Here is a 72,089-nt window from a genome sequence, read left to right as displayed (position 1 = left end):
TCTGGGGAGGGGGTGAGGGGGAAACAGAGCCTTCCAATTATTTGAATTTGGACTGCAGTACCCATTTTAAATGCTGGGTGTCAGAGTTACATATTTCTCTTCTACAAAATGTGTAACATGAACACAGCGTTAAGCCTGGTTTATACTTCTACATCAAATCTTCGCCTTCACTGTTGTGATACTACTTGTGCTCTGCAATACTCCACCTACAAACACTATTGCACAGGAAACACTGGAATGGGATGGATTGAATGTTAAACTCATAGCTCAGGCTACTAGTTAGCCTACGTTCAAGTTAGGAGAGACAAATGTTGACCAATCACAGGGCATGCAGTCTGGGTCGTTTTGATTCATAGTTACATTCTTGAGGAGGTGCAAGTCAGGCTTTTACGTAGGTAGGGCTGTGTACAGTCAACACAGAAGTATAAATCAGGCTTCAGAACAAACATATAAAGTAAAAAACATATCCAATCAGTTAACTAATGAAATACCATTTAACCATAATGTTTGTGTGTGTTTGAGTAGTAGATTATGCCTGTGTATCATGGCTAATGCCTCCCCCCACCCCCTTGCTCCCTATCCCTCTTCCTGCATCTTATCCCATCTCTCCCCCATCCCTTTCCAAGCCCGGCACAGTCTAGGCCTGTGAAGGCTGTTTCGTCATGAGCCGGGGATCCAGCCTGAAGATTTCTGCCTTTTAATAAGGCAGTTTTTTCTTACTACTGTAACTTTTGCTGCTTTGCTAAAGTGCTCATGATGGATAGGCTGGATCTTTGTAACATAGCAATAAGTAAGGTCTTTTACCTGCTTTTTGTAACATAACAATGAGTAAGGTCTTTTACCTGCTCTTTTGTAATGTTAACAGACAAAGAGTAAGGTATTTTACCTGCTTTTTGTAAAGTGTCTTGAGATAACACTTGTTATGAGTTGACACTATACAAATAAAAATTGATTGACTGATTGATATTGAACAGGCAGAGAAAATCTCCAGAAACACACATAGACTACAAATAGGATGTCTAAAGAGGTGTTCTGACAAGCTTTGAAAAAAGAATGCATTCAAATTCAAAGTAAGATGTGAGAGGACACTCAGGGAATAAATTTAAATTTACAAAAATAAATTGAATTGAATTGAATGCAGTGATACAGAACTAATGTTGAAGTGTTTATGTACCTCAAATGAACCGTATCCACCGCCCTCCCCTCAGCCTGCAGCTCACCAACAATAAACAAGACTAGTGTGAGCATTTGTGTGTTTGTATGTGTGAGTGTTAGTGCAAATGAACTGTGCCTTTTGTGGGGCTCCATTGTACCTCAATGGTGTGACAGTGTTTCAGGACTAGAAACCATTTTGTCAAGATGATCGATAGCTTCATGATGGGACAGATTTACAGCTGTGATGAATAAAACAAATGTCTTTTAGATCCTGTACACTTTGTGTGGTGGCTTATAATCTGTGTTTTGTTGTGATAATGATCCAGAGTCCTCATGGGGTTACAGACGAGACAGTTTTATTTAACCTGAAGCAACGGCATCTGTAGTTTGGAAAAAAAACAAAACATTTTTTGCTGAGTTTTTCCTCAAATTGAATATCCCAGGGACTAAGCAAAAGATTTGCCCAAAAGCAGTTCAAAAGATTAATAAAAAGCAAATCATAAAAATTAATTAGATGCAGCGCTTTCTAGAATGAGAAAAATATATAAACTATATGCACACACTTACTTGTAGCAGTGAAGAAACAGAATAAAAATCACAGTCAGGTTTGTATGCTTTCTGCCCCTAGCCTTTCATAATCTATACCAGTTGTCAGGGTTACAGGGGGGCTGAAGCTGAGAGGCAGGGTACACCTTGGACTGACTGCCATAAGTCATAGGGGTAAGACAAAGAGACAAACAACTAGTCACTCCACAACTATGGACATTTTAGACCAATTAATCTACATTTAAATGCATATCAGTGGAGAACATGCAAACTCCACTCCAAATCAGGAACCTTTTTGTCGTAAAGCAGCAGCGCTAACCATTGCAACACATGAGAAAAAGAGTCGTATGCTAGCAAACACTGGGTCTGTTTTACAGGTTGTGTTTGGAATAAATTGCAGCACACAAGAAAACTGATATCATCAGTAAGTTCTTCATAGCGGTAAAAAGCACAGCACACGTCAATTTGTTGGTCTATCTCATGCAACAGACCACAGAGAGGGAACAATGCTTTGGAAGGAGTTATGCAGAAAGCTGTGCGGGACCAGGTGGAGGGGTCAGGGAGCCAGCAAGTTAGTGTCCTCCGGATGCACACACAGTAAACAATGTAACAACACATGGAGTTTCAGAGCACAGACGAGTTGAGGAAAACTCACTCTGAGTTGTTGTTGCAGGAAAACCACAAGAAGCCATGAAAGAAGCAGAGACAAACTCTTAGTCAGAGACAGAAGGCTGAGACAGCTGGAGAGAACAACAACAGGGAGGTGAGTGGCAGGCAGGGTCAGCAACAGAGAATCAGTCCAAGAGTTAGTGCAGGAAAGTCTTGGACGCAGTTTAAATTTTTTAAAAAAAAATAACAATCTGGTAGTGTCTGGGAGTACAGGAGAGGGTTTTATACCGTCTTAATTGCAGATGAGAGGCATCTGTGTGCACAGGTGAGATGAGGTGGCTGATGAGGTGGGAGAGTGGAACAGAGGTGAGAGAGGTTAAAAAGTATTAAATGACAGACTGAAGACCAAAGAAACTTGAGAAAAGATTTTTTTCAGCTTTTGTGTCTGTGCAAGTTAGACAAAAAAAGAAACCTTATAATTCCCAAAATACAATAAAAGGGTCAAATGCTCCCTTAACTGTGCTGCTGAGCAAATAATGTCCTCATCAAATAATAATGTTTGATCATTATACATTAAAAGGCTATGAAGCACATTCATGGTAAAATTGCCTCCTGTATGAAGAGCTTTATAGCAAACAATATCCAGTTACTCCCACAGTTCCTCCACTACCGTGCTAATCTTGTACACATAGTGCTGCAGGAACCACAAATGACCACAGTGATGTTTTTTAATTTTAAGATTTATTTTTGGGCATTTTTTTGCCTTTATTGGAGCAATAGGACAACTGACAGAGTCAGAAATTAGGGAGAAAGAGAGTAGGGAATGACATGCGGGAAAGGAGCCACAGGTGGGACTTGAACCCAGGACACCTGCTCGGAGGACTACAGCCTCCATACATGGGGTATGTGCTCTAACCACTGCACCACCAGAGCCCTGTCCATAGTGGTGTGAATTATGGCGTTTTAGCCCTTTTATAGCGTCAAATAACTACTTAAAACCAGATTTCTAAAAAAAGTTAACAATTGGACATAAATAAGCATAAGAACTAATTATAAAGATAGATACAATGTCTGTGGATAAATTATATGAGGTAGGTAACATAGCAAACATACAGTTTATGACCTATACTGCAGCCAGTCAGTAGGGGGAGCTCCAAATGTTTTGGCTTCACTTTTGGGGAGTTACATGTCCACCATCATTTTATACAGTCTATTGTACATTGATATAACTATAATTGTTATAAGAAGGGGTTAAGTCGAAATCAAGAGCTCTCCTAGACTTTCCAAAATGTCAAACAGAGTGAGAGTTTTTTTTATCTGGTAACAGAAACATTACACACATATCGTCTTCGTAGCATCCACGCTGTTGTTTCGACATTCCGACTTTTCAAACTGAAAACACGTAAACACACTGAAGTCGGATGAATGACTTCCAAACTCGGAAACTGTGATCATCCGAGGAGCACCTGATTGCAGCATGTAGATCCGGTCAGTAGCTGCTGCTGTCATCCAGCCTGCACTACGACCTGAAAGTAAACAACAAGGCAGTGGGAGAATGGCATCCAGTAGCACTGTTAAACTAGCATATCGCCCGGAGCGATGTGTAACCACACAGGCATCATCAGCACGTTAACCTGGAAGGCTGAAGGCTGCTGTTGTTAGCAATGCTAACATTAGCCATGCTCAACAAAACCCAATTGTTTACAGATGGCCAGATTCAAACCCGCTGCATTGCATTTTGGTTCACTTCCCTTGTTTGGTCCGTAATGCGTTTTCACCTACGGCTAGTGAACCAAGAACCAGTGAACCTCCGTTTTTAAGCGGACCAAGGTTCGGTTCTTTGGTCCACACCAGGGTTCGTTTGAGTGTTCACACCACCCCAAACCAAACAAAAAATCTGACCAAAGTCAAAGTGCACCAGAGTTCGTGCAAACAGCTTAGGTGTGAGCACACCCTAAGAATGGATTGCAACTGCTAATATCTCCAAAATCTGTGCATCATTTATACCAGTATCTGCTCTGTTTTAGGGTCTAATTCACAAAGCCTATAATGCTAATGATATTTAAGGGGCAAACACACCCAGATAGTTGACGTAGTCTGTAAACAGGCTAAAAGCTGTGCAATCCTTTTGTGATTCTGGCCCTGGTGGTGGAAGAACACTTCTACACATTAAGACACAAAACAAGAGCACACTGCACTGAGTTAGTAACAAGAGTTGTGAGCCAGATCTGAAAACTGCAGATGGTAAATGATGCACAATTCATGGTGATATCAGCTGCCCTGATCTGTTCTTTCTTATTTCTATTCCACAGTCTCAATATTACACTATAGACACATATAGTTATCGTTATCAGCATCTCTTAAATGTAAAAATTACATTGCATTTCCTTGTATAGGAAACACAGTAATTCACATGCACTTACTCTGTGCTCCCATAGAAGCACCTGCTCAGTACAGAAGTATTTATCCCTCTGGCCTGCAGCCACACTGGCCTCATTCAGGCAACGCTCATATTGATTACAGTTTGAATGAAATGGATTCCCTCATTACTGGGCTATTGACAACAGTACCAGGACGTTACATTAACAACTGCTAATGCTTGTGTTACCATCCATCTTGTAATGCATTTATCTGTGTTGTTAAAAACACATTGATGTCAGAGATACAATAGAACCTGCCAAAAAGGAACAAATAGGTGCTTGTGTGCCAGGTTGTAGAGCCTTTGGTCAGCACAATACAATACATGACAATATCAGCACTCAGAGGATCACTGAGCTGTAAAGACCTTATTCTCTCACTTCCAGACTCCAGACACTGAGTCACTCAGAATGGTGAGAGGTGTCATTGATCAATTTAAATGTCAGGGCATTTTAAAAAAGGAAAGTGTTTTTCTGTCAGAAAAAAAGCATTTAAACAAGATGTGTTTTTTTCTTAACTCAGATTTTCTATACTGCTGTCTCATTCTGAGGCTGGAGCCAATCCCGGGTGTCACTGGGCGAGAGGCGTGGTCCCCAATCAGACAACGCTGATGTATAGAGAAATACAGCCACTCAGACTCACTGCAAGGGGCAAGAGTCCCCTAGGGCTATGTTCACACTGCAGGCAAAAGTGACCTAGATACATATGTGATTCAGATCTGATTTTTTTTATGACAGTTTGAACAGCTCAAATCACATGGAACCACGTGGGTCTCAGGCCACTTTCAAATGAAGTCCTAAATCAGAGAAAAGGTGGAAGACTGAGTTGTTAGACCCCAAAAGCACTTTGGGGGAAACTTCTATACAAGCAAATATTGAAGGGTCGTACTGGAACCCATTGGTTTCCAAATTGAGTTCTGGGTCCGGCTACGAGGGGCACCAAAGATCTCAGGGGGGGCAGGAGGCTTTGTCTGCTCTGAGGTTTTCAAAATGAGATCTGCATATACATACTAAAATCAGAGCTGGGAACAAGTCTGTTTATCTGTTAAACGTTAGTTATCAGCGTAATTAATCATATAATTTTTTTTTTACCATGGACGTGAATTAAAAAAATTATTATCGGAACATTTAACTTCCTGTAAATGTGGTTCCCGTTAACATCACTTGAGCCAACTCAAGTCAGTTGACCTCATGTGCTCCTGACTCTTCAAAGAGACGAGGCTGCCGACCCTGTTGTTATGTCTTTTTTCAAATGACATATCTGTATGCCACAGAAACCTGAGGATGCATTGACAACAAAGTTAAAAGCCTTGAAGCCAGGTTAAAGAAGCTCAAGGACTCAAACCATAGTCGGATCACCTGTTCATTTTATGAGAGACTTGACCATATTTTTGGGTGATAAACCCAGCCGTAAGTTATTAGAGCTGCTTGATAGTTCTGTCAAATAGGATATGAGGAATCTGAAGATACACAGAGAGCTGGCAGCCATGATGTTGACATTGAAACAGGTTGGTTAACAAACTGCCTCTCAACTGGTTAAAGACCAGATAACATTTACTTCACCTTCAAGGCTTTATATGTGTTTTTTCACACTTAAATAGAAATCAAGTATATCCTCTGAAAATAACTCTGTGAGTCATGACTGTCTACAATGGGTGTAACACCCGAGTCCCACTGTCTGTGATGTTTTCAGAGTTTTCAGAGTCCTATCTTCAGTTTGTTTACATCGCCAGGACGGCCGGCTGACTCCTTCCCTCATGTATAAAAGTTGTTTAATTGAGGGACTAGAGAAAAGAAGAATAACATACTGTACTCACTGCTTAACTGTGTTTCTAGATCACGCTCATTTCAGCTAAATTTACATGCAGTGTGAAGATACGAGCAGAATAAAGATCACTAGCATTAGCATGCTAACACAACAATGCAGCGCGAGTTGTTTTGGTTTCATGCTGTTGCTCAAGGGCGACATCTGCTGGATCAAAAAAATGGCATATAAAGCCTTTAATATCAGTCAGATAAAACGTTCTTATCCTATAGCAGGCAGCATTGTACGGCGCGCAACAACTCTGTTGTTTTTTCTTTTGCGCTCACGAGCCAGATCAGGACTGTTACCAGTTCACATTGGAGTCTGATACAGGCCACATTTAAAAAGTAGAGTGAACAGCCAAACAGGAAAAAAAAACTTATTCATGGATTCTTCTTCTTGATCCCTGGAGGATGACCATATTTCTGAGTTTCTAGCGACAAATTCCAACAATGAAGTCCTCCCTATCCCTGTCCCTTTGTATAATTATTCAGGATTTACAATTATTACACGTTTGTTTCATATTGTAGCGGCACAGAGCATACATAAACTATGTTGAAATTGAAATGACATCGAAAATGTAACAAAAATGTAAATCAGCTTCAACGTTAACTAGATTTCTCAGATCCTATAGGTTCCCTAATATGCCATAAATGTATGAGCTGTTTTCTCGCGCAGAAAAAGATTATTAGTTTTCTAGAAATGGACAAATATTAAAATCACACACACACACACACACACACACACACACACACACACACACACACACACACACCTTTAGATGCTTGCACTGTGAACAAACAGCCACCAGCAATGTGCTGATATTGAATCCCTTACGGCAGCCTCAGTTGCAGTTATGTGAGTCACCCAGACAAGCAGGCTGTTGCATTTAGATTGGAGATGATCAATAAAAGACTATCCCTCTTTTTCATTGGGAAGTTATTTTTGCAACACGAACCAGGTTGAGAAACCAACATTAATCCACCAGAGCGACAATTCCCATCCCAAGTCTATCAGCTTGAAATGGGATTGTACGGCTACAGTGGAGGGAGAAACTGGGAATGTGTGGTGCTGAGGCTGCACCCCCACTGGCCTTCAGTCAGTCTGTTTAAATAGCAGGAAGGCTGAGCCCATCCATCACCATGGGAATCTCATTTCCACCATGTGTCCAATGCAAATGAACAACGCTCCCAATCAGGGGGCTGTTGTTTTGCCAATAGTGGCAGAGGAGCAGGAGGATGTTAGCTCATCCGTCTTGGCTTTGAGTAAACAAAGCGCTGCTCAGATGAGGGGCTCAATTCACATTTGCATTGCTGAGCTGGGATCTCAGTCACTGTATGCCATTTAATGTTATTATTGTAAACTGTGTTATTTTTGGTTATGAGTGATTAGAATTCTTTCAAAGACGAGATCAGTGAAGGCAATACAGTAGTTTTTCTACTTCTTCATCTCAAACATTTAGAAACAGCGACTGAAGAAGGGTGAAAGTGGAGAGGAGAAGATGGATGTCTTTCTCAAGTTTCCCTGTACTACACACGAGTTTGTGTAGCCCTACACCAGGACGCCCCAGGTAAGAAGAAGCCCTTGGAGCCCAGAAACTCTAAAACAAAGGATGTTTTCAAACCTGATGAGTTTTGTGCAACATTATGCAAGGTTATATATTTTTGACTTTGCAAAAAAAAGACCTGGGAGTCACATACAGATCCCATATTAAAATGGAAATTTTGAGAGCAGAAATATAAATTTTTACAGCCGGGTAAAAAAAATATTTTGGTCTGAACAATGTCTTTATCAGCACACACTGTACAGGGGCAATTTTTTATAACTTACCCATTTTGATTTTATGAAGGATGTGAGTAATGCATAATTACAGTAGGGGTGTGACAGATCTGACTGCAAGCAGTCGTGTTTTGGCTGTTTTTCAGGAATCTTAGAGGAAGAATGTGCAACGTTTTGATCCAGTAGATGTCGCCCTTGAGCACCAGCATGAAACCAAAACAAACTGCTGTTTAGCGACACCTCCGCCACACTGAATCCTCCGCTCTCCTACAGCGACACACCTCCAACCCCTCTCCCCTCACGTTTGCACAAAGGAGTTATCACATTGGAACGCAACATAATTAAGCACTAAGCGTAAGCGGCGGACACATTTGTTCTTGTTCTTGAGCTGCATTGTTGTGTAAGCAGGCGAATGGAAAGTTAGCTCTTAGCTTCACTTTGCATGTACATTTAGATGGAATGACCATGATCTAAAAACACTTACGGGACATTCAAATAAGCAATGAGTACAGTCCTTAGTCCCTCACTTAACCAGCTTTCATACGCAAGGGGCTGACAGTGGAACTCATTGAAGACAGTCATGACTGTGTGATACAATGATGTATTTATGTGTAAAATGTAGAATATTATTCCTTTAAGGCCCGAGTCAGCTCCTGTCTTTACGCTGACCAAAAATTTGTTAGAGTCAGCATTTCAAATACAAACTTAATACTTCCAAAACAGCCCAAATCAGGAACCAAATGGATGAAATCACTCAGGCTTCTTCCATGTTTATTTAGTTTACAGTTGAAACCCGCATGTGTTTTTTTTTTGCTATTTTTTGTTTAAAAGTCTGTAAAACAGTTTAGCTATAGGGCTGTGGCTCAGTTAGTAGAGTCATCACCTCTCAACCAGAAGGTTGAGGGTTCAGTCCCCAGCTGAGCAACATGTCCATTGTGACCTTGGGCAAGACACTTAACCCTGAATTGCTCCTGCTGCTTCAGTGGTGGTGTATGAATGGCATTAGTTACTTCTGATGGATGATACTACATAGCAATCATCACTACCATCAGTGTGTGAATGGGTGGGTGTGACATGTGATGTAAAAGTACTTTGAGTAGTTGGAAGACTAGAAAAGCGCTATATAAGCTCAAGTCCCTTTACCATAGCATACAAAATAATTAACTTTTTGAAATATGAGCCTAAATGTCTCTTCAGTGTAAGTGTAAAGTTCAGCAGATATCGATAACTGAAAATGGAGGTTTGCAGCATGCAGCATGTGTTTAGAATCATTTCCATGACCTCTGCAGGTTTTCATTTGCACTGATTTTCTTGAGAACAATAGGGGAACTTACTTCTCTCTGCATCTCTCTCTCTCTTTCTTTCCTCATCATGCTCCCAATGCTGCAGAGCAGCGTCACAGATTGTGATCTGATTCCTTAAACACCGTCCTGCTCATATATCCTCACACACACATTTACACACAGAGTTTAAAGTGTGCTGCTGAGGGATCTAGACTGGAGAATTGCAAGACAGCGGCGGCCCGGCTGACACTGAAGGATGAGAAAGCAATAAAGCTACTGAGACACTTTTTCATTCTCTCTCTTTCTTTGGCTCTCTCTCTATCTTTCTCTCGCTCCCTCACACACAAACACATACAAGTAACTATATTGGATTTTTGTCTCAGCCCTTTGCCCACTTGTGCACAATACTAGCAAACTGCTAAATGGCTACTACGATTCTGTTAAGTGTTATAATGATGGAAAAGATGCTAACAGACATATATTATTTAAAATAAAAAATGTTAAACTAAAATGTTCTGGTGTATTGTCAGAATTATTTATAATGGATGGAACTGTTTTCTTTAGCACTTTTGCTTTTCAGAAAGCAGTCCAGCTGAAAGAGTTTGCATGTTCTCCCTTCTGCTGCATGTTCTCCCCCTGGTGGTCCGGTTTATTCTCACAGCCCAAAGACAAGTTAAGGTAGGTACACACCAAGCCGACCATCTGGGGTCTGGGCTTGTTAGGGCTGTCAGAGATAGTCAGTGCCCTGGTCAGTGTTGTGTGAACAGCAGGGTGGGAACTGCTCGAGGCTTCTTTGACCGATTCAACAAGTAGAATTGGAAGCGACCAGTCGGGGAGAAAATCACTCTGATTAGCTCTTAGTCAGGGACTCGTTGCACAAGAAGAAAACAAGCGGCGAGGAAAACACAAGTCAAGTAAAGAGGACACGCACTGAAGTCTCTACTCATACTCCAGTACCATGTCCTTGTATTCTGACATTTTGTCATGTCGGGGCAATTACAAACGCATTCATCAGAAAAATGATAAACGAGTGAACAACCCTGCCATTTGTAAATCCTTGCAGTATTGCCACTCGGGAAAGTGAAGAATGCACAAACTAATTGGCAGTGTGGTGTGAACAGTGCGACTTTTTGAGCTTGTTCTTTGTTGTCAGATTTTTGTGTACCAGCCTTTAGACTGGTGAATCCAAATTGCCTGGAAAAGCTGTCTGTCTCTGAGTGTCAGCCCTGTTACTAACTGGGGAACTGTAAAGAGTGTTGGCATATACCTTGCTTTTTGCCCTATGTGAACTGCTGCAAAGTTGGGCTTGGGACCCCTGAGGGGGTGTAGTAATAAGAGCAAGAAGACTGGGTGAAAGGGGGGTGGATGGGCCAAAAAACATGGAACTTTCTACCAGGAACAAGCAAAGGACAAAGAAATAACCATGTGAAACCAATAGTTAATGCAATCGTTTATGACTTTTTAATTCATGTAAAGCACATCATGTTTAAAAAGTTAAAATCACAGCTAACTTTTTTTTTCTAACCCTAACAATGAGCCCAACTAGACAGTTTATTAAACCTGTATGAAAAATATAGTTTTGTAATAGGCAACTCTTGGCGTAGATAGATCAGATTGCCTCTTTGTACCTCATTGTATGGGCTGAATACTCTTCTACCTGTTTCTATGAACCTTTACTGAAAAAAGTTAACTTTATAATGGACACAGAATTAGGTCATACATTATACCATCCAAAGTAATGAAAATCAAGTCAATATCTGCATCTGATATGGTGCTCACATTTGGCCTAGTTGAGTTGTTAATTTAGCCTTTCTGTGGTTGTTACTATTGGAAGTATGAACTTCAGTTTTGGGGTTATAACAAGGAAAAATGAAATATAATCTAAATATTCGACCATCAACCGTTCACATTAACAGATAATTAACTTAAAGCAACAATATGTCACTTTTCCACCTTTAAATAGTAGTTTCAAAGGTTGATTTAACAGCACAATAACTTTCAACAAGGAGAATGGAGTTGCTCCCATCTCCTGTTTACAGCACTGTGCACAAATCGGGGTCTCAGTTCGCTTTCAAGTGCACCAGAGTTATAGCTATGAGATATGTATATGGGAACGCGATCCAAACTAAGGGAGGGTAGGTAACAAAGTAGCAGTGCGTTGTGGGTTGAATTGGTATTAAATAGGTAAGAAGACACGACTAATCAGCTTCTGTAAATGATGTCTAAAAGATTTTGCCAAGCGTGTTTATGTTAGCATTGCTAACAAAGCCAAGCTTCAGTCTTCATTGCAAGGTTAACATCCACATTAAATATGTGGTTACACACTGCTCTGGTTGATATGCCAGATTAACATGACTCAGCCAACATATAACTTAATCTCCAACTTTTTAGATCCAATCTCTGCCAAACTGTGCCGTGCTACGGGGTGCCATTCCTCCACTGTCCTATTGTTTACTTCCAGGTCATAGAGCTGCATTAGGCAGTAACCATTGACCGGATCTACAGACCCAACTTGTGGTGGGTGGCTACAGGCTTTGGTGTGCTTGGTTGTGTGAAAGCAAACCCAACCAAATGAGAAATGCAACAATGTTGCAACTCAACTGCTGAATCTCACCAGACTTCATTAGTGAAAGTGACCTTGGTTGATAAGATATTTTAATTCAAAATAAAACGTGTCAATATTGCAGTGATGTTTTTTGTACAGTCCATGTCAAAACAAGAAATTGCAGGCTATCCATATTCTGCAAGTTCAAAAGCTCGCTGTCAGAGACAGAGAGAGTCCCTCCTGTGCCAGAAGCAGATGAGCTTGCTGGAGATTGTTTGTTTTGTCTGATTCATTCTGCCTTGATCCAACACAGTGAGGGGAAAAAAACGTACACTGCACATGAGGATTCATAACAAGACTTCATCCATTGTTGTAGATTTGTATTTCACCAGGAAAAGATGAGTTGAAAACATTTTAATTACTTAAATACATAGCCGATTTTACTGACAAATGACGTGTGGGATTACAATTCACACCCCAGGATGGCATTCATTATACTAATAAGATGTGTGCATGTTACAGGTCAGGAAGACCCAGCTCACATTTGAATATAGTCAGACTCTTGATTTCACAACCAAACTCGTCCCTATGTCCCAGTGTGTGATGTCAGTAATTGCTCTAATCATTTCTTGATGATACGTCTTCAGTGTTGCCTCTTCTATTGTCAGGGGGTGCCGCTTATAGCTCTGAGCTACTAGAATGAAGATTAGCCTTTGCCAGGAATAATCTCTCAATGGAGAGCTAATGAAGGAAGAGGCTGAAGTGCTTTGTTGAATGTATGTGTGTGTGCAGTGGGCTTTCTCACACGTCGATTTCAATGTTCTGTGTGAATGATGGATAGAAGGGGGGAGGCCCTGGTGGACAGTGTCTGGGAGGGTCTGTTTAACATTAAAGTTTTCTTCTTCGGATGATGCTGATCATTTAAAACAGCAAGTACCAACAACATGCTGGCACTCAATGATTCATAATTATTCCGTTGGCATTAAGTCACTGCTCATTTATTCTTCAAATATTTCAGGAACAGTCTGTAGCAGAAGATCAAATGCTTCAATTACAGATTCAGGTTTTAGCATCTGACCTTTGTTCGGTCATTTGCTTCCAGTTAGGTGCACATTAACCCGGCCTGTGGTCCTCTACTAAAAAGTTTTCTGTAGGGCCACATGGTCAGCATGGAAAACTTCAGCCCGAGGGAGTCATTTAAGATTTGATTTGCTGTAACACCTATTAAATCAAGGCATGAACACAGAAGGAAACCACAGCCATTCTGAGCCGTAATAATAATACTATCAAGAAATAAAAGACATTTATCAAAATAGATAATATGATATACATGTACTTGTGGTCAAAGCTTATAAAGTGTGTAACCCACATGAGAACTGTCTCAATTCCAGTTCTTCTGTGGGTTGATATGGACTCTTGAGTCAGGCTGATTCTTTTGAGTTATCCAGTAGACGATGCTCTTTTGAATGATGAAAGCCTATGGCTGCTTCTTTCAGCAGCCACATAGAGGGATCTAAACTGTCTTTTTGGCATTCATCTGATCGATTCTTCCTTGAAAAGATAAACCATTAAAGATACAATATATAGAATCCGCTGCCAGGGGGCTCTCAATCAATTCTACAATAACAAAAGATGACATTGAGGCTAGCGGGGAATCATGGGAGTTCTCTCTCTGCTGCTACATCTCAGTTATGAACCTTTGTCTTGAGAATTTAAGCGTGTTGAGTAAAGACATTTGAAGAAAGGATTTGTCTTTTTTATACTTTTATTCATGAATAAAAAAACAAACAATAAGACTAGTTAACAGAAAGGATAGACCAATGATGTGGCACCATAGGGGCAGAAACAGGGATCAAATACACTGACAATCATGAACCCTTTTCACACATACGGAAATCTCCTGAAAAACTCTGGAGATTAGTCTACCCGGAGGTTCTTTAGGCTATGTGTGAACGCAAGCAGATAAATTTTTCGCGCGATTCAGAAACCACGATACTAGTAGTTTGTACTGATATGGAAAAAACTATAGTATGCAGTATGCCAGAAATAAAAGTATGTGTGTGTACTGACTCAGGGAAAAATCTACAGTACACATCAGACCGGTGTCCCTCGCGTACTGTCTCCCACAATGCAAAGGGCCAGGTCGGATCGAAATGACGGACAGTAACAGCCATCATAACGGAACATAATCACAATCAGACCAAACCACACAAAGATACCACTAATTAATTATGTACTATTCTCAAACTCATATTGATAAAAATGAATCACTTGTCATCTTTATTTCAGGAATAAGTAGATGCTGCAATGTAACAGCCTTGCCATCGTTTGGGCTGTTGTTTTCTGCATTCCAGAAACCAGTTTCTGCAGTCGTTTTAATTGAACTCAGTATGAATTATTCACTGCTGTTACTTTAACATGTAGTAAGACTGCTGGTCAGTGTTAATTTTGTAGTATGCCAGGCTGGGCTAAGCTTTGGCAACCTAACAGTTGTTGTCTAACAGCTGTATGCATGCTAATCTTCTTAGCACTGTTGGCCAATCTCATAGAGCTTTGCTGCGATCAATGGATATCCTTTGACAGGAAGATGTACTGGGTGGTATCATTACTGTTTTCCATTCTCAAACGTTGTGCCAAGACTGTTTATCTGATGATGGGTTTGTCAGTGGAAACACTTAGAGCGCTGTGCAGCGTTAGTGTTTCATAGAGAGAAAATAAATGGAATAGGAACCCTTCTCAATACAGTGTAAAGGCAGCAAGAAAGTAGAGATAAGAGATATCTTTAAAAAATATAAGAATCAAGTAGATGGGCAGAATGCCTGTGCTTGGGTGAAATATGACTTCTCATCTGTCAGTTCATAACGCCTTTCTTGTGAAAATGCTGCCGTTTTTCAGGATTTATGATCCAAGTATCTCATATTATATTATTTTTGTTCAAATCTTTTTTTCATTTGCATTATGGCAGTATTTGAGTGCATTAATTGTGATTTTAAGAACTATGCCTGAATATTTTTTGTGTGATTACTAAATGATTTAATATTGGTTTGTACATTTAAATTATTTTCCTGCTCTACATATTTGTGCCCGAGTTACATGCTGAACCATACATTCAGTTAACCATTACACGCCTGGTCGCTCACCAGGGTAGTCTTCTGATACAAACTGACACAAAGTTGTTCTCACCCTCCATGCTCAACAATCCCGCTCAAACATGAAATACATTAAATGACACTCCCCTAAGCTCAGAAGCTGACTTGCATCACAGCTGGCAGCTCGCTCTGAAGACACGATGAGGGAAAGGAGCATGCCACATCTCATATTGCATAATGCAAAGTGATGTCACTATTATGCAGTCCAGTGTGAGGTATAGTCAGGATACAAAATGGCACTGTGGATCATGTTGGCTCTCATTTAGTTATATTTGTATCACAAAAACACAGTTTCCTTCTTGGACTACTGGGAAAAGGAGTTTTCACAATCCAGGATTAGTTGACCCAGTAACTGAGACTAAACCAGTGGAAACACTCATAATCCCATCACGGCATGGGAGGAGGGTTTAGGTCTGTTACCATCGTGATGTGGTCATGTTAGCCAGCAGTTGTTCACGACTCAGCAGATAATTATGTAAGAACAAGCAGGCTCAATGAGGCAGAAGGGAGTGTCCTTCTGTGTGTGCACAGGATGCATGCCTAGCTCGACTATTTGCCTCACTGCCTCTTGCTCACTTATGACTGCCCATTCACAACAACAAGAGATACAAAAACAGATGATTTTAGATGACTTCAAACTGCCCACTTCTCCAGGTCTCTGTGCCAAAAACAAAAATAGGCCCTCAGCCTGCAGGCTGGCAGTGGGAGGGCAAAGCAAACTCATGACTTACCTACTTAGACTGTAAACTAAAGTAGATTTGAATTAATGTCAGAGAATTAGCTTGGCTTAGATCATCATTATAACAAAATATGTTGTTTTATATCCAATCGTATAAAACAAAGAAACATCCCATTTTAGTCAGGTTTATGTATTTATATTATGTTGCACATGTAATATTTTAATGAGGTTCTTGGAAGGTTTTAAAACAAGTTATGATGCTCTGAAACTGTGGAGTTTGCATGTTCTCCTCATGCATACGTGGGCTCCCTCCTACTTCCAAGGGTGTACCAACCCCCCCCCCCCCCCCCACGCAACCCCAAATGGGAAAAAGCGGTAAAAGATAATGGATGGATGGATGGATTGGAGCACCTGGAAAAACTCTCCTATAATGCCAGCTGAGCAAAGGGTTTGTTTTCTGGAATCGCTTCCTGTTTTATTTCAGGTCAAAATGGCAAAAACAAAATCTTAAAAATGAGTCCAACTCATGTAAATAAACAAAAATGGCTCATTTTGCACTTTGCATGCACATCACAATGCTATCCACGAACACAAATGAGAATTTAGACGCTATCTGTAACATAGTGAGTTTGGTGACACACAAACCAGTGAGCATTGGGGAAATCATCGATTGCAGGGTCAGGCACAATGCAGGGATCGGTTTAATTTGCATTAACTGTTCCCATTGCAACACTGCAACTTCCTGGAGGGACTGTTGTTAATGTGTTTTACTTGTTATATATGGATCTTATAGATATCTTAAATTGCCCTGATAGTGATCCAACCCAGTCTCACAGCTGACTTAGAGATGGTCATGTATTTACATTTATGAAAACTGTTTTTTTTACTTACTTCTGGTGCTTCTGCAGCCATATTGTGTGTGTTTTTTTTTAATTGACTGGATGCTCTTCATTTCCTTGTCTGACTTCCTGTCCAGGTCGATCTATTCTGTTCAGCTTGACACGTGACCACAGACGGACCGTGGTGCCGTAGTGTCTGGCACTGATATGACTTATTGACATATTCTGAAGTGAAAGAACAGGTTACTATATTTGACAAGTGGAGGGTGAGAATGGGCTGTGTTGTCGTTGATTTCTCCATCAGTCTTTCACTACATCAAACTTAAGCCATTTTCAGCAAAAGCGTCGTACCTAAGTTCAGCCGTCATCACGTTTCTGTACATTCATATTGAAGCACGGCACAGGGGGAACGCCACATAAAAGCACAGTCGGACTCAAACATGCACTGGCTCAGCTGATATTGTCTCACCCCTGTAACATCACTGTTACCTCCCATTACACCTCCACAACATTTAGATTGAAGACAAAACGACACAGGGACCTAAATATTGCAGTCTGAATAGAGAGTTTTTGAAAGAGCTGATCAAGCTTAAACTTTGAAAGACCAAAACACTTGACCTTTTTTTGGCTATAAAACCGTCGTGCAGGGTTCCTGTCCCAGTTCTTACACAGCAGCCATACTCTGTCTGCTGTCTGTCCTCTCAGTGACTAAGATGAATACCAGGAGGCCTTTAACTGAGTTATTAGAAATCCTGAAATCTCTATAAGGGCAGGAGGGTGTTATTAGACGAGGGGGCCAGAGTGAGACAGACGAGCAGACGGGGTGACTCACCAGAACCGACATTCATGGAGGAACTGGGACATGTTCGCTGGCATGCTGACAGAAACACAAGGAGCCCAACACTGCTGCATTGCAGAGTGAAGCTGGGTACTGTACACTGTATGTGTAGGTGAGAGGTAGAGTTTGAGATTTGTGTTATGCTTATAGTGAAACACATTAATAAAGAAAAGCAATCCCTCTATTGTGTCTGTGTGGGAGAGGGGAGGAGGAAGAGAGTAAGAGAGACTGATCGGACTAGGTAAAGTATATTATGCTGCTTGTATTTACAGTGTGCGTGCGTGCGTGCGTGCGTGCGTGCGTGCGTGCGTGCGTGCATGAGCGCTGCTTAGGTGGCTCCTATTCAAATTTGTTAGATCCTTTGCCATCACAGCTGATAAATAATGGGGGACCATTTCCTTTGGCAGCCAGCCAGCCATCTGTTCCCCTGTGCACAGAGCACACACACATATATAAAGAGAAATACACATATACCACTGCTTTAATTGAATAAAAATAAATAAAGAACACCTGATAATATAATATGCTTACCATTCACGTAATGTTATTGATGGGGCAGCAGTGTGTGCACCATAAGCAAAGTGTGCAGCAACAGAGCAGAGAGCGATCGTCATAAACCAGCATGTAGCAAACAGCAGCAGTTGGATTCTGAACTGATCACAGGGCTGCGATGCTACTCCGGGGCCACTACTAGAAGTGAACTTTTGAATTCTTTGCGTAATTTGACAGGAACGGCTGATATTTTGTGCTGACTCATATGACACATATTCGTAATTTGACGGTTTTAGTGCATAAAGATATTAAGCGACTTTACTTTATTTTTTATCAGAAACGAAAAGCAGTGGAAACCAGGAAACGTGCACCCAGTTCAGCCCCTTTAGGGCCTGTGTCCACAGACAGCGCTAGCAGCACTCGTTTTCAATAGAAAACCAATGTGCATCTGCTCATTCAGCACTTGTGCAAAAGTGGTGCAAAAATTCCCTCAACTGTTTATTTTAGGTTTAAGTTAAGTTGTAAGGTTTAGCTAGTAGTAAGCATCTGCTGAAGTCCTGTTAGCTGCATTTCATTGTGCATACATTACTGTATCTGCTTTTACACTCAAGTTTTGTGTTTTTGTAAATTATTTCAGAAAAAAATAAAATAAAGCACTTAAAACTTTAAGTATGACTCTTAATACTTAATTAAAACAATGTTTTAAATCATGATTCACCACAACTGGTACCCCACCCCACCGTTGGGCCAGTGGTGGTCAGGCCCCTACTGAGTTGCACCCCACTGTGGGGTGTCCTTTATTTTTCTCCTTGGAAGGTAGCAACCCTAGCGTCAGCTGTCTTTTGAACTCTGTGCTCACAGCGCTCTCAGTTGAAAACAGTTCAACTTTTGGAACAACTCTCTTCTTTTCTCCCTCACTGACCAATCAGATTCAAGACGGCGCGGGACAGACAACATCATGCTCTGTCAACAACAATGGCGGAAGAAGATGCTAGTTTGACTGGTCTTTTCGAGGGAACAGTTTCCAGGTAGAGCTTCTGCTGATGACAGGACACCACTCATACATTGTTTTCATGTTTTCTTGGTGATATTTCCTTAAATTAAAGCAAACATTACCACAAAAAGCTATCTAAAAAACAACTGACGGACATTACGGAGGGAAGCAGAAGTTCACTTTTATAACCTAGCGACAATGAGCGCTAGTGAGAAGCGCTCTGAAACGGAGGTCGTGGACGCTGTCAAACAGTGTTTGTGGACACACGCCTCTACATTCTCAACTTATCAAACATGGCAGCTTTCACTGTGGCTTAAAGACTTCACTATATGAAGTTAAAGCTGTGTCTCAATTCAGAGGTGGCATCCTTTTTAGGACTCAGACTAATTATCCTTCAAAGACCAATCAGGACCATCTGAAATGAGGCTGTAAGGAGGGCACGCCGTTTGTTTCACCACTCACCCTTATCCTTTTGGTTTCTAGTCTGCTGCCCCTGTTGCCCCAGCAACCTCAACAGATGCACCTGAATAACTAATGTCATGTAACTTAACCTTTTATTTAAAGACAATTTAAAGTTCCAAGGCCTCTTTTGTATTTCTATAACATAGGTTTTGGTTATTTGATTGAGTTGAAACAAATTACTGTACTTTAAATTTCATCACACTCCCTTTTGATGGTCCAACATCATGTTTGCCGGGGATGCACTGGATGCCACCTTTGTTTTCTGGGGAAACGAGGACTCATTCGTCGGCTGCATTTAAAGGACTGTATTCGATGCACTGCTGTGATGTTATTTGGCTTCAAATGGGTAGTAGTGTAGTAGTAGTGGGACATAGCCTGTAGGTATATGCATCTAACAATATTTCTGGATGCTCTCGGTTAGGTCAGTGGTTCCCAACCAATTTCCTTGGAGTAAGTTTCTTATTATTGAGTTAACTGATCTCAGAGCAGACAGACCCTTACATCTTCGATTAAAATATTTGTCCTTTAGACTTGGAATAACAATTTATTCTATGATAGGACTGGATCGCTCCTTTTTCTCATTAAGTCTGCATTATGGGGAACTTATGATGAAATTACACTCGCAATTCACTATACAAATCATACTAACGGCAATGTGTATGCGGATTCAGTATCATTAAAAAATTAACAGAAATATTGGATATGACTGCTGCACTTTACGGAAAAGTGTTGTTTTTTTTCCTGTGGGTTGACCAATTTGCCATGTGCAGAGGCGATCAATATCACAAATGACTTAATCCTGCAGACCCTCCACCACACAGGTCGCCAAATGAGGGCACACAATAGTCTTGAGCAATACATCTATTTTGTGTGTGGCTGGGTCAACGACCTTATTGAATAACTACTGTCTTGATTTTACTTGGATGAGTATGTTTGCTCTGTTTTTATAATGCAATTTCAACTCTTTAGTAACTTTACATGGATGGATGCAGCACTGACATAAAGCTTCTTAACATCTTGACTGTATTTCTTTAGATTTTAACAGATATTTTAGGTTAAAAAGCTAAATGACTTTAGCATCACTTGCATGTAGCATCTATGAGCTTTTTTTACTTTTCACCTTTACATGTCACTACTTTTGGGACTCAAAAGTAGTAGTAGTAGTTTTTTCCCAGTTTTAACATGTTGACATAATTGTTTATGCACAAAACTCTGGCATTCTGTAGCTAGTGTAGCTAGCTTTCGAAATGAATCATCGTAGATTGGACTATTGAGGGTCACCCTTACAAAGTTTAAATACTAATCCAGCTCTACTATAACTTGTCTATGCTTTTGTTGCTGTCAGTGATTTTATGTGCCTTGTATTTAAGTTAAAATTTTCTTCTGGGCGTAATACAAAACAAATGAGCACAATTGTGAGAGCTTGCGTTACAATTGAGCTGGTGTCAGGATGTGATTAGCCTGGCTTAATCTGAAATCAAATGAGGAGAAGAAACAAAAACCACATTCACAAACTTTCATTGTCTTTACCGTGCAACACTTTAGATATTGAAAAACTTAATCTAAGACAGCTGTGAAACCAAAATATTTTACTTTTCCTCAAATACTTTTTTTTTCAGTCTACAGAACACAACACATACACACACAATATGGAGATTCAATGAACAATCTGCAAAGGAGTCATTTTTACATAAAGACACTTTATTAGCTTATACATACATCTCTGGTTATAATCATTAGTTATATAATACCAAGAAGTCAAAAATAATAACTGTAGTTATATATTTATAAAACTAAGCAGATATACTACTCTTGACTTTTAAAAACATAATATGTCTTTGATAATATATCATAGTTCTTGTATTGATGAATCAGTCACAAAATCTAGAAAAGAAACTCACAGGATGAAGAGGTTATACATCATGGATTCAGGATAAATGTTTATGTCTGTGTGTTTATCATTGTGAGCGACTGTGTGTGTGTTGTGTCTCATTTTCCTCACATCCACGTATCTAGACAAGAATAACACGTCTCGATTATTCCATCGAAGAGAGTGAACACTGCTCTGAAAAAGAGAGTATAACATTCAGGGATAAATTACCTCTCATATTTTGGAAAGGACAGACATCTCTGGAGAGGTCATTAGCACTGATGCTGATCCCGCTGAATCGAAGCTTAGCTGTCACTAATCATATCCGCTGTGGTGGATCTCTAATGGATGCTTAAAAACACATTTTCAAAATCAACTTTCAAAGTTTGTTTTCTCTCAGTCAGTGAGCTTTTTAGTTTATTCTTCTGACCTTGGATTGTGTGTGTGTGTGTGTGTGTGTGTGTGTGTGTGTGTGTGTGTGTAAATGCTTTTAGCGAATTCTAGTTTCTGTTTAAAAGCAAAGTACAAAACAGAGTTTAGAAGGTACAGTATGTGTGTAGGAGCATTAAACCATCAAATAAAATAATCTTGATAAACCCTCCCACAGTTAAAAGAGGGTTTTTTTTTTCAAACTAGCTGAGGAAATAAAGAGCCGAAAGATTATCCTTTTTTTTAATTAATTATTGATTTTAAATTTGAAAATTCAAGTTTCAAGAGCAACAAATGAAATGTGCTTAGCTGTTTTCTGAGCTACCTGACATTGACTCTGTATGTTAGGGGCTAGCATAACTCATAGACTGTATAAAACGTGGAAATAAGCTCAGTGACATCACCCATTGGTCACATTGCCTAACTAAATGTGTTCTTGAGTAATGACTTTAAAAAAGGGTCAAGTCAACCCCCCCTGGGTTTGTTGCTCTCAGCTCTGAGTTCACACTGATGGGAGGATGCTTCCTTCAGCTTCTTTATGTATCACTGATGTGTATTTTCCAACAAGCTCCTCCCTGTTCAACCATTAGCGCTGCTACCAAGTGGGGGAAGAGACACAGCTGAAAATACTTTTTTGGTCTGAAATACTTCAGAGAAATAAGATCCGAATCAACAGTGGGCTGCATATCTGAATGAAGATCTGTCATAGAAACATTTGCACTCGGTAGGAACATGAGGGAGGGGAGGGGGTGTGTGCTGAGGGACAGCCTTGTTTTGGTTTAATAAAGCACTTGCCCATCAGTCAGATCAGCTGATAGGCAGCTGATCATGCCCCGTTTTTATCAATAACTCTTATCCTTCATAAAAGCAAAACAGAAAAGCAAAAAAAACACCCCTAATATTGAACTCAGATTTCAATTATTAAAAACTTTCAGGATGCTTTATTCTGCAAGCTTATACGGGTAAAGGAACAAGCTGTTGCTGCTAATATTGGCTTTTAAACTAGCAGAAGGCTAACTTTGGCTTTTTCAACTATGCAACAGTCTCGGTTTAGCGTTAGCATTGCTAGATATTAACCGAACAACCCACAAATCTCTGTGTCCTCTGGTTTTTGCAGCTTCACATCTCCTTAACATGCTGTGATGAATAGATGGCGAGACATGTTATCTGTGTCTGGATACCCAGAAGTTTGGAAAAAAGACAAACACACACACACAACACCATATATATGACTGAACGCTGACACAAGGTTAAGATTACTATAACACTGTTGGTACAGTATAGGAACGGACCTTTCCACAAACTCTGAAAAAGAGCAGAAAATTAGCGAATATTTTCTCCCTAACTTGACAGGAAAATATGAATATTTCCCCAACACACATCCTTATATGTTCTCTCTGTAACCCTTTCATTTACAGCACCCTAGTTGAATGCCTGATAACAACACAGAAGCTACACAGACTTCTGAATATGGCAACTGTGACACGTTTACTTTTCCGTTAGCTTATTTCTATCTAGAGGTAAATGCTAGCTGTGCTGGTTACTCCTGTTTCAAATTGGATTAATTGTAATGCTTACATGGTTTTATTTCCACACAAACAGTAGTTTAAGAAAATCCTGGAAGTTTATTTTGCTAGCAAATTGGCTCAAACAATTATTCAATAATCAAAGTAAGGTTAGTAATTAGTCCTTGATTTGTTTCAACTCTTGTTAATTTCAGCAAAAAGTCCAACTGGGTAATAAACACAAGAGCTCAATAGCCAAATTGTCCACCATTATGGTGTGTATTGCTGGTTTCAAAATTTGCAAAAATTCCTTCCCGGTCTGCTGTAAAACATTATCTTTGATATCCACTAATTGCCGACTAAGTAGGGCAAAGTATATCCACTTTAAATAGCACCACACATTTGGATTATTGGTGCTGTGATAATGTTTTTTTTTAATTGAGAAAGTTGTTTTAGGTGTGTGAAAAAATGTTTATAATAATCTGTCAACCCAAAAGACCTTAAAGGCTTTTTATGCGATTTTTTGATCCAGCAGATGTCGCCCTTGAGCACCAGCATGAAACCAAAACAACTTGCGGTGCATTGTTGTGTTAGCATGCTAATGCTAGCGATCTTTATTATGCTCGTATCTACACACTGCATTTCCATTTACCTGAAATGAGCGCGATCTAGAAACACAGTTAAACAGTGAGTACAGTATGTTATTCTTCTTTTCTCTAGTCCCTCAATTAAACAACTTTTATACGTGAGGAGAGGAGTCAGCCGGCCGTCCTGGCGATGTAAACAAAGTGAAGATAGGACTCTGAAAACTCTGAAAACATCACAGACAGTGAGACTCGGGTGTTACACCCATTGTAGACAGTCATGACTCACAGAGTTATTTTCAGAGGATATACTTGATTATATTTAAGTGTGAAAAATCACATATAAAGCCTTTAACACTGATGACATTCTGTCCTGAAATATGTCCTTTGTCAGATCAATGTAATGGAAAAAGTGTTTAAAACTACTTGATCTCAACATGCCTATCTGCTAAAATTTCAGCTGGTAAATCTTTTAGTATTTAAGTTTGAACTCAGAATGTTAAACTGGGAATCAAAATTGTGAATTATTTTTCAATCAATTGACTTTTTGTCAGCTGGTTCAGCTCGGGATTTACTGTAATATTTAGTGTTTAAGACACTTATTATATTTTTTTCCATCTATAAAGTGGTCTGCGATCCAGCTGACTAGAGTTAGCGAAAATAAATTCAAGAAACAAAAACATAGTCAACTAAATTTAGTTGAAGTTAGAAGTTAATAACGGACATGAGCTTTGTGTATTCAAAGCTTTTAATATGCAGTGTTCTGGGATACAAAGTGACGACAGATCAGGCTAACAGCTTTCACCAGCTTTTCTCCATCATCAGGTCATAAACATGCATTTAAACTGCTCATTATGCACATTTTAGACTTGGAGGAATCCGATGGAAATTGTCTTGCAGGAAGACAGTTAAACTTATCCCCCCTAACACATTGTGTCCGATATGCAACTAATATTCAGGATTCTGCGGTACTACCTCATAGCTTCAAATACACTAAGAGCTGAGAATGGAGAAATAATAGAAGACGGTTCATTTGTAGTCACCAGCCTCAATGTTAACAACTGGAAACCTTCATGGATTGGCTCCAAAATCAATTGGTTAATAAAATAGAGCTAAACTTGTTTGTAGCCTGTCTGATTGGATAACCTCTTGTGTATCTTACCCAGTTGGACGTTGTTGTATCTATGTTGCTGTTTTCCCAAATTGTTGAGTTCAATGTTACCACAAACGTCAGAAAAACAACGGCTACCGCTGCTCAATAAAACAAGAATATTTTTGCTTTCTTTAGTTAGTTATTTTGTGCTTTTAGTCCAGGGCCACAAATCTTTTTGTCAAAGTAGTTACCATTGTCTTGTGGTTGGGCATTAGGTTTTAATATTCACTGGTGTTGTGATTGTGTAGAGAAGTGGCTGTAAGCTCCAACTTTGGCATGAGAAGATACTCTTCCACGTTCAGTTTCATTCATCCAAAAGGTGTCTGTCTTTCCAAAGAGGTAGGACTATTTTGTTGGCAACACAACACTTCTCGGCTGTCTTTTTTTTATTTTCTCCTCATAGTTTCTTCATTTTGGCAATGCAGGGATGATCCTCTGCCTGTCCGAACACTGACATTCAGTCTTTTCTGGTGGTCCACAGTAAATGCATAGCAGCAGCAACAGCAGCAGAAGACAGGGCAGAGAGAGTGTTTCAGAGGTTTTGCCTCTTTTGTTTTCCTTCTTGCACATATCTGCGTCCTTATTCTTCACTGCTTGACGTATAATTCCATGATCATTTATCCATCCAGTTATGCATCGATTTAATCGTCTATCCATCCATTCATCCTGCTAATAACCCTCTCCTTCTCTCTCCGGGGTTTGTCGTGTCAAAGCAGCATCTGATCAAGAGGCATGTCATGGTCAGGAGGCATCAAAGCTGAAAGACAAGAAAGGATTGGTGAAACTGCTGCATGCAGATGCATGTATTTGCATTTGTCTGTGTGTGTGTGTGTGTGTGTGTGTGTGTGTGTGTGTGTGTGTGTGTGTGTGTGTGTGTGTGTGTGTGTGTGTGTGTGTGTGTGTGTGTGTGTGCAGAGCCTGTGCTCAGCAGAATGCCAGGATCTGTCGTGTCCAGGTAAAGATGGAGACTGATTTATTCCACCATTAGGAACTGCTTCATCATTAAATATTAACCCAACGCCATCACTCACCCTGCGGCCAGTGCATTAAAGCAGGGGTCACACCAGGCTGACCTCTCATACTCTCACGCACACACACACACATATACACACACACACACACACACACGTTTGCCTTTTTCTTTTACTGCACGCCACCTTCAACAAAAAATTGCTTCTGGTGTCAGGTCAGTAGCTACCACTGAGGACATTAGGCTCATATCCTCAGGGGATTCTGGGAATCTGTTTTTTTTCCAACCCAGCATTGAAGCTAGTTGTAGTTCTGGCTGCACAAAATGGCCCAAAACCTCCCTGAGACACTATCTCTGTTTTTTCCTTTAATTTGTCAGTTTACATATATTTGAAATCAAATTTCCAGGGGTGTTGTGGTTGATTTTGCTACTTTTAAAAACACAGTGGAATATTATCTACACGTCTTTAAAAAAAAACAGTATCTTGCTGCAGCAGGAAGTCAATGAACAATACATATCTGTTTAACAGAGAATTTTACCTGCCAAGTAAACAAAGATAGAAAATAGTTTGTTAATAAAACAGATACCTTCCTCAAGGGTTGATGGAGAATAAAACAGAGCTACAGTATGAATATTGGACTTACACTCGGCAGGAGGACACAGAACAGGACAATTCATTCAAGTTAGGTCTAATTAGATCTGAGACAAACTGTGATATAATGTTCAATAATAATAACAATATGAAATATGATGAATAATAAGCTTTTTTTGGCCAATATTATATTCTAGTTATCTTACAGAACGTGTGCTGTCTTGAATGTGTGTGTGCTTGTGACTCACCTGTCCCAGAGCTTTACACTTCTACAGGAGTTGGTGCAGCAACCAGCAGAAATCAGAGCTGCAAAGAAACACAGAGAAAACAATTAATAATCAAAACTGTGGCAGCACTCACTGTCAAATCTGTGTGTGAGTATATTGTGAGTGGCCGTGTACTTAATCATCTTCGTCAATTTTCCCAACACACACTCACAGTGAAAGGTGGATCTCCTCACTCTGATCTGCTTCACTGACTCTACAGCACAACACTTTCTCTTTCTGTCAATCCACTTTAATGCCTGTCTTGGATGGGCAGCCACTGGCAGCACTTCCTGTTACCCATCATCCTCTCCTGTCAGTTCATTTTGTGACAGTTACTATAAATATGTCAGCATGTCTGAATCTGTTCCTGCTGCGAAATGTCTTTTTGAAATCCTTTGCATTCAGCTAAGAGAGGAGCATGATTTGGAAATAAATGATTTTAAAAACGAACTGTCAATTAAAAATGTATGTCTGCCACAAGGAGGGAGTGGAAGCTGGTTTTTAATCCGTCTCCAGTTGTGACCCTTACAGTATCATAGCAGCTCACTTTCAGCTGAATAATGTGGCAGTTCTTAGATAAGGAGCTTCACTTCATACCACACACATAATCACACTGTCATCTAAATATCTGGTGATTTCTGCTGTTTCACTGCCAGCAGCTGTTTTTTGTGTCCTCAGAGGGAGCTATGAGTGTCAGCCAAACACTTCAGTGTTTTACACATCACACAAAGATTTCTTTTCATGTCCACATGCTGTTTGCCAGCAGGGGTCTTCTCTTTATGTCAGACGTATGTATGCATATATGGATAAACCATAGAGGGTGTGCCATATATCATGTGTACGGCAGAGATTGGCTCTAGTTTGGGGATGTCCCTTGCGACCAAATTCCCTGCCAATAAAATATAATTGAACAAAAAAATAGTCAAGACGTTTAAACTTAAGAAAAACCTCAGAAAGAGTCAAAATTGAAGACCATTTATTTGACACATCTCAACATGAGTTCACAGCATCTGCAGGTAAACAATGTCACATTTTTTTTGGCGAGTGTGGCTAACATTAGCAACTTTAGCACCGCTAACGTTCAGGCCTCCTTGCAGGTTATTGTCCACATGCCTGAATATGGTTTACGTATTACTCCGGTCCAATGATTACATGACAGTTTTGACGGACAAAGCCTTCATACTGTACAACTTAATCTCCATTTTCTAGATCAAAATACTGCCAAACCACTAGAGGCTCCAAGATACCATCTGTTGACTATGCTAGTCTACATCTGGGTAGTAGCTATAGCCATGACTAGTGGCAGACAGCTGCCTTACACACAACATTTAACTGATATCAATTAAAATTGATAAAACAATTATATATTAGTTTAACCTATAGTCATTTTGGTGGTGACAATAGCACCTGCATATAGTTGGAGATTAAAAAAAAAACAAGATCGTATCATTTTCACTTGAGTCAGCATTCACATGAGGGGATAGCATGTTGACTAATGTGAGTAAGATGCCAACATAACATTGTTTGTTGAGCCTAATATGTTGAATATTCAATACTAGAATTCTAGTTATTAATTTGCTTGGATATTACATATATGACCCTGCACACATCAAAATTGCACCTCAAATATGTCAAGATCATTTATGAAAATCATTTTTAGGATTTTATGTTTTTGTCATGGCTTGGTACCCAGAATTAGGATATCTCAGGGTCCAGTCTTGTTCATCAAGTGGCATATTTAATTATAGAATGTAATCTTTTGGATATTGTCTGTATCTTTTATGAATTAAAGCGTATCGCTAAATTGCAGTGTTGTTCTTTTTGTGAAGTTTATTTGAATAAAAACTTTAAGGCTGCAGTGAACAGACTGCTGCAGAGAAACCAGCTGCTTCCACCAGTTTACCATGCTTTGACTCGAGGCCTGCGGTACATGTTGTACAACTCCAAAGTGAGCATGTGGCACAGCAGCTGGAGAGGAAGGGAGGCTGACCACTGTGGTCATTTATCAACCTTCAAACATAGCTTAACCACTCGCGTGTGTGTGTGTGAGAGTGAAGGAGCAGGATATCCTAATTCGAGCAAACTCCGTCAAATCTTTGGATCAACCTGTTTAGCTCCACCTCTCGTAAAAACCATTCAGTCACACTGCCCTCGTTCTAATGTTGACCTGCTTTACGTGTTGTCTCAGTGGGCCAGGCTGTCAAAGACACACTCACACATACACATGAATGCACACAAACGGGCAAAGAAGCATGGGCCTCTGGGTTAGTTCACAGCTGTGTTCTCTGCCTCGCTTCAGTGCACCTCGATGTGTGTTGGAGTGATGGACGGAGGAAGGAAGAGACAGGGAGAGAGACGAGTGTCAGGAAGCAAGAGAATGGAGGCTAGTAAGGTTGTGTCTTCGTGTGTGTGTGTGTGTGTGTGTACCAGCCTCTTTTCTTGATAGTTCTTTTTGTCTTCCTTTCCTTTTGTTGAGATAGCACAGACCAAAGAGAAGAGAGATGAAGGATCTCTTTGAACAAGAGAACAGACCTCCTGTCCACCATCAAAGTGAAGCCACACACACACACACACACACACACACACACACACACACAAAGGTGGTGGAGGGACACAGCGGCAGCTTTTCTGAATTCAGAGTCTAATTTCGGTGGTGCACACCTACGCTAAAATACACACGCACACACACATGCGCGCAGGCTGAATATGCTGCATCTATTTGAATACATAACTCATAGAGAGAAGGCTCGGAGCAAACACCTGGGCACTTGTGTTTCAAATTTCTTCTACAAAGGGGATGGTAATATATGTGAGTTCATGCGTGCACTTGTAAATGTGGCGTGCGTACATGTGTGTGATGGGCAGCGTTCTTCAAATGTGAGCTCCATTTAAATGCAAAAACGTTTCCGTGTTGTGCGGTAATACGAGGAAAAAAGGGCTTCAAAGCTGACTGGAGATGAATTGCCGGGGAAGCAGCTGTTGGCCTAGTTAGAAGGCCTGTCCTGAACACATGCAGGACCTCTGATCGCACACACACACGCACGCACACACACACACACACACACACACACACACACACACACACACACACACACACACACAAAGCGGGAGAGACACACACACACACAAAGCGGGAGAGACACACACACACACAGCCTCAAATAACACAAGTTCACACACAATGACTCACAAGCGCCACTTGACCACGCCCACGCAAGCTGCCATAGCCGTCAAACTTTGCCACAGACTTTTGCTGACCTCCCAGGGTGTGTCACCACTGAGTGTGTGTTTGTGTGTGTGTGTGTGTGTGTGTGTGTGTGCGTGTGTGTGTGCGTGTGTGTGTGTGCGTGTGCGTGTGTGTGTGTGTGTGTGTGTGTGTGTGTGTGCGTGTGTGTGTGTGCGTGTGTGTGTGTGTGTGTGTGTGTGTGTGTGTGTGTGTGTGTGCGTGTGTGTGTGCGTGTGTGTGTGCGTGTGTGCACTTGCAACAGTGGATCCGGACTCTTGTGAAAGTGTGTGTCCCTGATTATGCTGCACTGCAAGTATCCCATAATCCACCAGGGCCCTCAGGTCAAAGTTAATGACTTTCCTGCCAAATATCCCGAGGCTCCGCCACCTTCCTGACCCACTTGGTCATAAAAAGAGGCGCCACATTACATGTAATATACAATAAACCTGCAGCAGGCAATATCTTTATGTGGAATTCACATCATGAAACAAGAAGCTGTAAAAGAGAGGAGTCTCATTTCAACAGTGATCCTGAAGATTTCCTCTGTGTGCTCCAAATTCTGGTTGCAAGGGATGCAACGACACTTGCAATACAATCTACAACTGATACAAATATAGACAATTTTTAATCAATTTGACAAGAAATATATATTGCAATAATTGGAATTTACCATCAGAGAGCGCTTTCTGCTTTTAGCTTCAATTTACGACATCAGTTGCTTTAGAAAAAAAGCCTACAGACATGACGGAAGTGAATGAAGATTTTGAGGTTTAGAATATGTGTTTTGTTTGAAAGCAGGCGTAGATGCGAGGTGAGCAGATAGCGGGAAAGACAAAAACAGAGTGCAGATTTCATTTTTTTTATTTCGAACATGTTTTAAAAATAAAATAAAAATATACATTACATCAAAGTAAACAGCAATCAAAGCATACTTTCTGTAGTGGCTCGTTTTTTTTTCCTTAACCAGTCCATGTTTGAAAAAGGGTGTAGGATGAAGTTAAATAACTTTTTCAGTCCTACCCCTTTTATCTTTTCAGCTTAATCAATTAATCCAAGACTAAGCTAAACTATACTGCAAGAGTGTGATAAATGACACATATAGCAAGACCAACGTGATGCAGAATGTAAAAAAAGCGAATCAGATTCTGTCATGGATTGACCTCAAGCTCATGTCTACATCAAAATAAGAAAATCATTACAAACTGTTATACTTATTATATAATGAAGCCTGTTCTGTTATATGTACCGTGAGAAGAGTGTTTCGTTACATCCTTAACTTTCTAACCAACCTGGCTGCTACTGGGAAATGATTCCACCTACAAATTGTGATTGTACCCCCCTCTGAGAGAAATCCTATTTCTTTTAAAAAGAACTATTGTATGTTCCATCAGCCTGTTTTATTTCTGGGGAATGAAGTCTGTACTTTAACAAAAATATTAACGTAAAAAAATGGATTTTCTGGTCTACCAACGCCTCGATCAGTTAGTTTCTTTGTGTTGTTGTGTGTTACAGAGGTGATTTTAGACTCTAAACCAACAGGTTGACAATGTCGCAAAATAAGACTTACTAAGCAAAATAGGCAGCAGTTAGATCAGCAACTCCCATGATCTGCAAGATCAAAATGTCCATCTCTGTTTCTAGGGACTGGTGGATTCAAAGAGATTTCGATTGCAGTTTATGGGTTTAAAATAACAGATCACAACATTACCATAGGTCAGTCTGTGGTGGAATTCTTTCCTTCAAGTTTCTTAAAGTTGGATCAACAATCAGAGCCTCAGCAGAGCGAGCATTTTACAGGAGATCCTCAACATGCAGCAATATACAGGCATGTCTTGGCTGGTTGTTCAAATGATCTACTTGACTAATAACAAGATAGTTTGAACATTGTAGATCCGTAAACTATAAATCTGCAATATCGTGTTAACATCACGGAGATGTGCACAAATGCAGTATGCCAACTATGTGACCTGAGGCACATCATGCTGCCACATTCAATGGTGCAAACATAAACCGCCAGTTTTTCTCTGTCTGATATCAACTTCAGTGGTGACAGAACTGACCGTCGTGCATGCATGGTCTGTGTTTCCCTGCGTGTTTAAATGTAGGCTGGAGATCGTGCTGCTGTCATAAAACCTGTAATGACGCTCGAGGCAGATGCTCATTTAAGTGAGGCTGATTTAAAATGAGGGTATTTCCCCTATCAGCTTGCTAATGCTCTGGACACAATTAAGGATAATAAAAGTTTATTGATTTCAATATGAAGACAAATTGATCTGTTACAATAGTCTCTTATTTGTTTTAAAAATCACAAAATTGTATCCATCTATCCACTATCTATACCGCTTTTCCATTTCAGGATTTTCAGGATGGGGGCGCTTTGGGCGAATGGTGCGGTACATCCTGGACTGCTCGTCAGTCAATCACAGGGCCGCCACACAGAGACAGATAACCAGCCACACTCACATTCACACCTACGGGAGATTTTAGAGTCAGCAGTTAAACTAACGAGCAAGTCTTTGGACTGTATGAGGAAGCCGGAGTACCAGAAGAGAACCCAAGCATGTACAGGGAGAACATGCAGACTCCACACAGAGAGGCTCCTGTCCAACTGGGATTTGACCCAGGAACCTCCACGCTGTGAGGCAACTGCGCCTACCACTGCACACATCCAAATCATGATATATTATGCTTTTGGTGTCATTCAAAGGGCAACCTGGTCTCAGATGAAAAGCCAGACCCAACCAATGGTTTTGTTTAAACTCTAAAAGTTGAGGATTGATGCATTAGGCACATATTTACCACCACAAGTTAACACAAGCGATGGTTATTTACCTCAAACTGGCATCAAAAGAGACAAGATTTCATACTTCAATGCTGAATAGCTGGAAAACAAACCTCACTGCTATATGAACCTTCAGACAAAGTTGCTGACATGTGCAGAATGGTACATTTGATGCTGGAGGTGGAGATGAAATGTATCACAGTGAGAGAATGCACACATTCACAGTACAGCAGGATGAAGCGATTGAATGCTGAGTTATAATGTGTTGTTAAATAAATATGTGTTAACAGATTTTCATAAAGTGTTCATCCTTTTAATCAATTTGTATTTCACAAATTTATGAACCTTGCCTGATTCACAACTACAGATGAGCATTTCCGCTGTATTTTGCTTATAGTCAGAAAGTGTACTCCTGAACAAAACTCCTGAAAACTTCTTGAAATGTTTTAGGGTTGGCAAATGTGAGAGCACAGCAGGAAATATTCAGGAAAAGTCACCCAGAGAGGATGGGTTGGGGTGATGAAGTGTATATCTTGTGTACTGAAAGTATTTGAGGACAGCACAACAAAATCCTAAAGGTTCACTTTTTTTCTTGCAGACGTTTCAGGCTAAGCCTTCAGTGGCTTCAGACAAACAAACTCAGACTGAGTACACTGATTAGAGACCTGGGGCCGTATTCACGAAGCCTCTTAAGAGTTACTCCTAGTGACAAGAGTCTAAGAACATTGTTAGAATCATGACATTTTCTAAAAACTCTCCCTCAAAGTTAAGACTAGATCATTGTAAAGATAAAAGTTATTCACAAAGTGTCTTAACCTTTAAGAGAGCTCCTCAGGTTTAAAACTGTTAGGAGTAGTGAGGAGGACTTTTAACAGGATGAAGAGTTTCTCAAGCTGAGGAGAAAAGAGAGAAATGTTCTCCAAACACTGATTAAGAATATTATTGACTCATAGTTGGGCTGAACAGACTCAATTCATCAATGACTTTTTTCAGTACAAAGTGAGACATGTTGAGTTACTCTCCATGTGGTTACCTCCACAGGTACATCCAATCACTAAGTAAGACTCTTCATGGTGATATAACGATCAGCATGTAAAGAAGCTGCTGCACAAGTGGTCATGTGATTTCAAACATCTGAAAAAAAAAACACTGAGAGGCTATTCTTTTCAGTGAAGACACAAAGTATGGACCTGTGAGAAGTGTTTGACAGCTGATTTTGCAGTTGCCTATAGCAACAAAAGAAGGACACTTTCTGGCTTGGGCACTTAATGTCAAACTTACCTGCCACACTTTGTTTGATGGGGCCTTTAATGCTGTAAACTAGCCTTATGTTAAAGGCCTTGTAAGTCCATATAACAATGAGAAATACTGAGTATCAGGGTGGTTTCATCTGTTTTTAAGAGAGGAACACGGTAGAAATGTATGTTTGCTATTCTTTCTCCATGCAGCTCATTCATCTGTGCTTAGCGCTGACCCACCTACAACACAGAAGCATATACTGACAGCAAGAGCAGGAAGTAAAACGTGTGCAGACCCCTCCCCCCACACATCCCTGTTTCACAGCTTTGCCACTTCAGCCAGGCTTGAAGACGAGCCTCAAAAATACCCTGACGCGCTATGCAGAGTCTGAACCCTGGAGAATAAACCGTACACACACAGGAACAGACGCAGATGCATCCGCTCGCTCTCTGCCTGTCACTCACTCACTCACTCACACTCTGCTCGTGCCTCCATCTCTGAGGGGGCTGCAGGTGTGTTTAACCCTTTCATGTCACGGTTACATCATTTTCTAGGTGATTTATATCTACATTAAGCACACATGCACACACAACAGGCCATGTCATGTGAAAAACACAATTGCTACTGTATGTAGTATACCAGTACTACTTCTCTTTTCTATACGTGCTCTTTGTCATCAGTTAGTTTAAAAGGCCTAAAAGACAACACGAGGAGAAAACAGTAAAGATTATTTTTTTAGCATTTCAAGAATGTAAGTAGACTGATGGAAGAATCTTCAACTTTAGTTTCAGTATTAGTAGGTTTAATAAAAAAAATAAATAGAGGAAGATTTTTTTTTAAACAAAGAGGAAGTCATTTCTGACATTCGCGTTTTCTAGTAACGTTCTCGAAATCCATATAAAAAGAATCTTTCTCCTCATATTCATAGCACATACATAAGGTCAACGTTTCAATTGTATATTTGTAAAGGCCAAATGAAAATAAAAGTCTGAGTCAGAACGTTAATATGATGTCAAAATCTATCGGATATATCGTGTTTGTCCGACTAAAACTGGACTTTTAAAAAAACATGTATACGCGTTAATCTGACTGAATTCATAGATAATGCAGTTGGGAGTCGATTTACTCTTTGATTGAGCTGTACTGACAGCACAATCCTGAGCTGGGATTTGATCTAAAAGTCCAACTGAATAAATACGTAGAAGAAAGTGAGGAAGAAAACAAGACAACTGTATCAATATGGCGAGTGCTGAAGCGAGAACTATTTGTTTGGACAGAAGAGGAGACAGAGGAGGAGACAGAGGAGGAGACGGAGGAAGAGACAGAGGAGGAGACAGAGGAGGAGACAGAGGAAGAGACAAGAGACAGAGGAGGAGACAAAGGAAGAGACAGAGGAGGAGGCGGAGGAGGAGACGGAGGAAGAGACGGAGGAGGAGACAGAGGAGGAGACAGAGGAAGAGACAGAGGAGGAGACAGAGGAGGAGACAGAGGAGGAGACGTGCCAGCTGAAGGAGTTAAAGATTTTGAAATAGATGTACAACATGAAACCACTTGCCACTTGCTGACTTCTGTCGATAAAGTAATTATCCTCCACTGCTTGTATACTTAATTGTGCATGTAACAGACTCAGTATAGGGATTAGTACTTTCAGATATAGGTCTGCAAGTTCACACCATAGATACATACAGAGCTTAATGCTGTACATCCTTAGTGTGTCTTATCCCGTTGTTGAAACGGTGCTTAGCTCATGGGCTCTTCTGCAGGGCCTGGGAAGTAAACTTAGTTCCAAATGTAAGTCCCCCCCCCCCTCCTCCTAGTCATACCATGTGGCTCGATGTGCTGACCCACCTTAACACATTTTGTCCTCTACACCTCCTCTCTGAAAATCTTCAGATGATTCCTTGCTTCATTATTATGCTCACAGAACTGAACTTGTGACTTCCAGGTCTGTTTGAGTGATCTATTATAAAAGGCTGTGTCCCCTCTGTGTGTGCCGGGGTTGTTAATCAAGTCGGGTGGGAGCTGGTTATTAAGTTTTTTTTTCCTTTATGATGGAGAACAGTGACAAAGTTTTTAAAGTAGAAATTAGTCCACTGACCTTAGAAAATACATATTTTTTTTACATACTTTGAAAATGTAAAAGTTTCATCAGACTTCATCTGGATCTTACAGCAATGACACACAGTTACATAAATGTGCTATAATGGCTTCCCTCGTGGAGGGTCCGCTTGAGGCTGCCTGCAGAAGCACAGGAAGTGACATACACAACCCCCTATTCAAAATGTCACATCCCAAATTAACAGAGGCCTGTTAATTAACAGCCTGGTTCAGAAAACAAAATTGATCTGATAAGCTCATGTCTCGATCGGCACAGGAGTTAATTTCTTTTAAAACACATCCATTTTGATTTTAAATTAATAAGGCGCGTTCCAGCATGGCGACCGACATCGATGGGACTCCAGAGCGCCCCCTGCAGTAACAGATGGGTGACGTCACTCAGGCTTCCTCCATTAATATTTACAGTCTATGGTGACAACTCAGGATGTGCATATTGAAAGCACTTTAGTATACTGCCCTATAGGCAGTATTTTGGGCAGCAGTAGCTCAGTCTGTATGGACTTGGGTTGGGAACCAGAGGGTTGCTGGTTCAAGTCCCAGTGTGGACCAAATATGGAAGTTGGTCTGGTAGCTGGAGAGGTGCCAGATCACTTCCTGAGCACTACTGAGCTGCCCCTGAGCAAGGCAGCCAACCCCCTCCCCACCATCAGCATCAGATCCTGTTTGTGCATGTGTGTATTTCAGCCGATGTGTGTGTTGCATGACTTACAGAGTGTAAAAACTGAAGTTCCCCTTGTGGGGATCAATAAAAAAAAAGAAGTAAATCTATAGCACTGAGTATACTGTGCCTAAACACAACCATGGTTTAGAAAGCTGTCAGCCATTTCTTTGTATTATAATTTTGCTTTTTTTTTTTTTTTAACGGTAGTAGGAAGAGGTTTTTCGTATGAATCAGTTGATGTGTGTGTGACTGAAATCTGTCTTTAGGGTCAGAGAAGTGGCAATAAGGACAATAAGATTTGGATTGAGTGGGGGGGATAAAGAACTAAAATGATGTGAGAAGAAAGAAAGGTATGCGTGCTTCAAGAGTTACTCGCAGTGCTTCCTGAAAGACACAGTGACCTTCAGCTGTTATGACACATCACCAAGGTAAATACTCACTATTTTCACACACACACACTCACAGCCTGCGTCAGCCTGTCACCATGCGTCAAACACATTGTTAGTGGTCCCACAGTCTTAAGTCTTTTTTTCAGTAAGATTAAATCCAAAAGTCTCTGAGGTGAACTACGCTAGCGTTTTCTGTCTCTCTCGGTGTAAAACAAGGACGCTCTTACTTCCGCCTGAAAACACACACAGTATCATATTGACACACACGCAATTTTATTTCCGGTTTTCTATCTCACACACACACACACACACACACACACACACACACACACACACACACACACACACGCACACACACACACACACACACACACACACACACACACACACACAGAAACACCAGTTGTCTCTAGCTAGGGGAACAGATTGTAGCGGGGTTAGCTGGCCTTGAGGGTCATGAACGTCTGTCCCAATCTAGCCTGCGGGGGATTCAAACCGGGATACGAGCCAGTGAACTGTCCCTTCATTCTGCCCTACTGGACCTTCATCCTGACAAACCAGTGCTGGATGAGTGAACACACACGCACATGGTGTAGAAGAGATGATTTTAGACGTGAGTTTAATGATGCCCACGGGGGAAATATCATTATTACTGCTGCAGAAGATTTTTAAATACAACTTTGAAATCAACAAATTGAGGGGACTTAATAAACTGGGGAAGAGAAATAGATCAGGTGGAAATATTAGACCAGAATCGACTCTTTTCCCTGCTTATTTGTACATCATTTTGCACGACTCATTTTCCGTGCCAATTTATCCAGTTATCACATTACAAGCATTGCTTTACCACCATCGGAATTTAATTGGTGTGATTCAAGTGCTAGCCTTCACAGCACAGCTTAAGAGCCTGAGGCTAAGTGAGCCTTAATGCTTCGTTCATTTTGCAAAGGTGAACGTGTTGTGTTGATCACCTAAAAGTTTCAGCGCGACATCACTTCTAAATGCAGTAGACTGCGGTTGCGCCTTCATCACCAGCTTTCATCAGACTGTAAAAATATAACTATTACTGAACATTTCATTCTTATCCAAACACGATATCACGCACAGGCTGTCCGATCATACAGAGGTCCGCTGGTTTAACCGTGGAGCAGCGCTAAAATGCTTCTTCGATTTGTGCACGGAGATGACACAGATTCATGGCGCATAAAGTCAGTGACAGAGTTACATCACGATAGTGCAGACACGGAGAAGAACGGACTGCAGGGGTCAAATCAAAAGTGGTTTAACTGAGTTTACTTAGTTGAAGAACGTGCACTCCACACGGAGCAGATCAGACTGCAGTGATCAACGCTGAAGGATCAATTCATGTCTGTTGGTTTGGAAACAACTTATTCATGTGAGCAGGTTTTATCTGTAATGAACCTTAACGAGTGCAAACTGTGCTGTGGCTTCTCTCTCTCTCTCTCTCTCTCTCTCTCTCTCTCTCTCTCTCTCTCTCTCTCTCTCTCTAGTAATGCACTGATCCCAGGGCAGGTAGAGAGTAACCTGTGTCAAAGTCTCTATAAGCTTGAACAGCAATATTAAAACATAATATAATAATCTCAAACAAAACATAATTATTGATGTTGTCTTCTGTAATGTGGTACATTTAAATATTTCCATGTGCCAACATGCAGTTTGCAATGACAGAGTTAATCCCTCTGCTTGACGTACTTTTACATTTTATGCGTTAACATGCAGTTTTCTATACAAATACCTTTTTTTGTCTTTTTTTTTTTTTCTATTGACCCCCGACCCAATAGAACTTTGACACCCCTGCTCTACACCTTATTCTTTTTTTTTTTTTATATTTTATTTTTGGGCTTTTTGTGCCTTTAATGGAGAGATAGGACAGTGGATAGAGTCGGAAATCAGGGAGAGAGAGTGGGGAATGACATGCGGGAAGGAGCCACAGTGGGATTCTGGTAAAAAAAATCCCCTCATCTCCCCAGATATCATCACCCATGGACTTTATCCCCTACATTGAAATGTATTCTCATATATCCAAATTTGACAGCCTTAATAAAAAGAAGCCTTTTAATCAATTGTAGCATTGGCTGAAAATGAGTCATAACAATTGATCAACCTCATTAAAACTGATGATTTCTGTCAGATACTGAAGTACTGGCTGGTACGACTGGTCTTCACTCAAACTATCACTGGGAATATTTCTATAGTAGAAAGTGTTTCTCTGCAAAATGATTTACAAAGTACATTTGATTTCAAGTAAACTCAATTCCAACTGTGCATGGCAAGGTCTGTAGATTATGTAGAGCAGTGGGTCCCAAAGGGAGTGATGCAGCACTCTAGGGTGTGTGAAGGGTGTGATTTTGCTCAGAGTGCCACAAGGTATGCTCATTACCAATTTGTTTTACACTACTTCAATAACGTTTTTTTTTTGTGTTCAATTAAAATTATTTTTCAAAAGATATCTATGGTGTCATTTTAGTTAATAAGGTTGCTAGTGTATGATTGATGTGAGCACGTGGGAATAAAAATCAGAGACTTCATCCATTTATAGCACTGACACTAGTTATATTCAAATAGATCTTTAATCGAGGCTGGATGGCCTAGCGGTTTTGTAACACTCTCTGCTCCCAACATTTCCCGTCTCTCTTTATCTGTCCTATCAGCAAAGGCAAAAATGCCCCCCCCCCTTCAAATAAAGGATCCCTCTTAACTTAAAGTAAATCAATATTAATCTAATGTCTGTAAACTAGAGTAAAGCTAGAGCCAAGAGTTGGCTTAGCTTAGCTATGACTGTGAATAGGGGTAAACTGCTAGCTTGGTTCTGTTCAACCGTTTTAAAACTCCACCTATAGCCTAAAGCTGACTAAATCTGAATTAGTGTGTAGTGCAAAAGCATTTTGAGTTGTCAGAATACTACTCTATACAATCGAACTCCATTTACCATTCATTATCACATTGCAGTCTCTGTTTTTGTTAACCAAGCAGTATAGCAAGACTTGCAGTCTCAGGCATCCATATTTCTGTTGTCAGTCTCAATAAACTACTGATGTGCAGTTGCCATGTTCACAACTGGATACAGAAAGTCAGGGGGGGAGCTGACAGATATCTTGTGATAGATGTGACCACTTTAAGCACAACTAGAAGCCCATTTTACAGAGAAAGATTTCAGTCTTATGTGATAAAGCAAAGTGACCTTTAAACCTGTAATAGCTGCCAATATTTCAGTGATGGCTGTCTGGCTGTAAGAGGTAATAACACAGGTACCTCCAAATGAATATGGACATTTCTTAGAAACGTTAGGATTATTATGATATCTTAAATACAGGGCAAAGTGAAGTCGGATCTTCTTAAGTGGTTCAATCAGTCTGAGAAATCCAAATGTGTTTGTACTCAGGTTTATTTAAGTGACAGCAAAAAGCTCCAGGTATTCAGAAGTATGTGGATTATGTTTATTAATAGCAGCACCAGTGATATTTTGTGTGTGCCCCCTTGAGTGGAACTCTGTGATTGACTGTGAGTATCTTCAGTTCACCAGGAGGACACTTTCTGCTTATGCATAGTAATATGAGCTCAGGCCAGCCTGACAAAAACTGCTGTGTTTTCAGTTGCACCTAGGACACTGACACTCACAGATGCACGCACACGTGCACGCTCACACACTATCACATGCACACACATGAAAACATTCATGCAGGCCATCTGTTGCAGGGAATACTGGTCCTGACCCTTTTAAACAAAAAAATGGTGCTCCTAAATGCATGCACTCTTTGCATTTCTACTGCACACACCTTGTTCCTCCTCTACACAAACACAAACATAAACACACACGCATGCGCATGCGCACACACACACACACACACACACACACACACACACACACACACACACACACACACACACACACAGAAAGCCAAGAATTAATTAAGGCAGGTAATTTTGCAACTGTGCACAATGTGTGGGCTCAGCAAAGGTCTGGTGCCACTCAAACCCATGTGGTGCTACATCAGTGAAACTGTGTAAAATGTGTTTAAACAGAAACAGTTCATTTCTCTGGGACTTTAAGCTCAGCAGTAAAGGTAATCAGAGGCCATTGTGGAGGATTACGCCTGTTTCAGTCTGGGTCCATTAGCAGATGAATGATGACAAAAGAGGCCTTTCTCATCTCCTTAATCGGCTGTCAAAGTGACACTGCCTGGGTGTGATGTAAGAGCCACAAATCCTCCGAGCCATTTGCTGATATTTCTTTATAAATCAGAAGCTTTTCAGTGACCTCACTTTACCTGCTGACTGGAGCTCAGAGATGTGCGGCTTTTGTGGCTGTGGGCAACAGACAAAAATCTAATCAGTGACAAAGGCAGAAAGAAAAAGGAAATTAATTACACTAAAACTTCTTTGAACTGGGCTTTGGCATGTTGAATTTTTTTTTTTTTACAAATGTTGATAGAAAAATGAACTTTTGCTTACTTTGACTTATTGCACTCTCTCAGAGACAGTAATAATGGCAATAAAGCAGCGGATCAGAAGGAGGTTTGCAAGCTAAGGATGGACATGAAAGGAGTGATGAGCTGGACGGGGAATTTAGATAATGAAGAAGGTGAGCTCAGAAAAACAATAACAAGAAGAACAGCCACAAGCTGCAAAGACTGCAAAGGTCCAAGCAGATTGCGAGTGTTTTGATGTTCCTTTCTTATTCAACCGACAAAGACTGATTTCTCTAAATTCTTTTAATGAAGTTAGATCACAGAACCTGGTTGATGCTCGTGAAGTTTTGGGCCAATCAAATCAGAGGATTGTGCCACGAAGCAAACTCAACATACAGAGGCTTTCAGCGACATCAAGAACCATAAAGCTTGTTATGAACTTTCTGCTTCAAGCTGTGTGCAACGCTCACTTAAGGGTGTGAAGCACGACATTTGATGCTTCTTCCGCACCAAAACAGATCAGTCACTGCATGGAAGGAGAGGAAAGTTAGCTCAATAACTACAACTAAGACTGTGCATGATACTTTTACTGGAACACTTGTTCGCCTCCAGCACAGCGGTTACAACCACTTTCACCACAATAGTGCAACACCTTTTCCCCCATCCCCAGTATAGGATATAGCACTTAACAGGGGACACTGCAAAAAATAGAATTTTATGTAATGTATTAATTTATATATTTGTTAATAAGTTAGTTTTACCTCTTGATAAACCATCAATGCTTGGTGTTTATTTCTAATGTGACCATTTCACACAGAACATCTCTTATACTTAAACAGTGAAAAACAAGATTCAAGCTGAATGATCAGATGCTTTAATTAGACCTTAAAGGTTTAATATGCGATTTTTCACATTTAAAGAGGTCAAATTATGCCCTTTTTGGGGTTCATATATTTAATCTATGTACCTACTAAAGTATGTTCACAATAGCTAAAGTTCTAAAAAAGTGTCTGTTTTCATGTACTGCCGCTCCATGCACCAGCTCGCTTCTGACTCTCTCTATGGATAAGTGCCCACGTTCAGAGTCCCCACGTGTGTCAAGTCTGATCCGATTGGTCGGCCTGTCGGCTCTGCCGTAATTGGTCAGTCGCTCAGCACGGTTCTCAGAAATGTCCCGCCTCTTTTACCATATTGGGAATGCAGCCACTCTGGCTCCGAGGGCCGAGCAAAAACATTAGCACCTTAGCACTACTGTGCTACCGCAGGCTACGGCATATCGTGGGCGTGCTACAGAAGTTAACTGCTGGGCTTGCCACAACAAGCCAATGGGCTTAGATCAGTGATATCACACTGACAAGACGTCACATTGGCAAATTTTTATTGAGGGGGGCTAGAACCGAGCGTTACATGCAGCTAATGCTACAGCTAACAGGAGGACGTAGGAGAAGACTTTGAATTTTTGCACATAGATGTGCCTAAACATGCACAGGATAAATGGAAAACACACTAAAGAGCATATAAAACCAGAAAAAGCATAATATGACCCCTTTAAAAGTAATAGAAATCAAGTATATCCTCTGAAAATAACTCTGTGAGTCATGACTGTCTACAATGGGTGTAACACCCGAGTCCCACTGTCTGTGATGTTTTCAGAGTTTTCAGAGTCCTATCTTCAGTTTGTTTACATCGCCGGGACGGCCGGCTGACTCCTTCCCTCACGTATAAAAGTTGTTTAATTGAGGGACTAGAGAAAAGAAGAATAACATACTGTACTCACTGCTTAACTGTGTTTCTAGATCGCGCTCATTTCAGGTAAATTTACATGCAGTGTGAAGATACCAGCATAATAAAGAGCGCTAGCATTAGCATGCTAACACAACAATGCAGCACGAGTTGTTTTGGTTTCATGCTGGTGCTCAAGGGCGACATCTGCTGGATCAAAATATTGATAAGCCTTTAAAGCCTATTTATTTGTAAATAACTTCAGTTTATGGTTACCATGGTGATCTAGTCAGGTTACAAGAGAAACTTTTTCGTGACACAAGAAATCTCTGACTTTAGGCTCAACAGACTAATGTTAACCTCTAATCTCGCTTCGTGGTACATATCCCAGGTCATCATGGCGGGATGTAAAAAAAACGGGATTTAACAAAAAAAAAATGAGGGGAAACAATGCACAATATTAGATGTTTTTGTGTAGAAAATCTTTGGTCCAAAATTCAGGGGAATTGGAGATTGGAATTTTATAATAAAAAAAACAACTTGATAGTGCAGACTTGATTTGTGTGCAAATTCTGTGACTCATCAACACAACAAACAGCAACTCATAAAGTAAATCCTTGGACTCAAAACAGCACAAGAGATGAAAGGGAGAGAGAGACACAGGGAAAGGAAAGGGGAGCCGGTGGATATGAAAGAAGAGGAAATGACAGGAGGAGGAGACCTGAGTGAGAGGAAGAGGTTTAGAGGAGGATGGAAAATGTCAGTGTGAGCAGCCCTCCCTCAAACAGTCAGGATCTCTGGAGGGCACAAATTACATTCCAGTTTGACACCAAAGCAGCCGAGGTTCACGCTGTGATTCAACACACCCCCGAAATACACACACACACACACACACACACACACACACACACACACACACACACACACACACACACACACACACACACACACACACACACACACACACACACACACACACACACACACAGACACACACTCCTAGCAAATCACACTCATTTCAGTCTGGAGCAGACAAATTCAATTAGACCAGCGTGGACTAAATGGGCTTATCTGAACAGTGTAAGCTTGTTACATGGAGCCCTTTAGCTCTGTGTGTGAGTGTGTGTGTGTGTGTGTGTGTGTGTGTGTGTGTGTGTGTGTGTGTGTGTGTGTGTGTGTGTGTGTGTGTGTGTGTGTGTGTGTGTGTGTGTGTGTGTGTGCGTGTGTGTGTGAGAGAGAGAGAGAGAGAGAGAGAGTGAGACACACAGTTTTAAAACATGAACCACAAAACCAGAACTGGCACGAGACCACGCAGTCTCAAGCCCTAATTGAAATCCATGACTGCAGAATGATTCTGTCCATTAACACATCACAGCTAACTGACAGACAGACTGAGGAGTTATACAGCAGGACTCAGAATACAGATTAACCCCTCGTCTTGTCAGACAACATCATGTGCTGTGTGCTGCTGTGGTGGTTGCAGGTGTTACAGATGCATGATATATTCATACCAAAGGTTCTACAGTCATAAAGTTGCTGAAGCACAAATACTGAAGATATCCATACACCTGATTGGAATAAAAGTATGAGGCTGTTTTTACTCACTGTTTCTTCTTCAACAGTAATGAGCTAGAATTATTTAAGACACACAAACTCTTCACCGTTCTCTTCGGTCTCTTAGAATCAGCCATTGTATCACTTAATACATAGACCTGCTAACTGGCTTCTTATAAGCTGAAGGTTGTACACACTTTGGCCAGTTGCCAAAGTTACGCAGTGCTGAAAGTAGACAATTGATGGATGCCATTCTCCCTGTTGAAAGTGTCCCCAGCCCGGATCATTCAGCCCACAGGGCACTAACTTTTGACGTATGAAACAATTTTGGTGTGACAGACTTTAAAGACTTAACATCTCTATGTATTTTACCAAACATTATTAACATTGTGAAATTATCTTGTGAAGAACAGAAATTGTTAAGAAAAATAAATTGTTTCTTCCGGTAAAATTACTTTGTTCACGATGCTAATTCTGTTAGCCCATTAATGGCAATTTCCATTTTGTACTAGCATCAAGCTAAAGCATAAAGAAGAACAGCCTGGTCTCTCTGGGAAACTGTGGCCCCCTTGGAGAATAATGCACCAGCTGCTTCTGAGATATGGTGTAATTCTACCATGTGCAATTACTATATAAATAATTGGGATGGGTTTAAGGTAAGAAACCTTTCATTACATCCCAGATAGCGTATCATGTTTTTCTCATATTTAACTTTCAATATAGTATTAAGTGGGATGACTGCAAACAGAGCAGCTGAAAGCTTTCTCTCCTGTATGAACTAATGTGTGTGGTCAGATGCACTATATAGCGCTATATAAGCTCAAGTCCATCCATTTACCATTTACATTTTTTGCTGCTATACATGCAGGGTGATCTGGATAAGGATTATGCCTATTTCAGTCAGGGTCAAAACAGACAACACATTATCTTTGTAGCATGTACGTTGTTCACACAATATTATTTCAAGCTTTAAAAAAAAAGCTTGAAATAATCACCACAGGTCCACATAAATGCAGGATAAATTAGCTGCCTGAGATGCCACTGCAAAGAAAATTCATCCTTCTCCAAAAAGAGACACCAACTTTTACTCACAACTTGATATGTATGGGGGCGTTGAATTCCCATCACATCAATTCATATATCCTCAGACTTTATTTAAAATTTGCTGAAAATGCATATTCACAAAGAGTGACACACTCAAGTGACTCCTCTTCCTCGAGGAACAGTCAGAGGGAGTCACAACCTATCACATCCTCACCCATCTAATGAGCACCCTCACTGTGGTATGGTGCCCATATTCTCTTGTTAGACTGTATGAGTGTGTCAGGGTACTGTGTGTATTGTCTGTTCGCGTGACCATGTGTTTTTGTTGCCCTCAGTGGATTCAGATGTGCATTTAAGTGTCTGTGCATTAAAGTGTTGGTTTCTAAATAAGCCTTAAGTGTGCACAATTTCATAAACGTCTGTGTTTATGTGTGTGTGCTACATGTGGGTATGTGTCATTAGCTCTGCTAATGCAACGCTTCAATCAAGAGAGATGTTGGGCTCCAAATGAAGCAAGGAGAATCTTCTGTTCTCCTCCTCTTCGATGAACAAAGACAAATCAACAGTCTTTATACTGGAGCCTGCTTTGGGTTCTGGCTGCCTAATGAGTTTTGCACGCTAATTCTTCCAATCTGATTCAGCACATATCCTCGGCGGGCTGGCAACAGTACTAGCTGAGCTCAGGAGAACAGTGTCATAGAGAGGCAAACTAGGCATAAGGCAGGGGCGCTGCAAAATACAATACTGAATTTGTAAGCATGTTGCCTGCAATGCACGACTGTTCAAGTGAGTTCAATGTCCCAGACAATTTTTCCAATTGTAATATATTTGTGATAGTTTTTGGGGGGAGTTGTACTGCTCATTGGTCATATTTGATTGTCATGTGAAAGTGGTCATAAAAACTCAGAGTGAGCTATCTAAAGTCAGCCTTTCTCATTATGATAATACAATAAAACAAAACCTGTTTAATCATGCAAGCTTTTAGTCTCTGCTCCTAGTTCTAAGCCCCTCACAGAGTCCGTACGCCATTGTACCTACGCAATGCATCTGTAACAACATAATATTGATGTCCAATTGCGTCATCTCAGATTGCATTATGCGTAAATGTTGAGGTATGTTGTGTGAGCACACAGTGGGAGCTTCACATACACACACTCTCAGGCATTGCGCGGACACACAGAGCTCTGTTACGCCTCACCTGTTCCAATGTTACACACCTCCAGCATGTTCCCCCCACTGTCACTTTACCCGTCGATGCATCTGTGCATTTCACATTGCACACGAGGCATGACAAGGACGCAAGAATTCTGCCTTCAAATTCTTGAGTGCCTCTTGTCTTCATTTTCTGTTATTCAAAAGCACATTCATTGAAAATATTGTATTCTGTTATCACGAGATTCTCACCAACATGTTTGAATTAATCAGATCCATCATATAAAGCACCGTGCCCTGATATTAACTGCTGCCACCTACCCAAAATCACCACAGCACAGTGCTGCTCTGGAGGTCTGCCCTTCACCTGCTGATGACTGTACTTTCCATTCAGCTCTGATCTTATGGTTCCCACTTGGCATGAAAACACAGCAGTCACAGCATAATTTGAAAATGTTGACTAGATACATCAGACTGCTGTGTAAAGGAACTCCTGGCACAGTGCAAGAGCCGTTGTAGATAACTTGGTACCTGCACTACTCAAAGCCTTGTATCTTCTGTTGTTGCCATAGTAATCAATGTGTTAATGTGTTTAAAAACGCATCCTTTTTTTCCATAGATTACCCACTGCTTGTGGTGGAGACGAACTGCTGACCGATATGCAGCTTGCAACTACAGTATAGTGACAAGCTTGTTTTCATCCCTGCCAGCCAACCCTTTCAGAGTAGTGAGGCTGGATTCCTTTGGCAGCAATGAACTGGAATATTTGTGAAGCAGAATTCATCTTTCAGCTTTAGACTATAGAGCGTGTTTCGGCTTGTGGCCTTTATCAGGGTCGCCAATAAACACCCTGATGAAAGGCAACAAGCTGAAACACATCGGTCAAACAAAGTTGTTCTGTGTTGTCGCAGCTCTTTTACCTCTTTTCATTTTCCATGCAGCTTGGAATTTTGTGAAGTTTGCCAGAAAACCCTACTCTACTTCTACAGCGCTGTCTTGTGAATTCACAGCGCCACACATTTCCTCTACTCAACTGCTTGCTACTTCTGAAGATATAATATATAAGCATGTCTGCTGCTTTTCGCTACCACAAGCTAAAGATAAACTTTACCTGCGCTTTGCTCAAGGTCAGATGATGCAAAGCCTAACTCTTTCACGACAACTAAAATACATCTGTTCAGTCATGTGTTGCAATGGCACCACCTGTTGGCCTGCAAAAAACTCATACAGGAAGTGCACTTGTTTCAAAGGAAACAGGAAGTGTGCACTCTATAAAAGGAACAGGAAGTGGGCGCTTCTTCCTTTCGTCATTGTCAGAGCACACATGTGCCAACTCCTGGAGAAGCAACAGCGAACTGACTTGTCTCGCTTAAGACAGCAACAGCTGTAAGTCATTTGTTATGCATGATTGCAAGGTGGCTAGCCCCTAATTGTTTCGACAGAATGTGGTTGCAGAATCTGTATTTTGCATGTAGTTTAGCCCGTAGTTTAGCTTAGTTTAGCCCATAGCTTAGCATAATTAGCTTAGCATTAATGTTAAAATTGTATTACAAGTGAAAATGATTATTTAATTGTAAGATTATTTATAGCACCTTGCTAATCTGTGCATTTTCTTAGTTATAGTTTTCACTCTGGATTCAACCTTGATGAATAAACAAGATCAACTTAGAACTTGACTCACTCATCATTTGAATCGAGTTTGGCTGACTGTCGAACTGCGTACCCACACACGTAGGGACGACAGTTATAACATCAATTGGTAAAGAACCCTTATTTTACTAGCATCTGCTACTGTTGAAATTATCTCATGAACATATCTTGTTTCTTTGCCGTATTGGAGTTCAGGGAAGCAGTGGTAGCTTCTAACAACTAGTGTTGAATTGAAAATAGATATCCAGTTTTAAGCATATCCTTTTCACATTAATTAAATAAACTGTCACCAAGCTGTACGGTGCTGGGTTTTGTGTGTCACAGACAAAACAAGAGTGAGGTGTAGTTTGGGGAATTTTTTGAGATTTTGGGCCTAGCTCATGCTGTGGAACAACTTTTACATAGTGTGGGTAAATTAACATCTATGGACCAGATGGTGCAGAGAAAAAAACTTATTAACAATTACAGGCTGTCCCAAAAGAAACCTGCCTGTCAGCAGGTGTTTATTTCTGTACCAGCTAGAAAGCAAAGGCTTCCCTTACAGTCGGAAAACACACACTTCCACTAACACACCCTACTCCTCGGCAACTGCTCTGAGGTGGTCCAATATGTTTTCTGTGGTGTGCCACTCATGCTGTGCATGTTTGTCTTCAAATCCCAGTTCTGAGTGAATGGACAAGTGATGGTGCTTCCGTAGTGAGAGCTGGTGTGTAGTAATTTAGCCACTTTGTCGAGAAGACCTCCATTCTGCTGAGCTTCCCTCCGACATCTTTTCCACTCTGAGCTGCTGTTTGTTTTGATGGTTGATTGTACTCCAGCTAAAAAAAAAACATCTCCATCCACAAAACTTAATCGGAGCAAATCTCCGGGCACCATTTTAATTTATTAGCAGGCTAATCTTCTCTGCTCTTGTATCATCACAACACCGTGTGCTAACAGGGCTAGCAAATGTCTTTGCATTTCTATGCAAGTTTAACCCCACATCATATCTGCTCTCATATCACTTTTATGACATAAAGCACTTCCAGACATCACTTTTCCTGGACTCGGCTGACATGATGCATGTAACGCTAACTGAGTTGAACTATTGTAGCCTAAACCGTAAGTATGCTAGTAACATTACTAGAATGATGGTATCAACAAAGATCACTCAAATAATCGTCCCAATCCCTAACTCAGACCCTGAAGGTACCCTTTAGCAACACACCGGCCTTTGAACAAACACCAATTAAAAAAAACTGGCTGCAATTCAACAATTGAGTGCTCACGGTCTCAAACTGGTACTACCTGCAGGAAATGGGGATCAAACCCCGACCTTCTGGTTGAGTGACGATAGACTCTGCCGCTGAACCACAGCCGCCCCTCGTGAAAGGACAAATTTATCTCAATCCCAATCAAACCTTGACAGACCGCCTGAGGGTCACATTAGCTTTTGAAGCCCAATTTATAGATATTACCAATACTACTATAAAAAGGGAAAATCACACAGAGCCTTTTCAATTATTTAGCACACAAAGGCTGCAGTGCAGAATGACCACTGAAGGTAATGACCTCGATTTGTAAAAGTGCCGGCCTTTGATGGAGGCAGCTTAATGAAGATTTACACCGGCTGTGTGCAGGGCAGCAACAAGAGGTGCAGAGTCGCGAAGAAAAGGTATTACATGCTGCTGCTACGGTCCGGAGGCAGGGGACGTTAACAGGAAGGAAATGGAAGCAGAAAGAATGAAAGTTAGAGGAGACGGATGAGGCTGAGAGGGAAGATGAGACTGGGACCTGGGAGGAGACGTGGAAAGCTACAGGCTGCAGAGAGAGAGTGTTCAGGATTACAGAACACATTCAGGGTGTATAAAAGGGACTGTGTAATTCATATTTGGGTTCAGTTATAAATAGTTACGATTTGAACTAAAAGAAATCAGATGTTGAAAAGCAGTCCATTGCAGGTTATGTAAATTTAGGTGTTAATTCTTTTTTCTACCAACAGTCCAGAACTAAAGGATTGTAAACTTAAAATTAAAATTAAAGAGCTATTCTTGACATTTGAGGAGTTAGACCCATCAAATGTATTTTGCTTAAAGGTTATATATTATCCTGATTTTCAACCAGTTTAAATGAGTTTCAGAGCTCTCCAAAACATGTGTGAAGTTTCTTGTTTTAAATCCACTCTGATCCTGTATTTGATCATGTCTATAAACCCCTCTATTTCAGCCCTGCTCAGAACAGGCTGTTTCTGTGTCTGTACCTTTAAATATGTAAATGAGCTGTGTCTGACCACGCCCCCTCTCTGGAAGGACTTGGGTGGCTTTGGCTTTCTTGCACTAATTGTTTACAGTGAGAAGGCAGACTCAGGGCAGAACAAACACCTAGCTGTGGAAGTGTCACCCACCTGGGGGAGGGGTTACTGCCCTTTGATGTCATGAACGGAAAATCTCCAAACGGCCTGTTTAAGCACACATTATCTGAAAAGTGGAGCGGGCCTGTGACCTTTAATAAGCGACTTGCATGCACGAATCATTTTCTGGGTATCTATAATTTTTTGGATAAATAATGATTGCAAGTCAGAATAAGCTGTCAGAATTATAATAGATACATATAGCAACATTGGACATCATCGTGTTTAGCAGGAGAATAGAAATATCTTTGCTCTCTAATACCCCACTATTATCTGCTCAGTGAATAGGTTAATACACAGTCTGATGTACTGGTTCATTACTGTGCAAACTGTTTGTTTTCTACTTAACTATTCCCACCATTTGTTAAGCAACCAGGCATTGTTGCCACCATAATGATTTTTCATTGTGTAAGACTGCCTAAGAGCTTTCTGGAAATGTTCTCTTCATCATCATTCTAAAAATCTCACTTCACCTGGAAGGCTAATTTATGGACAGTGACACATCTAATTATAGTAAATTAAGTTTAATATTTTCTGCCACCCACAGTTGCCTTGAAAATGCTAATTTTGTCCACTGCAGCCAAATTTCCAGCTCGATGACATCCAACATTGAAATGTGACCATTCAAATCCAAACTGTTCCCTGTGTCAGCAGAAATCTGAGTCATCTGCTCCTCTATGAATCCACATTTCACTGATCTGCGTACAGTTTTCTTGCAAGCGTCTCACTGTGTGATGTAAAGCCAAAATACTCAAGAGAGCCGGGGATTTACTGAACTTTAAAGCATCGAGTATGTTATATTTTGTATTTAGATGTATATGTATGCATCATCTGAGCGTGTGGAACAGTACACCCAGCCACCATTGTTTCCTGGTAGCAGCTGAGTCAGCAATACTGCAAGCTACAAAACTATTTCCTATGGCATCAGCTGTACTAAGAGCACTTCTACTCAGCACTATAGAAATCATTACTGCAGCTGGATGACCATAGTACAGCAACAACACAGTCATATTAAAGCAAAGAGCTATGGATAAAGACAGCCTGTGATGCAGCAGGAAATATAAAAGCATTTGGCCGTAACTTTGGACTTAGGCGAGTGTTAATCACAACAATGACTTTCAGTTTGCTGAGTAGTCAACAAGCAGTTGTAAGCTCAAGCCAATGAATTTACAATTCAGTTCACGTCCATGTTAATTAATTTAATTATTTAAATATATTTTTCTTGTACTTTGAGTTCCAAGGATGAGAACGACTATAATTTACATCCTTAACTTCAATATGATACTGTTTTCGATACCACAGAAACAAAAATCTAGAAGCCCTGAGGGCACTGTTGGTCGAGTTGTTAGGTCGCGCACCCCACGTACAGAGGCTGTGATCCTGGAAGTGGGCTGCCCAGGTTCGGATTCCACCTGTGGCTCCTTTCCCACGGGTCTTTCCCCACTCTTTTCTCTTTCTCCCTGGTTTCCTTACCCTATCCACTGTCCTTTCTCTACAATAAAGGCACTAAAAGCCCCCCCAAGAAAATACACATCAAATATATATATAGAAGCCCTAAGCACCCAATATTGGGAATTAGTTTTGTGAATTAGAGGGATTAATTTATTTCTTAATCACCTGTCTGATAAAATAGATATTGTGTTTTTAAGCTTTGTTATTTTTTCTGATCAAGTGTTCATTAAAATTGTCGTAATTTTCTCTGGTTTGTTTCTTTTTCCTTGTTTTTTTTTTTTTTTTTGCCAATTTGTGTTTCATGTTAATTGTCTTAATTTTTGTCTTTCCCCTTGTGTTTCTCACTCCTACTGTGAATTGTTACCGTTTTAGTCTTGAGCTTCTTGTTTCATTTTGTAGTTCTTGGTCCCAGTGCTGCTTGTCTTGTTTTCTCTCGACTGATTGATTGATTCGCCTGATCAGTTTCACCTGTGTTTTGTCTGTCGCACCTGTTTTTAATTACCCTTCGTAATCAGTGCAACTTCTTTTCTTGCTTTCTAGATTTTTTCTGCCACCAACTCTTAACTCTCAAACTTGTGGGGAGAATGCACATCACTACGTCCACGGTACATCCTTGTGATGTCAATTTACCAAGAGAAACTAACTTCCCATAACCAATCAATCAAGCTACACCACAAAATCTACGAGATCTCAGTGTAAGAAAGATTGGCCTGAAACACTACAGAGAGGTCTAGCAGACTCCTGGACAGATGTTGAGGGTCTCCATGAACACTGATCAACAACCACTCTTCTAGTTGACCGATGGTTTGGATACGTTTTGACTACAGTGCTGATTATCATATAACATTTACTTAATGTCAGACTCTATCTTCCTGCTATGTGTTCTATGCTACAGTGCAGCTAACAGTTGGTTGATTTATGTTATACTTGTGCTGCTGTTGTGTGAGTGCACACTGGGTTTTTCCCAACGGAGGGCTCTGGGGCTCTGCAGTATAACAGCCCCTTTAAGCACTGCATACAGCATGAAGCATCACACATGAAAAGCCAATGCTCTTACACAAGAACCTGCTTGAACACAGAAATACATAGAGGCTTGCTCTTACGGGCAGATAAACAACCCTAACATCATATTTAGTCCATATGACTTAATTTCTGAGTTGGAGAACTGTAAATTGCAGAAGAGATTTTGATGTTGTTGTTTTCTCCTTCTAGGCTAACAAGTACAAGCCCTGTAAGCTCACGTTACTCTAGTGAGAAGCAGAAGGTCAAACTCAAAGTCTTGACAAATTGAAGATGCTAAACACACTATGCAAAATAAAGGAACCAGTTCATAACTTTGACACCGGACCATTGACCTGTCCGTAGCATGTTTTTTTTATTTTACCATCCATGACTTCTCGTACTGATTCACTTGAATCTTTAACATTGATATTGTTTACCGATTCACACGGGTTTATCATTACACCTCTATGGAAGGGAAACTTCCCAAAAGTCTGCCCGTCTGTACGCTTAGCAGAGAACATTAAATACAACGACAGAATGAAGAATCTCACCTGTTTAGTTGGCAACTTGAAACATGTGCTAAGCTACCAATTAGCAAGTCGTAGCCTAAGCAGACCCAAATATTCAACCCTTTCTCCAGACACAACTCGCAGAAGTCACCACGTTTATTGCCCGTTGTACGGTGAAAGTTGACGGACTTATGGTGTAGTTGGGAGTGAAAACTTTTACAACATGTTTAATCCATTTAAGTCTCGTAAGAGGACCAGAAATGTTTAGCAATTAAAAACTGAGCTGTCTGATGCAAGGGCGACTGCCAATCCCATGTCTGAACGTCACGTTAAATTATATGAGACAATCACAGAAAAATTATAAGAGAATGATGCCTTGAAGGGAATTGGGCACATTTGTTTAAAATGTAAGCAGAGCTTTAAAAGCCAACCTTTTTAGGAGTGCATATGTGAAAACAGCTTTAGTGACAAAATCTATTTATTTCCCCATCTACCTGTCAAAGGGAGACACCTGGGCATGGATATGTGATATCAATAATGTCAGAATATATGTTTGAACAGTTGGCCAGTTCTCTTGTCTCTTGGAAATGTAATGAAGATAAGGGCAGTTTTATTTTGAACAGCTACACATTTCTTCTCAGTTCCATGAGTTAATTTTTTTATTTTTTTTTGTTTGGATTCAATTATCAATTTGTATCTGATCGGATCTGTCCAATCGACTCCAATTGCACCGAATCATTAAATATTTCAATAAATCATCCGGACTTGGATTTTGGCTCTGAAGAATTAAATTGGATTGAATCTTCTTGAAAAGGAGAAATGTACACCCCTACTTTAAACCCTTTTACAAACAGACCTATTCACTTCAGTTCCCCCGTTCAAAGGATGGGTAAAAAGTCAAGACAGTCGCTGATCACGTTCATGAGCTCAACATGTTCACACGTCATACTTAAAAGTTAACACTCAGAAACACATAAACAGACAGAAATAACCAGAAACACCACAAGGGGAACTCTCTCGAATATATAATTAAGCCAGGCTCAAAAGCATAGAAAATGTATTTCACGTCTCCTGTGTCATTTCAGAGCATGAAGTGTGTCCCTCTGCTGTCAGAAAAAAGCCTTTTATAGCCCACATGTGGGAAAAATCAATGAGAACATTTAAGACGAGTTGAGCAACTATCAAATGTGAGCTAATTAAAATGAGTGGACAGCGTTGAGAAAGCTACACACACTACATGGGGAGTGTTGACCTGTCATCCATTAAGCACATGTTCACACATGTAAAAAAAACTCTTGAATTCTGTTTTTTAAAACAGGCCATCTTCACTTCCTTTCCTCAAATGTGACTGTGTGTGTGTGTGTGTGTGTGTGTGTGTGTGTGTGTGTGTGTGTGTGTGTGTGTGTGTGTGTGTGTGTGTGTGTGTGTGTGTGTGTGTGTGTGTGTGTGTGTGTGTGTGTGTGTGTGTGTGTGTGTGTGTGTGTGTGTGTGTGTGTGTGTGTGTGTGTGTGTGTGTGTGTGTGTGTGGCACTGGACACACATCTAAGCTACCTGTGTGACCTATACACCGTGGAGAGGTACATCGACCACAATCCCCTGCTTACAAACACATGCAGATGAGTACACATCTCCCCCACTCTCTCACCTCTGAAGCAACATATAGTGAATCCTCATGAGCTCTCTGTGGGGGTGTGTGTGCTTATCTATGTATGCATGTTTGTGTGATTCTAAGTCCTGCTTCTATGCTCGGTCTAAGCTTACTTGAGAGTTCCTTTTGTGTGTGGTGGATTTGACCTTGAGTTACCTCCTGTACATTAAACCAAGGTCATCAGTGATGTTTCTCAAAGCAGAAAGGCTAACCTAAAGACATCAAGTATTTCAACACACACTTTAGATCTTTGTGGACATTTCATGTGTGAAATGTAGCAAAAATCTGCTTACATCCATCTGTGTAACTCTGGTAAGGATTTGGGATATGTATTCAAAATATCTAAAAGAGTAAATTACCATCCAAAAGAGCCCCAGTAGGAGATACTTTAAACAGGAGGGGTTGAAACATAATCATTTAAAAGTCTCTGCAGAGCATGCGATTGTCAGTAGACACTCAACAGCTAACTTAACATGTATGCAAGTTGTACACTGAGGGGAGACTGTCCAATGATTGATTGAACTGCAGCATTCACTAGACGGACGGAGAAATAAAACAAAAAATTGTTCTGAAAGTGTTGCTAGGAAATGCATTACTGAGAATGGGACAGATGTGAGGTCACAGCAACCCTTTAACTTAAAAAAATCTATATAATCAGTTAATCCCACAAAATGAGACAGGGATAATAGCCTGAAATGTAATTTCTACAACAGTATGATGCCAGTTGACCTTTGACCTTTAGGGTAAAAAGGTCAGAGAGGGATAGCATGGCTAAGTCCATAGAGATTTTAGAACCACATGGTCATTCTAGTCCCAGTACAGCCAAAATACTGAAGTTTGGACTGGCTGCTGGAGAGGTGCCAGTTCTCTTTTCGGAGCACGGCAGAGATGCCCTTAAGCAAAGCACCTAGCCCCCAAAACTGCTCAGGGTGCTCTTTCCTGTGCAGCCCCCTCATTCTGTAACCTTTGACACCTCTCCATCAAGTGGATGTTTTCTAAGAATTTAAAGAGTTTTTTTCCTACAGGCATTTTTGTGATGTCATATTCATGAGAATAGGATGGAATAGATGGAAAACTATAAAATATGAACCATCGGGCCAGGGGCGTCGGTGTAGCTCAAGTGTTGTAGCAGGCGCTCCATGTACAGAGACCACAGTCCTGGTCGCACTGGTCTTAGGTTTGATTCTTGATTCCAGATTCTTGGTGCATGTAATCCCCCAATCACTGTCCCCACATGTCCTGTTTCTCTAGAAATGTCCTTTCAAATAAAGGCTAAAATCTCCCAAATAATCTGAAGAAAAACAAACAGCCATGGTTGCTGTGGGACAAAGGCACAAAAAACATCCGCTTGTGATTTTACAGTGAGGTTACATGATGTGCTGGACCTTTTTTGTTTTGTCTTAGCCTGGGCACGGTGACTTCCTAATATCTCTGATGGGTACATGTGAAGTGTCACTGAATAAACTCTTGATAGCTGACCATGACAATTGTTGCTGCTGACTGAGCATATTAAGGTTGGCGAAAGGATTAAGACACTGTAACCATCCTTTGTTGATATGATAAGAAAAGAAACAAGCGTCTGCACAGTAGCTGCCATCCATTTTTTCATTTCACTGAATTTCATCTAATTATCTGGAAAAGCCTCTTAAAATACCAACCTAATTATATGCAATCCTTAAAGACAACAGTGTAAACTGGGTCCTGTAATAAATGTTTCTGAGAAGAACAGTGTAATCATTAAAACTAATGTTCTAACTGTATTGTGTCATGGGGTATGAACAGTTATGAATTGAAATACAAGAAAAGAGTTACCCTGTGCCTACCGTTGTACAGACTCTGGTGGTGGGAGGCCATCTCATCTCCTGCTGCCGCCCTCCTCTGACCTCCATCCCTGCTGGGGGAGCCACTGGTATACCTCCCATGCTCCCCACCAGGGCTGTGCTGGTAGTGATGGTGGTGCCTTATGGACTCAGGACTACCAACAATCACCCTTCCTTTCCTAAGATGCTCAGGTGTCACCATGGCCGCATGTTTGGCCTCAGGACTCCCACAGCCGCCCCCTGCCATGTGAACCTGCCTGTGTCTTTGACTCAGCTCTGGGCTGGACTTGGCTGATCCCTTCCCACAGCCTGGTGATGCCTGCCCTGACATCGAGAGCTGTTTCTGGGCTAGAAGGTCAGAGCTACAGGGTTGGTGGTGGGACTCGCAGGGAAGTCTGGTAGGGGACTTGCTGTGTTTCTCTGGGCTGTGTCCTCTTAGTCCACGGGGATCCAAGTTGGTGAGGGATCCCCCACGGGGGCGGCAAGACTGAGGGAAGGTGTGGTACTCCGGGGTGGAGCTATGCCTCCTTCCTGTGGAATCACACACCTCTCCAGGTTTGTGGTGGTGTTCTGTGGAGCCACACCTTGACCCAGATCCAGGCATGGTGTTGGAGCCCATTGGAGGGGGTTTAAGGTGGGGGTTATCTGGGCTATCTGTACTCCCCGCGCTAGAGGTGCTGCTCCCATCACCGACGTCCCTTAGCAGGCCAGGTGCCGGGACACCTCCACCCAGCTGGGACAAGCTGCTCTGACTGTCAATGGAGCTCCTGCGCCCAGGACCTCCTGGCCCGCCTCCGCCCCCTCCTGTCATAGCCGCAGCCCTCTCCTCCTCCAGCATTAAGCACACCTCCTTTAGCTCCAGGTTCTCCCGGATCACCTCCACCTGCCGCTGCTCCAGCTCCTTCAGTTTCTGCAGGTAGATGGCCACCTCCTTCCTCATCAGGCCGGCGCTGTAGCGGCCCAGACGCTGCCACTCCCGAGACACCTTCTTCCCCTTCTGACGGTCGTCGTCTAGGAAGCAGCACAGGTCCCGCAGCTCCTGGTTATCCTCCTGCAGTTTCTGGTTCACGTCCTGGTTTACACACACACACACACACACACACACACACACACACACACACACACACACACACACACACACACACACACACAAAGTGGCACAGTTCGGGATTACGTGCATATCACTTTTGGGAATGATAATTCTATGATTGAGAAAAATGTAACCATCATGCGTTTAGCATGTGAGCTAACATTGTTAATTGATTAAAAGAACATTAACAACCATTTTGATGACTGTATTATTGCTGGTTCAGTAAAATACTCTCAGCTTGTCATTGCCTGGTATGGTAGTGAACTAAATATCTTTCTGTTTTGACTTGTGATGAGCACACAGGGCTCTCAGGTAGTGGAATCATATTATATTTGACAATTATGCTAAAAATTATTCATCCTGTTTATATTATATTTATATATTATATTTTCAAATTGTCTTTTAATCAACAAAGATGATGCCTGGTAGAAAAAAATAGGCTCATAGGGCCAAGTCCTCCCTTATTCTTCCAACTACATGCAGACGATTGTTTTGCGGATTGGTGGAACCTGAAGTAGCAACCAAACCAAGAGTTAATACATGATATACTCCATGTGATCTGCAGAGTCCCTCTGCACCTTTAAGAAAAAGCTAAAGACCCAGCTCTTTCATGAATACCTACTAACTGAATGATGATGGTCTCCATATTATTGATGATGATGATGGTAATGACGATGGTTTTTGTTTGATAACGACGACTTATAAGATGGTTTCTATACTGATTAGAGCTCTCAAGAACTGCCCTCAATGTTGTGCTTTGCCTCTGGTCACTTCCTGTCAGCACCTGTTTATCCAATCGGACTCAAAGCTGATCGTTTGCTCTTACTGACATTGTTCCCTTTTTTCTAGATCCTTGCTTGTGTTGTACTTACTCTCTGATGTACGTCGCTTTGGATAAAAGCGTCTGCTAACTGAATTGTAGGTATGACTAAATGGACTTCATTCGTACAGCCCAAGCACAGTAGCATCCTCTTCCACTCTCTTCCATATAGTCTAAATAAGTCACAGGTGTCATGGCACACCCCTGATTTGCAGATTATTTGAGGTAAATTCATTCAGCCCACATTTGACCAATGACACAGCTGTAGAGTTATAGAAAATAGAGATTCTCAGAAACAAGCTTACTGTTGCATCTCTTAATAATCTATATTACTTCACACTATTAAGTTTATAGATTGTATTTTAAGTCAAAATTACCAAGTTCACTTTGCTAACTCTACTAACTCTGTTAGGCAATTTCAATAATGTGTTAGCATCAAGCTAACAAACTAAGATAGCCTATAGTCCTGGTCCATCAATAAGAAATTGTGCCCCCCCCCCCCCCCCCCCCCGAGAATAATGCACCAGCTACCACTGATCAATGCATCTATCCATTAATGAGTTCAGCTCTAGATTCAATAACAGTTACTTCCAGTTCTGTTTTCTAAACAACGTTGAGGAATTTGAACGTGAAAAGTCATTTCATCTTTTCATGTCTACCTCAAAAGTCGACCTGATAAAATACACAATACTATGATGTAATCATAAACAATGCATGTGTTGGTGGTGACATGCTTATTCAAACAAAGAGATTAATTGAGACTTTGAAATGGAACATATTTTTTTTCATCATATCTCAGCGGTTCCTCAGAGTTGTGGTCCATTGTAATATCTGACTTTTCCAGTTTAAATAAACATTCAATATCAAATATGTAAATGTGTCAAATGTAACCATCAAAAAATGACATGAGAACTAAGAGAAAGATTTAAGCTCCATATGTTCTTGGTTGATCTTTTCCAAACTAGCTGTGAGTTACTGAAAAATGTGCTGAAAGTGTTGAGGAACTTGTGATTGTCCACTATTTATTCATGTGAATTAGATGTTTTTTGGGGTTTTTTTTGGGGGGGGGGGATAATAATCCAAATTAGGCAACATCATTATGAAATCTAGTGTAGTGTTAAATCATTACTGCATTCTGTCCATCTCCTATGCAACAGGTTTATGATTAGATGCTTGAGTATTTAGTCCTTAACTGGTAATCATGCTCTAAATTCCTGCACAGGTCCAAATCAGTTCAGTCATTCCAGCCTAAACACACCGGTGTCAAAACCCCAGAGGAACCAGCAACCTAGTATCCTACAACGATTTCAGGTGGATTCAGGTGTTCCCACCTATCTCACCTTCAAACTCCGGATCTCGTTCAGGTGCTGCTGGAGTCTCCGGTTCACCTCCCGCATCAGATTTCCGTGCTCCACAATTACGCCCCTCTTCTCCGCCTCTGCCCTCCGCAGGCGCCGCACCAGCTCCTCTTTGCCCCACTTCAGCAGCTCCTCGTCGTTTATTTTGGAGATGTCGTCCGCTGGACCATCTGCGCTTTTGGGCAGCTGCTGCTGCTGTGAGCCTTTCTCCATCCTTTCAACTCCACTGGAGGTTGCAGGGGGGGAAAAAGTACTGTGTTTGCTAAATTTGGGCGAACAAGACACCAAACCAAGCCCTCCCAATACACCCGGGACACTCTGATCCAACACGACTCGGGTTCCCCCCACCCACCCTCCTTATGCCAGTGGAATCACATCGCTCTCATTTAGGTTGCGCCTCTCTCCCACGCCCATGCTGCAGCTCCTTATCCACCCGGTGATCTGCTGCTTTATCCCCGCTGTTAGAGCATCGCCCTGCATGCTGCTGTGTCTCCGGCTGAGCCTTTGCTTGGCTTGGCGGGGCGGTTTCTCTCCAGGTGCATGCCGGCCGCCTTGCGCACTCCCGCTGCTCAGTGCGCACTACTGCCGTCCAACAGCAGAGGAGGAGGACAGAGGCAGGAAGAGGAGGAGGAGGAGGAGGAGGACTGCAAGGAGAGGCTGCAGGTGCATAGCCAAGAGAGCCAGGATGCTTAGGTGCGATAGTAAGGAGAACAGAGAACTCTCTCTCTCTCTCTCTCTCTCTCTCTCTCTCTCTCCTGACGCCTCTTTGTCTCGTTGCGCCATCTGCTGTTGTAGTTGTTACAAACTACTACTCTCCTAATGTTTTGAAAACTACTACGCCCATCCTAACTCAGATAAGATGCAACTATGAACTGTTCTTTCTGTATTTCATATCCATATAGAGTTAAACGCTTATCTCAGTGTTAGTTCCTCCATCTGTTGCAAGCCATTTCATTTGCAATTTTTTTATTCAACGATTTTGGGAGGGTGTCATTTTTATCTTTAACCAAATACAAATAAAGGAAGATACATGTTTGTTTTATAATAACTGAGGCTATAAGTATTGTCACTGAAAAAACACTCCTAAATGTAGGCCTAAGTATTAAAGACCGTATTTTTGTTTCCATTGTAGTTGTGTATTGTTTTAATCTAATTTGTGTTGAAATAAACGTGTCTGTTGGAGTAAAACAATCTACTGCACAGTAATTGTTAAGGTTTAAGCGCATTTTTGGCAGATCCGATTATTTCTATCCTGATATTCTGTGGAATGTGCTTTAGTTGAGAAAGAGGTTTAACTGTCTAACTCATCCATACTGTAACTGCAACGAATTTGCAGGAGTTAAATTCAGTATGTACCTCTGAGATGTAGTTAATTTAGCCTGTAGGGTTGCATGGAAACAGCAGTAATTGACTAAATGCTAGGTTGTGCTTTAAGTTAAACCCCTAAACAGAGACTGGTACGTAAAAAAAAACTGATCAATAAACAAAGAGCAGGTAGTGGAGGCAGGGAGCTGTCTGTAAAAGTACTGGTAAGTAGGAGATTACAAGATGATAAAAAAAACTCAGACACTTAGGTTGGTGAAGCAGTGAGAGACAGTGGAATACCTGAGCACTTGGGGGGGGAAAAAACACAGGTATAAACTAAAATTTCCAGAGCCCCAAATCACAGCAAAAAGAGTACGCAGAGCACTCCTGAACTAGAAGGAATTATCTGGTAGAGTAGTGGAGTGAAGACTGAAGGTACATATTCACAAACACTCTGACAATCCTCTAAGAGAGCTCCTAATTTATTTTAAATAATCCACGCAATGATTTTAAGGCGAGGAGTGATTTAGGAACATTAGAGCGTGCAACTCTGTGCAGGGAAGTGACAGAAACTTTAAACTTAGTGAGGAGGTGTGGTTGACCCCGTAGGTATAACACATTTTTTTCAGAAGCTGTGATTGGGTAATCCAAAAAAAAAAGAGAAAAAAGTCAAACATGGAGTCAAACACTATGAAATGATCATCTGTGTGATAATTTGTAAGATGTATATATTTTACAAGTATACAGCCTACAAGGTGTTTGAAATAACATGCTCATGTGCAGCAGCTTCTTCACATGCTGATCATTACATCACCATGAAGAGTATTAATTAGTGATTGGATGCACCTGTGGAGGTAACCACATGGAGAGTAATGCTGCATTCATGTGCTGCCGGAGTTGGGAAGTCGTTCCTCTGTCTTCAGTGAGTTCACATGATTTCACTTTGTGAAGTCTTAATGTTGTAACAACAGCAAAAAACAGCGTTGATGCTACGAAGAAGAAAATCATTGAAATGTTACTGTTAAAAGTGATATCTGAGCAAAAAAACTGACGTGCAATACGTGAATTAATAAAAAGTATGTTCACATTAACAAATCATATTTTGATTTGATTTGATGACGATTCTGACGTCAAGTCGGGAAGCTGGGCACCTCATTCTTTTCCGAGTTTCTGAGTTGTTTTTCAGACTCGAGCAGGTGTTCATGTGCTTTTTACGACTCAAAAGTCGTTTCTCCGATGTGTACGACACCACATGAATGCACCAAAACTCAACATGCATGTCTCACTTTGTACTGAAAAAAGGGGGTCAGCCCTATGTTCCCACATTTCTTTGACATTTTCAAAATAATTTCCCTTCAATTTAAGCCCAATCCTCCCGCAAGATTGTTTGGAAGCACTGTTTAGTAAATTAATGAATGAGTAATTTTTTTTCGATCAGCAGCAGCAGAAATCGTCACAATCATTACAAGAAAAAATAAAATAGGCTGATCGGCTGAAGCAGAGCTTATAGATGCAGAACCCTTGTTTTAATTTCCTTAAGTCAGACAAACAAAACCAGATAAGTACAAATACGTTTTGGAAAAAAACCTTAGAAATGTGAGAACATAGACACGCTCCCCAAAAAAAGTCATGGATGGATTAAAAGGTCTGCAAAAATAATTTTTGTCTGTTCTGCCCAACTATGAGTCGAAAATATTCTTCATGTAGTCTTTGATAAACATTTCTCTGTTTCCTCCTCAGCTTGAGAAACTCTTCATCCTGTTAAAAGTCCTCCTCACTATTCCTAACAGTTTTATACCTGAGGAGTTCTCTTAAAGGTTAAGACACTTTGTGAATAACTTTCATCTTTACAAGGATCTAGTCTCAACTTTGAGGGGAAATGCTTAGAAAATGTCCTCATTCAAAGAATGTTCTTAGAATCTTGTCACTAGGAGTAACTCTTAGTACTGAGGAGGCTTTTTGAATATCGCCCTGCGGGCTTTTATTGTCAGGTTGATGAGCTGAGTGGAGCCAGATGTGCCTCGTCTGCTGCTTCTGGGGTGGAAGAAGCCATTAAAGAAGATATCTGAAATCACTCAGACATTTTTTTTCAATACTGTTATCACTAAATACAAAACACTTTTTCTCCATTGACATCACCAATTGGTTTCTGAAGAGCCATTTTGAAGCTGAACAAAGGCAGAGCCAGATAGGTAGGCCTGTCTCAACGTAACTTTCAATCGACCTTGCAACAGGCAAAAAAAAGGTGGAGTTAAGGCAGGCCTCATTTCAGTCCATATTTCAGTCCACTCAGCCACACTCCTAATTATGCAAAATATATGCATAACCCTTATTAAATCAAAATGGAAGTGTGAAAAAAGTAATCCCTCAACAGTTTCTACCAATAAACATGTTTATTTCTGCTGTAAATGGGTATATTCATTTGAGACGGGGGATTCATTGTAGAGCTTAGATTGGACCCAAAAAATCATCCCCAACACAACACAAGTTTTAAAGTGGACTAAAGACAATGCTTGTATATTTTCATGGTGTTTTGATACTACCTTCATGTTTTATGACATTAAGATAATTCCCGTATTCATAATTTTCTTGGTCATTGGACAAATCGTGACAGTTGTTAGCAGAATATCCTTTGTAAAGAAATACCGGGTAATGACTCAAGCATTGCCAAAAATAATGGATGCAATGCACTTAAATTTGAATAAAGGCAGCAAAAAAATTAAATGTTAATAAACAAAGTCAAGTAAGGCTTTCAAAGTAGAGCTTGTAGAGAAACAGTTAAATATGTATCTTTGATTCACTGTCTTTTCTCTCCTGATTCAAATGTATATATTTGTATTAAATCTAAGACATCCTTCTGAGTATGAACCTGCAGAATCCTTAAATATTTATTTTACATATGAGGTATTGAATGAATCTTTGGCGCTTCAACTCTACAGGGAAATATGGTGATCGAAGATGTCTTAACAGCAGCAGTATCTTTAACCCCATGGAGTCCAGACCCTGGTGGTGGATGTGTTACCTGATGATGGCGTCTGGGCGTATGGGATGAAGAAGCTGATTGAACTGTGAAGACTGGGGTTGATGAGAAGATGGTTGATGATGTCATCTGAAGCTGATGGGATGAAAGCTGATCTAACTGAAGAATGGGGGTGACCGAAATGGCTGATGGGATGAAGAGGGTAACCAAACTGTGAAGTCTGGGGTTGACCTGATGATGGCTGATGCTGTGATCTGAGGATGATGGGATGAAGGAGGTGATGAAACTGTGAAGGCTTGGTGGTGATGGAGAGGTGGAGGGTTGCACGTAAAGCTTGCATGAATGAACTGGTGGAAGAAAGAAGGCCATATTTTAAAAGAGACAGCATCAATATGATAGGCTAATGATGAGTCGCCTGATTAAGTCAAGTATGTTATTTTAAAACTTTTCAAAGAAAGAGGAACTGAACCAAGGACTCCTGGGTAAAAAAGGTCCTATGTTATTTGATCTCATCCACCACCTTTTATACTACAGTTCATGAACAGACTTCAACAGCAATCACAACGACAAGCAGGAGTGATTTAAGAGGTACATTCAGCATTAGCTGTTTAAGAATTGATACTGTGTAATGTGAATGTTCTGAGACATGTTGTGAACAGATAAAAAGAAAACACAAGATAGAAAGCTACACAGATCCCTGCAGTAAAGCTGCTCTGGGAACATGATTTTAGCCTTGATCTTATTTGCAGTTATCATGGCTAAGATAGCTTGTGCACCCTTCAGTGTAAATCAGTCCAAACATAATCAGTGCATGTGCAATAAAAAAAGATATCAGTCAGAACGAACTGAGTGTGAAGATGTTTCAGTGGCTGTCACCAACTATCTTTTGTTAAAGAAAAAACAACAAGGGAGTGTCCGTTTGACCTGATAAACTGGTACATCTACGTCATCACTGGTTTAAAATCAGGCGCAGAGTGTCTGCAGAGTTACTTTGAAGAGCTGCAGGAAAGATGGAGCAACCACTGGTCCTGCTGGGATCTCTTCTCCTGGTGTCGTTCTGCAGCGGGCATGACTTTTGTCGTGAGAATAATTGTCCTAACTTCACATCTGTTGAAAAAACCAACGTAGGTTTGAAAGCATTTTTTTTACACACACACACACACACACACATTATGCTCTGTGTGTTATTTTTTCCTGAGTGTAGAAAAAAAAACTGTTTCTGTTTTTCTGCAGGATTACGAGGAACGTTTGTATGAGGCCACTGATTGGATCACCACCGAGGTAGAACATAACAATTTATTTGCAGCACATTTAAAGCTGAAGGATTACTGCCAGAGACAGAAGGAAGCAGGTATGTAGGCATCTACAAAACACTTATACAGAGGCAAAGTTATGTAATACTCATAGGTGATTTCAACTGAATACCAGCGCTATGTATATGCTTTGATTCTTCTTGGACACTTTAATGCTCATCTTTATAAATTATACAGTAAAAGCTAAATCACACCTTAAAGTATGCACTTTTAGACACTGCATGCCTTGCAACATAAATGCTACTCTATTATGTACAGGTCTAATTTTACCACTGTTTTTTAACTGTACATACATATATATTATGTTATATTGTATGTAGGTCTCTTTTGTAATTCCTGCGAGGGTTATGCACATTTTCTTGGTATAGGTGTAATTTTGTACTGGTTTTATTTTGGTCTATGTATGTTTTTTTTTTTTTAAATCTTTGTTTGGATTAAAGTATCTATCTATCAATCTATCTATATGGCCAACTTTTATCATTCGTATAATACAGAACGCTCAAATAAAAAAAAACTAAAAAAAACGCAGCTTTATAATGTTGTGTTCAAAGCACCAAGTGAGACATTTCACTGCAAAGGATTCACCGCCTCCTGAATCTGACACACTCTATGCAAACAACAGAACCAAAACAATCATTTCCTGTTCAGTTGTCCCGACAACCAAATTATAACAAAGAACTCTTTCATTTGGAGCACTTTATGACTATACAGAAGAACCAATGATACAGATTCAGATTGCTGAGCACTGAAATGAAGTCTTTATGTTCTGTGTCTTTGTCAAACACCCCATAATAGGTGTGATTGAATTGATACACATGGTAATATTTGAAGGTTTTTTTCCCTCTAAGAAATGTTCAAGTAAAAGTTTTTACTTAAAGCTCCTGTGAGGAGTTTTTGTTTTTTTTAAGATTTCATTTTGGGCTTTTCGTGCCTTTAATGCAGAGGTAGGACAGTGGATAGAGTCGGAAACCAGGGAGAGAGAGCGGGGAATGACATGTGGAAAGGGGCCACGGGTGGAGGCGAACCCGGGCCTACCGCTCGAGACGAGAGTCTCACTACATGGGAAGCGCGCCCTAACCATTGCGCCACCAGCACGCCCCCTGTGATGGTTATGTAACAGGCTTTAGTTAATGCTGATGCCTCTCTATGAGACATCCTCAGCATGTTTTAATGTACAGAAACGGGGCGATAGGTGCCACATAATGTGATAAACTGTACACTGCAGAGACAGATTTATTTTTTTACATTTTCCACGGTGGCAACTCAAAGTGAGTGATACAGTTGACTGTGGAAAAAAGCAGAGGAAGAGGTTTTGTTAAAAAGAAATCACAACACAAAACAAAATTAGCAAAGAGCTAAGATGTACTGTGTTGAAGTTTGCCGCTCCCTTTGCTTGGAATGAATTACAGAAAAACCTGGAACTTCATGAGCTGCTCTCATTGGATGATTTTGAGCAGATGTTAAATGACCTGGAGGCAGACACATCTGGCTGTACATGTTCTTCCTGAAATATTTACAATTGTAGTGGTACCTGACAAATATTTGCTGTTTTACTTATAATGTCTTTCAGTGTATTCATGTGTCTTTCATATCAGGTTTGTAAGTACAGCTGCTATGTTGCTTGTCAGAAACTGTGCTTCCTGTATCTCGACCAGGACACTCTTGAAAAAAGAGATTTTGAATCTCAATAAGTTTCTCCTGGTTAAATAAAGTTTGAATAAAAAAATATTCAATTACATTTTTGAGAAAGTATATGAAACAAGTTTTTTCACTGTGTTTTATTTACTGTTTGAACCGTGGTTGTCTCGTCCAGGTTACACACTCCCTGTTGACACTTGGCCGGTGCTGATCACAGAAAATACAAATGGCAACTACCTTTCCTGGTTTGTTCCTTCTGGCACGAGGAAACCTGAAACTCCTGACGCATTAGTCACATTGCAAACCAGACCAGCTGGGACTGTCTATGTCAGGTAACTATTCTAATTCAAGTGATTGCTGAAGGTCAATTTACATTTGAATTGACAGTATGCTCTGGTACAGATAGAGGAAGTTACACATCATGACTTATACATTTTACCTTCACTGGGGTCAGAATGGAATCTGTGTTACTAATGGAGATTCAAGCTATTAGAAAATGTTGAATACACAAAATATTTTTGTAAAGGTAAAAAATCAGAGAGAGCCACAAAAAAGAAAAGAAAAGAAGAATCTTAAATCTCTCACTTAATGATGACTATGACTACATTTTTGATGAAACCTGTAACTGTTCTCTCCTGTCGTTGTTGTTTTTTTTTACATAAAAGGCTCTTCGGTGGTACGCCAAGCTTGGAGAAGGGTGAAGAAAACAAAGCGTCGCTTCGTAAGGCCTTGGACGAGGCTGGCAAGGAGTACGATCACAACAGTTACTCTGGGGCGGGCTATGAACCGTTTTTAAATCCAATTCACCATAATGAGATCTGGATCAATGCTGCCAACATCAATTAAACCAAACCATTTGTAGGTTTTAAAGAAGAAATGCTTTATTTATCCTCTCTTAGCTCTATAGTAAGCATTTCAGTGAGAAGGTCTGGTTGAAATAACTCATTAATATGCACTTCTTAAGACTTAAAACAGACCGCAGAGAAATGCACGGATGTTTGTGTTGCATGCTGAAAACTGGTTTTGAGAATGTTGTTAGATTCATCAGCAGCAAGTTTCCCTTTTTACAAATCAGGTATAAAGTTTAGGCTGTGTTAGATTTTTTCCTTCCAAACATATCTGCTTTAAATAAAAATAAATCTTATCTCTCAACTATGAACAGTTGTTCAACCTTGATTTGTATGTTTACTCACTCTGTTGAACTGATTGTTTTCTCACTCTGCCTACATGTCCTCTTTGCAAAAAGTAAAGGCTGGCAAATGAAATGACGGTACCTACCTCATCCCAAAAAAATGTAATGTGCGTCTTCCTCCAAGCCTGCTGGTTAGACCTGTTTAATCAAATGCCTCAAGCAGTTTCTCATTCTTGTGTCACTGTCCTTCACCAGTCCACATGAGGTCACTGTTAGTACCAATTTTCATGAATTCATTCAGCTTGGTAATTTTGTGAATTTATCATTTTAAATCTGTCTACCATCTAAGGGTAATTCTTCCTTTAGGTCTGTGTAGCTGTAAAACATATGTCATATTATAGCATCAGAGCTATATTTAGGTAGCTGCTATAGGAGAAGAAATGTCTCTGACCATTTCAAGAGAAGGTAATGTATTTTTTTTTTCTAGCCATTTAAAGTGTACCATAACAGAAAATAATTTGTAGACTATACCTTCTAACAGAATATAAGCAACACTGTTAACATGAAGTTTGTCAGCCATGTGCGTTCTGTTGCTGTTGTCTGACGTCGGCTGAAAGATAATCCACAGTCTGTCTCACAATTTCCTCAGACAGCAGAATCACCCTCACCAACAGTCACCAAGATGAGCTCAAAAATCTTACTAGTAATGTCAATATGCTTTTAGAACCTAGTATTTTATTTGACTTGAACCCATGACTGTTTTTGTAAGTTTTTGTAAGTTGTGCTTCATCAAACCCTGTGTCGAAACAATTTGAGAATTAGTCATAAAACTTACATGTGTAGAAATGTGCACACAAACACAACTTTCAACATTTTTATTTGTTTCAGTCAGAATGTTTTGAGGTCACTATGACTGACTAAAAAGAAGTACAATGATTCGAAGTTTGTTCTGACTGAACTAAAAAGGAAATTCTTGTCCATTTACATGACTCTCATATTTCCATGGAGAGGTTTCAGTATGGTCATGTTAGATCGGGGGGGGAAATCTGGAGATAAGCGCAAGACGTCTGTTTATGCAAATGTTATAAATACATATTATATTGAAAATTCTATTTATATGTTTTAAATGGGGGAACTGTTCTTCCTAATTCTGTTTTGCCACTGTAAGAAAAATACATGACACTGACGGGTTGTAGTGCGACCAAGCTCACTGTCTTGTGATGTCTGACATTTAACACAAGATGACGCTGTAGGTTTAGCTAACAAAAGGGAATAGGAGGTGAAAGTAGAAGACTATAGATTGTTACTAACATTTTGCCCCTAGCTGCTGAATGTGCCTATTGAAAAGATGAGTTACACTCTTCCAGTGAGTTTGTTTGTTTTCATGTAAATTTCAGATATTGAATAGCAAATGTGAAAGTGAGTCATAGAAGAACTGTAGGGATCCCTTGTATCTATTTTAGGAACAAAACCACATATATAGTACATATAAACTTGTCCTTCAACTGTGGTTAAAACATTACAATAGTTTTTTTTGTACAATTATTGTATCTTCTGTTCCACCTATTTACTAAAACTCTCACTGGTTTATTCATTAAACCCTTTCGCACATACTGGTCACCACAGTGGACAGCTGTTCAAAAGCTGTTTTCTCCTTAATGCACTGGTTTTGATGGAATGGTTTCACATCAGCCACTAAGTGGACTTTAGCAAGTCAGTCCATATACTGTCAATCACTGGCCAGCAGTTGTAAGTGTACCAAAAATGTCTTCAAAATCAAGATGGCTCACAATAGCCATGTGGTTCAAGACTATCTTGCAAATCCTGTTATTCTAGAGGAGCCGCCTTGCAGATGATATTTTTTTAAAACATGGAGTAACAACTAAGGAGCTTTGTTATTGTGAAAATGTCCAAATATTGATTTTATTTTTGGAGAAAATAATAATTGATCAGCTGTCCACTCAGTTGGACATCATGCATTGCCGGCTATATTTCAATGAAAATACTGAGACTTTGCTGATCATAAATAAAACTCATCTAGAGATATTTATGGTTACTCCACATCAGTTCATTTTATTCCATCAAATGTCTGCTGTTGTGCTGTTCTGGCTGCCTCCAGGCAAACTAACTGTGCAGGTAGTTTGAGCTCATCAAGCATGTTTTTGCCTGTAATAAACAGGAAAACTCCAAAACTCAAACGTGGTCATCCTTCAAAACATACATTTAAATGGTTCTCTCCAACACAGTGGACATGTGAAAACTGAAAATGTTTTTTTAAGAAAATAAATCAGTTATATTGTTTATGCATTTTAAAATGATTTTCTTTTTATTTTTTGCATCATAGTGTTGCATGAAATCCACTCTGGTGGACATTTTAGTAACTTCTTCAGAACTATGAATATATCAAATAATAATAATAATAATGTAACCTTGCATGTCCTAAGAAGTAAAAAAAAAAAAAAAAAAAAAATCACATTAAAATATCTGGCTGTCTGATTTTATAATTAACGCATGAAAGGGTAAAAAAAAAACTTGGCAAAGCAAATTGAGATTTAAAGGCCTGTCAGCTCCAACAAGTAAACCCCTGAACTGAAGCTATAGCTGCTCCAAGCCAAGCCTAGATCATCCTTATGTAGGCTACAAGTTTTGTCAAACAGCAATCTTTAACACTTTCTTTTAAGAGTAGAGCGAGTATATCTGCAAACT

At 40.5% G+C, this 72,089-nt stretch overlaps 2 protein-coding genes across 3 annotated transcripts; one reads left to right on the top strand and one right to left on the bottom strand.

Annotated features, from left to right (window-relative positions):
• Positions 1–21,271: 21,271 nt before the first annotated feature.
• Positions 21,272–62,094, bottom strand: LOC109996788 (coiled-coil domain-containing protein 85A). 2 transcript variants are annotated; one of them, XR_002278514.3, is made up of 4 exons: positions 60,998–62,094; positions 57,740–58,819; positions 26,943–27,000; positions 21,272–25,889 (listed from the first exon to the last, which is right to left on the bottom strand). XR_002278514.3 is itself a non-coding variant. In XM_020651079.3 (4 exons), the coding sequence occupies exons 1-4, from the start codon at positions 61,226–61,228 to the stop codon at positions 25,874–25,876; spliced, it is 1,374 nt and encodes a 457-aa protein (XP_020506735.1). In that variant the 5' UTR covers positions 61,229–62,092; the 3' UTR covers positions 21,272–25,873. The 2 variants fall into 2 exon arrangements, 1 of the variants encoding a protein (XP_020506735.1); XM_020651079.3 differs by having other exon boundaries at positions 57,751–58,819; positions 60,998–62,092.
• A 4,172-nt stretch (positions 62,095–66,266) lies between these two features.
• On the top strand, positions 66,267–69,410 carry LOC136180350 (heme-binding protein 2-like). Its single transcript, XM_065959516.1, has 4 exons — positions 66,267–66,424; positions 66,534–66,651; positions 68,427–68,583; positions 68,917–69,410. The coding sequence occupies exons 1-4, from the start codon at positions 66,311–66,313 to the stop codon at positions 69,095–69,097; spliced, it is 570 nt and encodes a 189-aa protein (XP_065815588.1). The 5' UTR covers positions 66,267–66,310; the 3' UTR covers positions 69,098–69,410.
• Positions 69,411–72,089: the final 2,679 nt, after the last annotated feature.

The sequence above is a fragment of the Labrus bergylta genome, chromosome 10 (assembly GCF_963930695.1).
Source record: "Labrus bergylta chromosome 10, fLabBer1.1, whole genome shotgun sequence".
Lineage (NCBI taxonomy): Eukaryota > Metazoa > Chordata > Actinopteri > Labriformes > Labridae > Labrus > Labrus bergylta.
The sequence above is the reverse complement of the archived record's forward strand: the minus strand, read 5'-3'. Positions and strand labels throughout refer to the sequence as shown.

What these genes read in the sequence shown, in the direction of transcription:
- LOC109996788 (XM_020651079.3), bottom strand. Translation starts at nt 61,228, where the DNA reads ATGGAGAAAGGCTCACAGCAGCAGCAGCTGCCCAAAAGCGCAGATGGT. An exon ending in ACGAGATCCGGAGTTTGAAG is followed by an intron (nt 58,820 to 60,997) that starts GTGAGATAGGTG and finishes TGTGTAAACCAG; the next exon opens with GACGTGAACCAGAAACTGCA. An exon ending in CCACCAGAGTCTGTACAACG is followed by an intron (nt 27,001 to 57,750) that starts GTAGGCACAGGG and finishes GTTTCTTTGCAG; the next exon opens with CTCTGATTTCTGCTGGTTGC.
- LOC136180350 (XM_065959516.1), top strand. Translation starts at nt 66,311, where the DNA reads ATGGAGCAACCACTGGTCCTGCTGGGATCTCTTCTCCTGGTGTCGTTC. An exon ending in CATCTGTTGAAAAAACCAAC is followed by an intron (nt 66,425 to 66,533) that starts GTAGGTTTGAAA and finishes GTTTTTCTGCAG; the next exon opens with GATTACGAGGAACGTTTGTA. An exon ending in GCTGGGACTGTCTATGTCAG is followed by an intron (nt 68,584 to 68,916) that starts GTAACTATTCTA and finishes TTTACATAAAAG; the next exon opens with GCTCTTCGGTGGTACGCCAA.